This window comes from Pristis pectinata, chromosome 10, assembly GCF_009764475.1.
Source record: "Pristis pectinata isolate sPriPec2 chromosome 10, sPriPec2.1.pri, whole genome shotgun sequence".
Lineage (NCBI taxonomy): Eukaryota > Metazoa > Chordata > Chondrichthyes > Rhinopristiformes > Pristidae > Pristis > Pristis pectinata.
Genome location: NC_067414.1, coordinates 66192701 through 66255376, shown reverse-complemented (window position 1 = coordinate 66255376; position 62676 = coordinate 66192701). Strand labels below are relative to the sequence as shown.

Below are 62676 nucleotides of genomic sequence, written 5' to 3'. Positions count from 1 at the left end.
TATTAAATGGCACAGCAATCACAAGTGCTTTTGTTTTAAAAAGCATGGAGCAAAACTTGACTAAACTTCAGTTTCTGTAGTTGTGGAAACTGCATGAGGTTGATATGCGGAATTCACTTTGCCTGAAAACAGTTGTAAATGTTTCACCTTGTGGTTCTCGTACACTGGCAAGAACAAATTTATAGCCTGATATTTAACTTCCATGTATCAGTGTATGCTCAAAATATTGACCAACTCCTGCTGCAGTTAGAAGCCAGGCTATGACTCTAGAATGCTTGCAATAATGTCTTACTTGTAGGATAACAGCAACTACAGAGTCCTTATGTGAGGGACTCTTAAATGCCTCTGGGTAGGCTAACAAGCCAATATCCTGTCCTATTACTACCACATTCAAACAGAATAGCCAGCACAGATACCAGATTTGGACAATGCAAGATCAGCTGGGAATAGGAACAACGTTCTCACAAACAGCTCAGGGCTGATGTCTAAAAATTGTAAGAAATGCCCCAGAGATTTATGAAGCAACATTCTCACTCAAGGAGTAAGTTCTATGAATACAACCATATGCCAAACTCCTCCACCACCGTCACTTGGCACAACTAGTCCCATTGGCATGGCAGACTCACCAGAAATGGTAGCAAAGGAATAACCCTTGGAATCTTCAGTATTGGCTCCACACTCCATGATGGAACAAGGATACCATCACCTGATTACTACCCATCAGCTTATTTACAAATTTATATATTATAAATCAGTGCCCCTCCACAGTGGATAATACTTGGAAGAAACATTGAAAGTAGCAAGGGCACAGGATGTACACTGAGGGAATTCAAATATCTTCTTACCTAGCCCTGAAGATCAGCTGTCTGAGTCTGTAGCAGATAATAAGTGAACCTACTCAAAACAAAAAGGGATAAACCTTGGCCTCATCCTCAGTACCTACAACATAAGTGACCACTGCAGTCTGTGAATGGCACTACAATCATGCTGCGTCTGTCCTACTAAGGCAGAAGAGATCTGGCACCTCAAAACATCCGCAAGGCTCTGGACCATCAGCAGCAATAAAAAGATATACAGTACTGCAATTTGACTTCATGCTCCAGCATATCCCTCCTAACAATACTAGGAAGCCAGCAGATCAATATTAGATCATTGAATACAGAAGGATATGCCAGGAGCAGCACCAGGCATACCCAAAGACATGCCAACCTAGCAAAGCTGCAGCACAGGGCTGTGTATTCAAAACAGCAAGCATTAGACAAAACTAAGCACTCTCTCAACCAATGGATTAAACTGAAGCTGAGATCCTACCACACCTAGGTCATTAACATTGGTGGACAATTAAGCAGCAAACAGGAGGTGGCAGCTCCAAGAATATTTCCATCCTTAATGATGGCAAAACCTAACATTACTGCTAGAGATACAGCTAAAGAATTTCAATCATGTTCAGCCAGAAGTACTGAATGGACAATCCATTCCCGAAATTGCCACCATCACACAAGCTAGCCTCCAACCAATTTAGTTTGTTCTACATGATATCAAGAAATGGCCAAGAGCAATGGATTCAAAGGCACATTACCAAACAACCCAGTTTTAACACAGAAGGCACATGATCCAGAACTAGATGCTACCTCTCACCAAGCTTTACCAGTATGGTTTACAACACTGGCATCAACCAGACAATGGAGAATTGCTCAGGTATTCACACAAGACATGGCATTGATAGAGAATAGATCTATTAAGTGGTAATTAGCTCTATCAACAGCAAAGTGACCAAAATCAACACTGCAACTCACCAAATGAAGCAACCCATCCTTCTATACAGCAAGTAGACAATATTCAGGCATGGCAGGCAAGTAACAAGTAGCATTCTACTACCAATGTGCCAGACAATAACCAACCCCTCTAGCTTTAATATCCAATGGCAGTACTGGCTCAGAAACCCACTATAGATAACCTGGCAATCAATTACTAGAAACTCAAATAGACCAGCCACAAATACTTCCAGACACAGTAAGCAACAGGTCAGGAATATAATGAAATACCTCACTTACCTGGATGATTGCCACTCCAATAATTCTTAAAAGCAACCACTGAAAACAAAACAGCCTGCTTGACTGGCACCCCACCTACCATCCTAAACAATCATTCCCTCCATCTGCATACAGCAGGGAAATTAGGAATGGGCAATAAATGCTGGCCTTGCCAGTGACACCCAAATCCCTGAAAATGGAATAAATGAAAAAACTATTTGGCAGTTAATTTAATTGCAAGTTTATGACAAGTTGCCCTACTGTTGGTTTAAATATCATGAACAAAGACAACAGCAGATTATGAGACACTAGCAACCAAGTTCGTTAATATTTGAGTAAATGTTTTAAGTTTTGTATCTGCTCCAACAATCAGAATTGTTATAATACAAGTGCTATTCAGCCTCAAATCCAAAGTGGCTCTGCATAACTATCCAGTTAGCCCCACTCTCCATAGCTTGAAAATTCTCCTGGCAGATACTTAACAATTCCTTTCTGAATGCTACAAATGAATTTGCTTCTGCTATTACCCCAACAGTGCATTCCAGATCCTAAATCAGTATATGTGTGAACCTGTATTACATTTGGTTCTATGCCATCACTTGCATTCTACATCCTTTACCCCTCCAAAAGGGAGGGGTCTCTATAGATGGAAAACAATTTTAAAGTGATATATGAGCAACATGCTTGCAATAAAACATTTGGAACATTGCTCAAAAGCAAAGATTTCTGCAAAAATAAAGAACATTGAAGTGAACAGAGGGACAAGTTAGGAAGGATAAAAGGGGGTTGAAGTTTCAAATACCACAAAGAGTATTCAAATGAGGAATAATTAAGCATTCTAGTTTGCAAGGAAATTCACCATTTTGTGTAGTTATGGAAAAACAATGGAACCTCCATTAATTTAGTACAAGCTTGCAGCTTAAATTTCATGAGCCCCTCACAAAAATGGATAAACAAGCTTTTATTTGTCACTTTAATTGAACATTCTTTTAAGCAGGTTGCAGTGTACACAAATATTTTGATGTCAGTGCTGGAAACATCCTTTTGGGTTCTAGGCTGTAGTTGACTTGCATTATAATCCATAATTTAGAATTTGTAAAAGGACTTTTTCCAGGAACCATGGGTGATTACTTTTCTTGGCTGCAATATACATACAGAAACAATTCAAAAGGCATTGATGTTCTTGCATACTGATCAGGTTTCAGCAAGATTCACTACATTTAATGTCTGCTTAATAGGTTATTTTTTTTGACAACTTGAAGTTTCTCTGTTCATTATAGATGAAATATGGTAATTTTCCAACTGACTGGTACCAGCATTAACCTTTACATTCCATGCAACAGGCTCCATACCTGTTAAAAAGACTCACTCTTTGCTATTGCTCTATTTTCCCATACCCCTCACCCACGATTTAAGCATCATGAAAAGTAAAATAAAAACTAGTTTACCAAGTCAACTGAATGCATGTTTGAATCCTAAACTTAAACCTTCCATTGGATGAAATACCACATCTACCCAAAACAACTATATGATTCATCTCTTTTCTAGGCTCCTGATCAACTACGTCAAGTACTAGAGCAGTTTCTGTATTTAAGACTTGAGGGTTCATTAGAGACCACAACATCCTTTAAATTTACCTTTTAAAATCAGTAGAGAAACAGGGATTAAATGGAAAAATTCTGCTCATTTCCCAGCATTGTAACCATAGTATTTTAACAAAAATCTTCAGAAGTAGGAATCAGTACATTTGTTATGGATCTTCCTCAGATATCTGATGACCATTAATGGAGTAAATCCACAGATTTGCCTTCTGTCATGCAAACATTAGCTTCCAAATTTGAGTCCGACAAATTTTCAAACTTACTTATTTTTTCTGATGCTGGGAGTGTAACAAAAGGCATCAATTGAAGTCTGTGTTTTTGATCTATGAAGTGTTCAAGCAATGCAACATCCGATTTAGTAGAAGGAAGTACAGTGTCTGTAACCTCAGTATTGGTGCCATGGATTAATTGTTCTTTATCCAGTTTAATGTCAGTAATGGAAGGTACAGTTTGACCATCATCTTTCTCACAATGAACTTCAGAAACAACCATTTCCTTCTCAGAGACATCCATACCGTTATTAGAGCAGCTTGACTTGGTGTCCTGATGTTCATTCTCACATTGATGCACCTGGTGTGCAAGTTCAAATTCAGATTGAAGGATCAATGAGGATGATTCTAAATTTAAGTATAAGAAAGACACAGTTTAGTCCTTTTAAAAGGGGCATACATGTTGACTACAATGTTTCAGCAGAAAATTTAACAGTTGTAACCTCGAAACTGTTGACACCCATAAAGATCAGAAGTCCAAAATTGGTAAAATATTGTAGTACATGATATTGATCTTTGCTCAAACCTAATACAAGTTGTTCAACTCCTTGACCACAAATTACTTACCTACAGAAAAGCATAGATTTTAAACAAACGTATTGGATTATAGAATAAGCATTCCAAATACCCCATCACACTTAGAATAGCCTCCAAGCATCCATGAGCAATGAAAGCATTCCATCTGAGTGCATGTAATTAATTTGTGTCAAGAATACTAGTTAATCAACATCCACATTCAGATCAACTCAAAACTTAATATTTTTCTCTGTAGTCCTGCAAACCTCAAAAAAGAGACATTAAGGGTCATAAACAAGCTGTTCAGGAATAAAAGAGGACAAATGTGGAAGAGGATTATCAAAGCTGGATGGAAACTATTCCAGATTAATTACCTCATGAAGAGCAGACCACTGAGTTGAAAAATTAGAGAAAAAGCAAAATCATTGCTCAAGGTGCAGACATCTCATCTCAATCCAGTAGAGGCCAAAACAAAAAGAACAGGAGCAGTGAAGACAGTCAAGTGTGGAATTGACTCATTTAGTACATTTACTGCTTCATACAAACTCAAAATATGGCTACCAAACTACAGGTGATGAGGAGAGAAACTATGCATACTTGTTTTTCCACATCTTTGTTCAGGCAGTCACAAGTTGGTTGGGTTAAACTAGGTTGTGAAATGTAAACTGAAATACTGGAAATAGGATTACAAGACTAAAATTGCACACATTACTTAGGCAACCATATATACATGATCAGATAGCTTTGAGAAAGACTGCACAAACTGATCTTTGCAAAGAATAAAGCAGTGTGTGAAGATGGGATGAACACATCAGTTGTTCTTTCCTAAAGTTAATTATATTGTAATCAATTTAAAGAAATTTTATGCTCCCTTAGTTTTTTGCAGTCTATACTACTGTGTTATTGTGCTGGAAGATGTCTGATTCCTTTTGAAGTACAACTGCCAAAATAAGAGATTCCAGTAGCATGGTCACTTTTTCATTAATGTTATACAAATGTTGACATAATAAAATTGAAGAAAGATTTTTCTACAAATTCCCAACCCGCTAGATATTTCAAGCATTTTTTCCAGATGTTCAACAATGCTGTTTTGCTTTTGAAATGTTACTACTTGTACATTTTTCTTTTAAAAAAAACTTAGAATGATTTTGCCATTATTCAAGTGTGATTTTGGAGAAGTAAATGCACGAGGATACTAATATCAAGTCAAGATCACAAAATTGCTATTAAATACTAGAGTTCTGCTGTTAGAGGAGAAAGGACAATAGATCAATCTCCAAAAAATTCAAAGCAAACATATTAACGTCAAGTGGTACATTTGGTAGTAATCACTTAAGCAAAATTCATAAATCAAGGCAAATTCTTTCAAATGTGACAGTAATGTCAATTTCTAACTACACTGGCCTGAGACCCACTAGAAAAATTAAACAGCCAAGTTGTATCAATTCATTTGTATACCCTTTCCACAGGGAAAGCAGAACAGAGTACTTATCTGTACCTTTTAAATCACAACCTTTAGCATATTTTCTAATGAAAGGATATGCTACAAAACCAAAAGCTAGAAAACAAATGTTGCTATGTATCAAAGACAGTTTTCCTAGCTAAAACCTATAAACATGCACATGTTGGTAACGTACTCCCCAGGCAGTAGTAGTCTTAACAGTTTGATGCCAAACATGCCCAGCAAGGATACCAAATAAATAGAAATGCAGATTGAATTATTGTTAAGTGTAAATACAACCCTGCTCTAACAAAACAATCAGCAAGTCAGGCAACATCTGTGGAAAAGACAGTTAATATTGAAGAAAAAAACAAGTTAGTTTTAAGTTGCAGAGAAGTTGGAGGGATGGATAGGACAATCTCTCTGATAATGCAAGGCCAGGGATGCTGTGAAGCTAAGTCATAGAGGTCCTCAGGTCAGTAGGTTAATGGGGGCAGTTAGAGAAAGGAAAATGAGCAAATGCTAGAAATGTAGGCAGTCAGAGTGAAAATGCAAAGGAATACAAAAGTGGTAAAATTGCAAACTATATTAATGGAGAGAAAAACAGACAATACCATAGATGAATGATTCAAGTAAAATGGCCAGTTCTGTAAGAGAACATAGGGAATTAACTAAAGTTGTGCAATTTATTATCAAGTGCATTACACTGCAATGCACCAATATGCAAGATGAAGTGTTGTTCCTTAAGCTTACATTGAGCCTTGTTTTAACAGCACTAGAGGCCACAAACAATAGGCCAGTGAGTGCAATGGAGAATTAAAGTGGCAGGCAACAGGAAGCTACAAATCACCCCAGCATACTGTATGAGGTGCACTGCAAGCTGTCAAAGAGACCACATTGTGAACAGATTGGAAGTGCAAGTGAATCACTGCTTCACTGTGTGGGTCCCTGATGGTAGGAAGTAGTAAAAGGTGAAGTGTTCATCTCCTGCAGTTACAATGGCAAGAGCCAAAAGGAGAGTGATTTGTGGGGATGGAACAGCAGATGTGGGAGGCACAGAGAATAGTTCCTCTGAATTGCTGAAAGGGGAGGGCAGGTAAAATGTGTATGGTGGTGGAATCTCACAGAAATTGGCAAAAACTGATCCATTGAATATAGAGGCTGATGGGTTGAAGGCAAGGAGGCAGGGAAACTTTAGCCTTGCTGAGAGGTGATGCAGAGAAAATGAGATACAGTCAATGTGCAGGTACAATTATCCATAAGAAAAAAAAAACATACTTTGGCCTTTATTACAAGGGGCTAAAGTACAAGCATAAAGTTAATTATACAAGATTTTAAGATTGGAACTGGGCATACTTTGTAGCTTTTCTTTACCCAAGGGAAATTATGCTTGGGTTGGAGATGGTTCAAAAAAAAAAGAAACTTCACTGGATTGATTCCAAACAAGAACTATTTTATTAGAGAGCACACAGAATGGGCCTTCATTTGATGGACTTTAGTAGAAGATTTCTCATTAAGACAATTTTTAAAACAGCATGTGTATAAATTCAAAGTGGGCCAAGGAATGGCAATGGAGTAACAGAACAGTACAGCACAGGAACAGGCCCTTCAGCCCACTGTTGTGCAGAATTAAACTAGTAATCAAATGCCCAACTAAACTATTCCCTTCTGCCTACACAATGTCCATATCCCTCCATTTCCTACATACTCATGTTCCTAAATAAGAGGCTCTTGGATGCCTCTATCATATTTGCCTCCACCACCAGCCCGGCAGTGCATTCCAGGCACCCACCATTCCATAAAACAATTTACTCTGCACATCTCCCTTGAACTTACCCCCCCCCCCCCCACCTTAAATGCATGCCCTCTGGTATTAGACATATCAACCCTGGGGAAAGAGATACCAGCTGTCTACTCTATGTACCTCAATCTTATAAATCTATCAGATCTCCCCTCAGCCTCCACTGCTCCAGACAAAACAACCCAAATTTGCCCAACCTCCCCTCATAGCACACACCCTCTAATCCAAGCAGCATCCTAGTAAACCTCTTCTGTACCTTCTCCAATGCCTCCAATTCCTTCCTGTAATGGGGCAACCAGAACTAAATGCAGTACTCTAGATGCAACCTAACTAGAGTTTTATAAAGCTGCAACACAACTGATTCTTGAACTCAATTCCTCGACTAAGGCAAGCATGCCACACACCACCTTTACCACCCTATCAACCTGTGTAGCCACTTTCAGGGAGCTATGGACTTGGACTCCAAGATCCTTCTGCACATCAACACTGTTGAGGGTCTTGCCCTTAACAGTGTACTGTCCCTTTACAACTGGTCTATATCCCACTGTATCCTTTGTCAGTCTTCTACACTATCCACACCACTAATCTTAATATCATCTGCAAATTTACTAATCCACCCATCCACATCATATATATATATATATATATATATATAAAAAGGTTCCAGTACAGATCCCTGCAGAACACTAGTCACAGACATCCAGCCAGAATAAGTCCCATCAACCACTATCCTGTCTTCTATGGGCAAGCCAATTCTGAATCCAAACAGCCAATTTACCATGGATCCCTTACATCTTAATCTTCTGGATGAGCCTCCCATGAGGAACCTTGTCAAAAGCCTTACTAAAATCCATGCAGACAACATACACAGCTCTACCTTCACCTCCTTGAAAAACTCAAGTTAGTAAGACACAACTTGCTTCACAGAAAGCCATGCCGAATGTCCCTAATTAGGCCATGGTTTTCCAAATGCTCATAAATCCTATCCTTAAGAATAGTCTCCAGTAGCTTCCCTACCACTGATGAGAGTCAGTCAATCTTTCCACCCACCCCCCAGGATAACCCCCATTTCCCTTCTTGAATAATGGAAGAACTTTAGCTATTTGCTAGTCCTCCAGGACCAAGCCAAATTTAATTTAGATAGAGAGGCACTACATTTTGGGAAGACAAAGTCAGGCTAGGACTTTCAGTGGACAGTAGGGCCCTGGGGAGTGTTGTAGAACAGAAAGACCGAGGAATGCAGGTACATAGTTCTTTGAAAGTAGTGACACAGGTAGATAGGGTAGTGAAGCTATCTGGCATGCTTGCCTTCAAGTGAGAATACCAAGTACAGGAGTTAGGATGTTATGTTACACTTATACAAGGCATTGGCAAGGCCACATTTGGAGTACTGTTATAGGAAGGATGTTATTGAACTGAGGGGTGCAAAAAATTCAAGATGCTGTTACTGGGACTGTAGGGCTTAGGTTAAGAGACTGAATAGACTAGGACTTTTTCCAACCCACCCCCCCCCCCCCCCCCATTGGAGAACAAGGTGCTGTGGGGTGACCTTAGAGGCTTATAAAATCATGAGGGGCATAGATAAGGGAAAAAGCCAAAGTCTTTTCCCCAGGCTAGAAGAGTCCAAAACTGAGGGAATAGGTTTAAGGTGAAATGAGAACGATTTAAAGAGGATCTGAGGGGCAAGTTTTTCCACATAGAGGATGATGAGTATATGAAGTGGTAGAGATGGGTACAATCACAACATTTAAAAAAGGTATCTGGACAGTTACATGGATAGGAAAGATTTAGGAGAGATATGGGCTGGGACTAGCTCAGTTAGGCAACTTTATCAGTACAGAGGAGTTGAGCCAAAGAGCTCATTTCTGTGATATATTGTTCTATGATTTTATCTTCTAGAAAAGAGACAATTTTATAGTAATTAACCAGAAATTATGATCAAGTTGCATTGTAGCTCAAAAGTGAATCATGTTTAAAGTATCAAATGTTTCAAGATGTCAATAAAATCAAGGTCATGATTCAAAAGTAGTGTAGCAACCCAACCAACAAAACCTTAAGTCTCTCCAAAAGCTTTAGCTAAGAGAAGGCAGCTCTGGATCTGCAAGGAATTGAGATTCATTACATGTATATCCAGTCAATTTCATTCCAGACCTGCTTGAATGTTTTAGACATATCCCAGCTTTTGCTTTACAGCTATTCAAGTAGATTAGCATGAAAAGCTAGTTCTTATTTGCCAACAGCCAGCTAGTCAACATGGTTTCAAAGGGAAAAGCCAGCATTCAGCCACTCCCTAGTAAGTCAATCTTAAATTTACATGGATTAACACTAAATTTAGGACAAACTGAAGTGACAAGCGCCTGCTCCTTTACTGGATTCCATGTGGAGTTCAGCAGCAGAGCCAGATATGCCCTAATTCCCTATAATTCTGCTGCTGCAATTCTATAACCAGCCAGATCTGGTTATAGGATAGAAATGCATGGGAATTCCTAAACTAGAGATTAGGAAAAAACTGCAAGTTTATAATGTTTTAAGTTTACTACACTAAATAATTAAAACCAGTGAAAAGTATGTTTTTAATTTTACTTTTATGTTTAAACTATTGCAAAGGGCAACAGAGTGGCAAAGCTAATAGAGCTGGTATATCACAGCTGCAGCTCATTTAATCCAGTGCTGTCTTTGTAAAGTCTGTCACTCTCCCCGTGAAAGTGTAAGCAACAGGGGGAAAGCAAATAGTGGAGAAATGAGATTGGAGTGGCATAGAATCAATGGGCCAAAATGGCTTATGTTAAGGAAATAAGGAGAGCCTTGACTACTGATAGGCAAGGTTCTGCCCCACTCTTGCCTCCTCAAAGGCTGTTAGGACATTCTAGGGTCTAGGCTTTAGTGATACACCACCCAAGGCTCAGACAATACCAAGGTCTCATTCACTGATGAGGACTCACTGGACACCACCCAAGTACAAGCCAACTTGCTTGGCCCTTTACATTTGCAGAAGGGAAATTTAGATGACAAATCAAATCTAGCCCCATTAAATGGGCAGATGTAACCTATAATACTGAATCAAAAGATATGGAAGAATACAGCTTGGTGGGTTCTTAAGCTGAAATTAATACTAAAGCCGACACAAACAAATGGAATTGGAGCTTCTGACTAACAGAAATGTTGAAACAAACTTTAAATTACATGGGGTTTTAAAATCAGCATCCTCTTTTTTGGCTAACTGATCAAGATCACACTAGAATTACTATTATCCTCATACAATGTCAACATTGTCCTGGATCCTGCCAAGATCCTCAATTTCTTTAAAGGAGAGGGTGAGTAAGAATGAAGGTGATCACTGTTACATATCCACTGGACACAATTAACTGGCCAAGTCATTTCCCCAATTTTGAAAGCTATTACAAAAAAATCAGAACAAGATCAAATTTCCTACCTTCCTTGCCAAAGGCTTAATTATTTTTCAAATCTTTCAAGAGGTTAATGTATAACAAAATCTGGAATGGAAATAATGCTCAAAAATTTAAAGACAAGTTCCAAACATGTGATCAAAAGCAATTTGTACTCTGCCAAAATGTACATAGAATTCAAAGTTACATCTCACTACAATACTCATACAAAACACAAGGAAGTGTTTCATACCTTTTACAGTACTGCTATCAACTGCCATAGTTATGGATCTTTTAAGATACCTTTGTCATTCTCACCATCTTTCATCAACATCTTTTGTAATCCTTCCAAAAAAAGTAGCAACCATTACATGAACAAGTACCCAAAGATACCACATACAACGTGATTAGAACCATGAGAATGTTTTAAATACATTTTACCAGCTGGACAACAAATACTGTATGCTCATTACAGCACCAAAGATGTGTGGTGTAAACAAGAGCACAAGCTTAAAAATTAACTGCAGCTGAAAAATATTTCCAGTGAAGTTGACAAACTGGGTAAAGACTGTTAAACTGCTCAGCTCTATTTCTGTCACTCATCCAAAATCCTAACACCACCATCTCTAGCAATGCATCCGATTATGGCTTCAGCAAAAATAAAGCAAATTTATTCGTGCTTTTACCAGATCTTTCTTGTACTTTAATTTAAACCATCACATCTTAAGTTTCCAGTTTTGCAGAGGACACCATAAATAATCATATACCTTCATTCATAACACCGAGACTTGCACCAGATGGAATTTTGTTTTCTTCTTCCAAGCAGATATTTAACCCAATGCCTGTTACAAAGATGAAAAAGAATACATTCAATTCAGTAATCCATTTACGTACGAACTAAAATGGAAATAAAGTCTAACAACAGGAACCCATTCTAGTCAAGTTCAAGTATTCAAACTGGACACACGAAGTTGATAATTCAGTACTTATAATTGTGGAAACCTAAAGAGCAAGGAAACCAAGCTGAGGAAGCAATAAAAAAAAACAATTGGTTAAGCTAACGAAAACAGACAGACAAGTACTATTTAAAAGACAACTGGGCTTGTATGCCAATTGGGTGCAAGGCAAAAGCTGTAATATTTGTGGCATTGGTTAACATCTGATCAAATGTTTAGTTTTTTTTAAAAAGTGATTGATACAAGTCATTAGTTCAACCAAACAAATTGCACATTTAACTTAAATTGCTACAAATGACAGATAAATGCAGCTGTTGGTTATGATTGAAACAATAGGGGAGGAGGTTTCCCCTATGGTACAACCCAACCTAACAGAAAAATACTGTGGCCTTGATCTTTAGTCCTAGCAGGGTCAAAACAGCAGTGGGTGGAGTTGGAAAGAAAGTGAGAAATGGCAAAATTTCTTGAATACCATGAAGTCTTGGGAATCACTCTCAAGATTTCCTGATCAGATAACTTAGCTGACAAGGAAACCAATCCTCAACTAGATCTAACCCAGTCCCTGATAACATGTCTTTACTCACATTTTAAAGTGTTAGCAGTACCAATGTCACCTACCTTGGCATAAAGTTCTAATCTACAGTAAATGAATATTAAATTCTATATTATAATAAACACATCTTTATAAGCTCCCTTCTCATCTCAGCAGCTGAATTTCACCACAGCATTCTTGAATGTTCTGAATATTTTTGCTTTAAAAACCCAGACCCATATTGTAATTTAGTTACCTCTTCCACTAAAATTAATTCCATGAAACAACTTGCTTTAATTACCTTGAACATCTGCATGCACACTCCCCGGTTGTCAGTTATGTTTACAGTTCCCTAGAACAGATTTAGTTTTTCAGTATTTTCCTAAATGCACACTTAGGCAATTGGACGAAAGGCTCAATTAGTTTGTAAATTTAATTACAGAATTCGTCCCAGAATAATGACTCAATTGCCCATACTTACACTTCTCCTACACACGATTTACTTTCCCTATTATTGCACACTTCTTAACTACCACTCCCTTTGGCTTTTCGTTTGCATCTTAAAAAAACTTACTTTCCTCTTCTCCCCCCCCAAATAATGATCAAGTTCACTGACCCAAACCATTAAACCTCACTTCTCTCCACAAATGTTGAGCATTCCTAAAGAACAATGAAAAATAAATTGCAATCTTTATAGAAATCTTTTGTTCTGAGAAACCACAAGCATACTCACTGCAAATTAATACCATTATAAATTTTCCAGGATTTTACAGCTTTGTCAAATTACTAGATATACAAATCTCTTCAGACCAATTGGAGCTACAACAAAATCAAGGCATTCACAGATCAATTCCATGACCCCACAAATTCAGGGAATCAATTCTCCTTTACACGTCATGGGATGTACTCCAAACTCAAGAATTTGAGCACCTACTGGTCTATGTAGAAGGCAAGTGGATAAATGAACTACCATACCCTAGTATGCAACAGTTTAAATTTAAATAAAAACAGAAAGATGCCTGAAACAAATCAGCAGGTCAGGTAGGATTCTTCTTGAAGACCTTTTGTCACAACAGGAAAAGAGAAAACAAGTTAGTTTTAAACTGCACAAAAAGATAGGGGTTGGTTGGGGGTGGCAGGGAGAATGAAAAGGAACATCCGTTATAAGACAATGCCAGGATTGCCTTGGATAGATTGTAGAGATCATCCAATTATCAAGTTGCATTTTCCACCAGCTTCTGGGCACATCTTCCCCTTCAGCATTTCAAAAGGGACCATTTCTTTTGCAACTCCCTCATCCATAATTAACTCCAACAACCACTGCTCTTCTTATGGCACTATTCCATGTAATAAAAGATGTAATACCTGTCTTTTCACCTCTTCCCTTCCTACTCAAACAATCCTTCCAGGTGAAGCAGCATTTCACCTATACTTCCTCCAACCCAGCATTCTGTATTCAGTTTTTACAATGTGGTCTCCACTAAAATGGAGAAACTAAGTGCAGATTGGGTGACTGTTTTGCAAAGCGTCTGTATTTGGTCCACAGGGATGATTCTCTATGCCACTCCCACTCTGACCTGTTTGTAGCCTTCCGCACTGATAAATATGCCCACATTAACAAGGAACAGCACCTTATTTTCAATCTAGGCATGTTGTAGCCTTTCCGATGATCACCTGGCACCACACAATTGGATATTTTCCCGTTCTCATTCCCAATTCTGGTCTTCAATATGAAAATTTAACTACTTTTCTACTAATACTCAGATTTGCTGCTCACTTTTTTTAAATTTCAGATTTATAGTATCTGTAGGTTTTTTTGAATTTCAAGCAGCAATTCAAACTGACTATGCAAAGAATTCTTCATTTTCAAATTAAAACTCAAGTTTGATTCAAGAATATGAACTCATGTAAAACTTGCACTTGGTGTTTTCATGACCTCAGGACATCCTGAAGCAGTATTTTTGTAGTGTACAGACACAACAGCCAATTTGGGTACTTCAAGCACCCACAATATTGGCCATTTGGCATTATTATGTTTCAATAATGCTACTACTTTAAGGATAAATATTGCTTCAGACATCAGGTATAAAAGTGTCCTGGAATACTTTGAAAAATGCCACAGGATCTTCCACATCCAGAGCAGTTTTAGCATGTTTAGACACCTTAACCTATTTTAACAAAAAATTTAGCCAACATTTAATTTTTTTTGGCAAAGCATCCAAAGAAACTAAGGAATCAAGGCCATCTGTACATGCAAATTATTCCCATCCTCAAAGTTCTACATTGCTAGCTATGCTCAGTAAAGATACACCCATTACCACCTTGTGAGAATCCTAGTGAAGTCACATATTACTTTTGCATTTTAAAGTCATTCTTAAAAGTCTACTTTAAACTTGGAAATTGCCCTGCATTCTTACCCACCTGTCTCAAACTGTTCATCCAAACTGCTGTCAACTTGGGCTTCTGATAAATTCTGATCTTCATAGTGATCTTCATAGTAATCCTCATCATCATCATCATGGGATATGAGAATACGGGTCATAGAATCATCACCAATCTCCTCAGTAAAAGGCTGATCATGGTGGCATTTAAAAATCTCTTCATACAGATCAATAGACTGCATGGAACCCTGCAAATCTTCACATACTTTGATTGTTTCTTGTTCTAGGGAGAATGGCTCTTTAAGATTTGCACATTCAGGCTGCTGGTTTGAAGTGTTTTCATTCACACGATTCTCCATTGAAGATACTTCTTTAGCTGGTCTTGAATGGACATTATTAGTATTTTCCTCAGCAGGAATTGAAGCAAGCTCAGCAAGTTCATGCATCTTTGAAGTTTTTAGCACTTCTATTCCATTGGTCATACTATCCACTACTGGAGACAGCTCAATACACTGAACATTAATTATGCACTCACTCTCTTTTACACGTACTAGTGGAATTTTAGTATTCACCTTTTCTTCATTTTCACTCTGTGCAATGAGGATAGAGTTATCTTTATTTGATACCTTCAAAGGTGTAGGCTGTATCAATAGCTTTTCTTCTGCATTTAGGCCTCCAGGGTTTGACTGCACAGGAGTTAGCTGCTCAGCACTTAATGGATTTTCATACATCTGATCACTTCCATTATGAGGATTCCACAAGTCTCTCACTACATCATTAATTGTACCACCAGCATATTGGACTTGGACATACGATAAAATTGGAGCACCAATGTTTCCATATTCACTTTCTACCACAGAAACATTTAACAACTCATCTGAAAATTGAAGAAGTGCATCCACTGCACCATCTTTCCAAGAACCTTTTGACAAATCATACCCATAAAGGCAACATGGAAAACATTGAGTAGGAATCTTCAGCAGCTCTTTGGGTATCCTTTTAACTTGCTCTAGTACAACATCATCTTCATTCCCATAGTCAACATATTGCAAGGTAAGCAGGCTTCCATTTATATTTTTTACTTCAGCTCTGTACCAGAGCTCATCTTCAGAATATTTACAAACACAACCATCACCAATTGAAATGCTGGAAAGTAATTCTCTATTTGTAATACTAAGTACGCCAACTTCTTGCACCTTTTTAGAAAGCATCTGAATTTCAGGCATTGAATATTGACACCAGAAATAGCTAGGACTTTCCACTGCTGTGATATATCCTTCAATAGTTTGTCCCATTAAAGGATTTTTTCTGATGTAACGTCCAAAGCTGACTGTATTAGATGAACTCTCGTTCAGTTTCTCAACACCAAGTCCTAAAGCAGTTAATTTATTTCTCATAACATTTTCCAAGTTCTCATATATAGCCACTTCTAATATATTGTCCTCAGAAACACTGATCACTTTCACAGTTACAGTTTTGTGCAAAACTGAAGTTTTAAAGATTTCAATGGCTTTTTCAGACCAGCTAGTTCCATCAACTGGAACCAAACCAGACAACTTGCATTCATAAGTCAAAACAAATTTAGGTGTTACTTCTTTTATCTCTTCACATTTTACTTCTTCCTTAATACCATCCTTCAGAAAGAGTACTTCAACACTTCCATTAAGAACTTGCACGATTTCACAAGTAGCCCAGTTATTGTGATCTTTACTTTTCACCATACATAAATTACCAGCCTCCAGAGTAAAGTCATCTTTGAACTGAAATTTATGATGTTCATATTCAGTTTTCTGTGATTCAATAAAAATGTCATCTGCCGTTGTCTTAAACTGACACCAAAATTGCTGAGGAGACTTCACTGCAAGAACGTACACAGTGAACTTTGAAGCAGGTCTTACATCAATTACAGGATATTCAGTCAATTGTCGAGAACACTGTAAACCACTTTTAATTACAGAGCCTGTCAAAAAGTCAGCCAAGAGCCTCTGGTCATCGTAGAGGTGAACCTCCCACAGATGTCCAAACTGTTGTACAAATTCACACAGTAATCTAGTTTTATTTGTTCTCTTTATAAATTCAGATAGTATTACTTTGTTTTCTATGAAAGTTGCATCCTGAAATCCAGCAAGAGAGCAAGGTATGCTAAGTCGCTGAACTTCCAAGCAATCATTTGGAAGAGAAAAGATTTTTGAAGCATCAACCATTGCTGTGTTACCATAATCTATATATTCCACTGAAAATAAATCACTGTGAGTTTCAGTTATAATAGCTCTATATTGAGAGCCATCTTCAGGGAACTCTGCACACACTACATCTCCGATCTGAAAGCTTCCAACACTTCTATCATTTATATTACATTCATTTAACTTTTTTTCCATTGCTTTTATTTTGTCTTCATTTTGGGAAAGCTGAACAAAAAAGTGAGATGGGCTGACAACATGCGAAACAAATACTTTGCTTTTAAATCCAGCATTCAGTACCAAAGGAATGTGTTTCGTCTTAGGCAATGTTGTGATCAAGTTAGTGTTTTCAACAGACACACCAAACTTATGATCTCCTATTTCTCCACTGGATTTTATATCTGAAGATTCTTTTGTACTCATTGCACCCATTTTGTTGGCAATACTTTTTAATCCAGCCTCTTCAGTCTGTGAAGTAATGTCAGCCCTATTCTTCCATCTGTCCTGCTTGCACACAGATCTGGTTAACTTTTCAGTTTCACAACCTTCATTTTGATCTTCAATTACACACCTTTTGAGGGGCAATGACTCATGATCACTCTTTGCCAAGTAGGGAGAGTAAGACTTTTCGCTCTTATTTTTTTGCCTTCCTACAGTTCCATTTGTTTTTGTTTCATTAGTGCCCTGCAAGCTTAGCTGTTCTTTAATTTTTGCATTAACTTGCATGTTCCCATCATAGAGTTCAACAATCAGTTTTCCATCTGTCTCTTTTGCAACTACTACAGCTTTTAAAGGCTTATCTATCACAGCTTTTTTAAACCAGATAATAATGTCAAGGGATAAGTCAGCTGGTATGTCTGACAAACCACACTTAATTGCTTGCATGGGTAAGAATTTAACATCTTTTGCACTGTTGGGTATAGGAAGCAAATCACTCTTTTCAACATCTAGTTTGTTCCCATAGTCCACAAAGGAAACCCGAATTCTGTTTTGTACAGGCCACGCTAAGGCACGATACCACCGATTATCAGTGTATTTTGCAAGACAGATAGGGTCTATGCCCTGTGTAAAATGATAGCCTTGCATTTTAGCGGAGAGTTTATTAACTTTGTCCGCAAGTTTATCTAGAACACCCAAGTTTCTACTAAGTAGACAGTAGAATTTTGTCGGGTTTACAACATGACTCACATACATTTCTTCTTCACTACCAATTTTCACATCATGAGTTGAATAGTAATAGGTGTAAAGGCTTACTGATGGGGCAAGAATACTAGGTGATCCTACAAACTTGGCTAATCCACGCTCAATTAATAAACTGACAAGCACTCTGGAATGGAGTGTTCAAATCCACAACATTACAGAGTCCTTTGGCAACACAATAGTCAATGCATACACTGTGCATTTCAGCTCCATGTACAAGCTTAATGCATTATCAATAAATTCCTGGAATGCAGCAATTGAATCTTCATTCCACATGAATGGATCAGGACCTATGGGCTGAATTATGTTATAGAGACTGCACCCTAAATGCCTGACCCTTGAAAAGAAGAAACTCTGGTCTTATTGCACGTAGCTCACTTATGGGTACTCTCTCTCTATTTCCATAATCAATATACAACACATCCACTTCCATCAAAATCACTTTTCCAAGGACCAATGCTCTATACCATTTGCCATCTTCAGAGTACTTTACAATACAAGCAGATTGACCAGGCTGAAATTGATCATTATGTGTGTTGTAATATTCTTGTATTTTACTCATTAGTATCTTCAATTCATGTGTGTTTTTAGTCATTTGGCACCAAAAGTCGCCAGGCTCATCAATGTAAGAAACTTGCACATCTACTGTGCTTCCCACTTTAAGATATTCTTGTTTATAGGGAGATTCTGTAATTACCGATTCCATCATTTCTGTTCTAGTATTACCTTCAAATTCTCCCTGACCAGAAAGTAATGAGATTAGAGAATCACACGAGCCCAGTGCTGCTGTACCACAGTAATCTGTGAATGGCTTAACTACATCAGGAGTCATTGGCCTTTGCTCAAATTTGTCTATTTTGCTTCTACCAAACATTTCTCCAAATGAATGCAGATTGCATGAATGGCCCAATACATCAGAATTCTTCGAACTGAAGTCTGAGACTCTATGGTCTTGACGATCAGCGTAACCTGCTTGCCAAAATTAACTTGTTCACGCTAGGCGCCCCCTTCATCTTCCACGTCTAGCAGTTCAATCAAATATTTGTCCATTTCCTTCTCCAATACATGCACTACAAGATGTTTTTCAAACACTGCCTTTTCAAAATAGGCAATAGCTTCTCTACTCCAAATTTCTTCTTTAGGAACCAAGTCAGCAAGGCAGCACTTAATTGCTAAAGCAGGAAGTTTTCGGTATTCTGGAAGTAAGGCCTTAACATCATGCCAACCCACGATTTCCATGTTTCCATAATCAATGAAGAAAACCCTGAACTGACCATCAAGAATCTCTGTAATAACAGCTCTATAAAACAAGTTATCAGCCTTGAATTTAGCACAACACAACAAACCAGGTTCCGGCTTCTTTACCAATCCTTCATTTCGACCCAAATGTCGATATTTTTTGGCAATGCTATTCATGAGCTTTTCAAACTCACTGGCTGTCTCCATGGTTCGAATCCAAAACTCTGAAGGATTTTTCACAAATTCAACCAGGACATCGTAAAATGCGTTCAGTTTCAGATTTGCATTCTTGAGTAGAGAGATGCGATCCTTGACTTTCGAGACTCCTTCTATCCTCTTGTCCCCAATGAGATAGTCACCACCGCATTGAAGAGCATTCAGTTTCTGGCAATCGCGTCCTATTCCTCTTTCCTCGATGTAATACCCAGAGAGAAGCCCCTCGGCTTGGGCGCAAAAAGCAGCATTGATGGTGGGGCCATCCTCCTGATAGAGAGTGACATAATATACGTTTTCCACTGCGTTGTAGAACTCCACCTTAGCCTGCAGCACCCTGCGCAGGATCAGCAACTTGAGCAGCTCGACATGGCGCGCCGTCCAGCCGCGGCCGTAGTCCGACACGTCGCGCAGCGCGAATGGGTAGGTGACAACAGGCATCTTGAAGTAGCCGGGGCTGAGGCGGCGCACGGCGCGGGCCGGCACCACCTCGCGGTCGCCGTAGTCGACGTAGAAGACCTCCAGCACACCGTCCCGCCAGCGTGTGTTGGATGAGGGCGCGGTGCCAGCGGCCGTCGGTGCTCTTGGCCGCGCAGGGAGTGCCCAGCTTGCGCGGCGCCTCGGCTGCGCGCCCACCCTCGTAGTAGCGGTGCATGCTGTCGTGCAGCCGCTCCAGCTCGGGGCAGTGGCACCTCAGCTGGCAGAAAAAGCGGTCGGGGTAACGGACGTGGGTCACCCTCACCGCCACCGTCTCGCCGAGCTGTAGCAGTGGGTAGAAGTAGTTGAGGCTGTAGCCCGCTTCGCTGGGCGGCGGCGGGGCCTCGGCCCCCTGGCCGGGCGCGCTGGCGGCAGAGGAGGGCGGCGGCGGGGGCAGCAGGCTCAGGCGCTCCTTGCGCAGCGCGGCGCTGGGCCGCGACGTGGACACCTCGACCAGCAGGCGGAAGGCGCCGGCGTCGATGGGGCGGGCCAGGCCCAGCTGGCGCAGCCGCCGCGACAGGCGCGCCACCTCCACCAGCACCAGGCGGTGGGGCAGCACCGCCTCCACCCTCGTGTCCAGCGTGCGCCCCTGCAGCGCGCGGAATAAGGACAGCGCCCCCGGCGGCCAGGAGACGGCGGCGGCAGCGCCGGCCCCGCCCCCTCGCCGCCCGGCGCCCACCTCACGCTGTTTCTCCTCCTCCTCCTCCTCCTCCTCCCCTCGCTCGCTGCTGCTGCCCCCTTCGTCCTCCTGCGACTCTTCCTCCCCCCCGCCGCTGCTACTGCTGTCCTGCGGCGCTGGCTGTGGGCGCCTCTCTTCTTCCTCCTGGGCGGCGGCTCCCAGGCCGGTGGCCGGCACCAAGTTGGCCAGGATGCAGCAGACCACCTCGGGCGGCAGCTGGAAGAACTCCTTCTTACCTCGGTCCAGGCTGCGGGCTCGGACCGGTAGTGCCCGTCCTTCGTCCAGCGTGAAGACGGTGTAGTCGTCACCCACCCGGCTCAGTACTCGAGCGCGGTGCCACTCGCCGCAGATCTCGGCTAAGCAGCGCTCGTTGGTCTCCAGCGGAGGGGCGGGTACACCGCGGCCGGGGCCGCCACCCAGCCGGACGGCCTTGGCCCAGGTCTGTATCTCGCTGTGCAGCCGCTGGTACTCGGGCTGCCTTTCGCGCTGCTGGAAACGGCCCCACAGCCTGACCAACACGGAGCCGGGTCGGGGTGGGTCCACCCGAGTTACCCGGAGAGCAAGACAGGCGCCCGTGGGCGGTAACCCGCCCGTCGAGCTCATCGCTGCTGCCGCCTCCGTCTGCTGTGCCGCCTCGCCGCTGTTTTGACTCATAAAGAAGAGACGGTCACGTGCGGGCGGCCGTTATTGGTTGAATCGGGTTCGAACGTTCCCACGCGGACAATGGGAACACATTCAAATACGGCGCCAGAACCCCAGGCCGTTTAACCGCTCTTTTTTCCTCATCCCAACCTCTGCGCATGCGCCGGTTGGTTTCGTTGACGGTGGGGGCGGGTAAAAAAGGATAGTGGCAGCAACAAGAGGCACTATTCGTCGCCTTCTTACTTTTATCCCTTCGTTATTTTTTTCTAGGTTTTATTTTTCTGAATCGTAAGTATTTTTCGAGCAGTAGTGATTCTGTGGAAGGCTCGTTCAAGATCGAATCAGCGCAATTCCCCCTGGCTTGCGCCGGTTGTTGGTATGATCCGAGTGGGCGCTGGGTGCGCATGCGTGGCCTGGACTGCGTCCACGGAACATTTCTCGAGTTTCGGGGTTGAAATTATTATTGTCTAACAGCACGCTGCAAAAATAATAATGTAGTTATCTTTCTAATAAAGCGTATTTTGTGTGCGTGTGTTTGCACATTCATATGCACGAACGTTTAGAAGTTTTCTCTGTGCTGACTGGGAAATGACTCGTCTCAGTGCAGAGGATGCAGACTATTTAGCGGCTAATTTGCAGTCACTGGCATTAAATTACAAGACTCTGCAATCCTTCCAGTTTGTGAAGGTAATTTGCGTCAGTTAAGAAAGAAAATGGAAATGTGGCTTTTTTTTTATCTTTTGTTACTACTTCCCTTACTGGTACAGGCTGACTGACTAGTACCGTAATAAACACCTAATAAAATGGCTTTAACCATGAGATTTGCACCTCAATCTTGACTTCCGAAGAACCTTCTGTACAACATCATCTCCAGGTCTAACATGATTGAAGACAGTGCTGGATTCAATGATGAATTATTCAAAATTAGTCCAAAGCTTTGTGTTCCTTCCCGAAAGTGTGCGAAGCCCAAAATCTCCACCAGGTTTGTTCGGGAATTTGGCTGGACAGAGGCATATTCCCCCACATTAAATATGTAGGTAGTTCCTGGATATACGTGTAATCCTGTGTTCTTCTCATTTTGGCAGAGAAGCTACAATACTTATTCACTCATGGTGATTGAATGAATATATGAAGGTTATGTGACCTGTGCAGTCATGACTCAAGATTCCAATCTGAAATTAAATTTTAATTTTATTTTAATAATTAGAGAAGTGTTTTTGACGCCTGCCTCTGGTACTTCCATATGTGGTGACAATAAGATGTATTGGCCTCTACGTAATCTGGGGTTTGTGGCTTTTTCCGCTAAAGGGAAGTGGAGCAATAACAAATACCTTTGGAATGGTGGTGTCTTGACTTGAAAATTAGAGAACTACGGTTTGATTCTGCTACATCTGGACTCACATTGTGGAAGTTGTCTGGAATTGCAAGATGGGCAACCACCTTGAGAGGAAACCACATCAACTGCCTTCCCACTTCTTTATCACTGATGCATCACAGTACAAATTATCAATTGAGGTGAATCTTGCTTATGTTGTTCTGTCTAAGGAGGTGCTCAGTCTGTTCAAACAGTCTGTGGCAGATTCCTAGAAGTGATTTTCAATAACACTGTTAACAGAGTTAGAGAAAAAAATATTTCCCCCTTTCATCCTCATTGCATGGGACTTCCCGACGAATAGCCCTGAAGATATTTTTTGTACTTTTTGGAAACCTATCAATGATGACTGCACTAATATCAGAAATTGTGCATTCGTTACCAATTATTATAAGCAAAAAAATGTGGAAAAGTCCTACTACATCAATTCCAGTGTTTAAGCCATTTTCCTTGGGTTACTAACCCACTGCCATACAGAATGTACTATGTTATTATCACCTTGTCATCTTTCCTGCACTTAAGTTTTACAAATTATTAACTATTTAACATACCAATTCTAATGCTTATGAATTGCTTTCCCTAGAATGCTAGAACATTGAGGTCTTGGGCAGATATTAGGCTCAATGCAATCTGCATTGAACTGACATGGTTATGTGGCATTACTACATTTGCTCTCCTAGGAAGAACTTAAAGGGATAAAAGAAGGAAGTAAGATTTGCAAGGACAGGTAAGATTGAGGCAATATGTTTGTTATGTAATTTCTTTACAAATGTCACTGTCACAAAGACAACATTCTGCAATTCACTAAGTACACAATCCCTTTTATGTTATTCTAGTAGTTACAATTTTACATGAAATCAGTGCCTTGTAAGGAAAAGGAGCAGGGTTAAGCTAGTTGACCTGGTGAGCCTGCTCCATCATTTATTGTGATTGTGACTGTTTTTCCACCTTGGCTCCATTTTTCTGCATGTCCTTTGATTCCCTTAATATCCAGAAATCTATCAATCTCTACTTTGAATGAAAATGACTGAGCCACCACAGCTTCTGCAATGGAGAATTTGTAAGATTCATCACCCTTTGAGTAAAGGAATTTCTCAGCATCTCAGTCCTAGGCAATAAGCCCACCTGTTATTCTGATACTCTTACTCCCCCTGCACCCCCCCCCCCTCCCCCCCAGTTCAAGACTCCTCAGCTAGGGAAACATCTTCCTGGCATCAACATTGTTGAGCACTGTAAGGATTTTAAGTTTCAGTGATTATTACCATACCTTCTAAACTCTAGAGAAATATAGGCCTAATCAATTTTTCATCAAATGGAAAATCGGCCATCAGTCTACAAATCTTTGTTGCACTTCCTCTATGGCAAGGAAATACTTTTTTTGGGTAAGGACACTAGCTCAATAACTCACATGCAGCCTTACTAAGGCCTTTTCTAATTATAGTAAGCCATCTTTACTTAAATCTCAAAGGCCAAGATAAAATTTGTCTTCAGAATTGCTTGGGTCGCCTTCATGTTAGCTTTCAGTGACTCGTGTCCTGGAACACTTGGGTCCATTTAAATACCAACAACAACAGTGCATCCCTTCTCGATGAGCTTAACGCGTTCTATGTATGTTTTGGACAGAAGGGGATATGTTTGTCACCACCCACCCCGACAGTCTCCAATGCACCTGAACCCATAGTCACCATTGAGGATGTAAGATCAGTCTTCTGGAGAGTGAACCTGAGGAAAGCATCTGGCCTGGATGGTGTCCCTGGCTATGTCTTCAGATGTTGTGCTGATCAGCTAGCGGGGGTATTTGTTGACATATTTAACCTCTCCCTGCTTCAATCTGAGGTTCCCAGCTGTTTTAAGAAGACCACTATCATCCCGGTACCTAAGGAAAACAAGGTAATGTGCCTTAATGACAACCGACCAGTGGCTCTGACATCCACCATCATGAAGTGCTTCGAGAGGTTGGTCTCAGCACACATTAACTCCAGCCTCCCAGAAACAGTGACGATAGGCAGCAATACCTCCAGCACATCGATTCTCAAGACTGGTGCCCCACAAGGCTGCGTCCTGAGCCCTCTACTCTGCTCCCTATATACTCATGACTGCATGGCCAGATTCTGCTCTAACTCCATCTACAAGTTTGCAGATGATACCATCATAGTGGGGCATATCTCAAATAACAATGAGTCGGAGTACGGGAACGAGATAGAGAGCTTAGTGACATGGTGTCATGACTACAATCTTTCCCTCAATGTCATCAAAACAAAAGAGCTGGTCATTGACTTCAGAAAAGGGGGCAGTGCAAGTACACCTGTCTACATCAATGGTGCTGAGGTCGAGAAGGTTGAGAGCTTCAAGTTCCTCCTAGTATCACCAATAGCCTGTCCTGGTCCAATCACATAGACGCCATGGCCAAGAAAGCTCACCAGTGCCTCTACTTTCTCTGGAGGCTAAAGAAATTTGGCATGTCCCCTTTGACACTCTCCACTTTTATCGATGCACCATTGAAAGCATCCTATCTGGATGCATCGCGGTTTGGTATGGCAACTGCTCTGCCTGGGACCACAAGAAACTGCAAAGAGTTGTGGACACAGTCCAGCACATCACAGAAACTAGCCTCCCCTCCATGGACTCTGTCTATATTTCTCACTGCATCGGTGAAGCAGCCAGCATAATCAAAGACCCCAACCACCCGGAACATTCTCTCTTCTCCCCTCTCTCATCAGGCAGAAGATACAGGAACCTGAGAGCACATACCACCAGGCTCAAGGACAGCTTCTATCCTGCTGTTATAAGGCTATTGAACAGTTCCCTTATATGATAAGGTGGACTGTCAACCTCACAATCTAACTTGTTATGACCGTGCACCTTATTGCCTACCTGCACTGCACTTCCTCTGTAGCTATGACACTTTGCTCTGTATTCTGTTATTGTTTTACCCTATACTACCTCAATGCACTGTGTAATGAATTGATCTGTATGAACAGTATGCAAGACAAGTTTTTCCACTGTACCTCGGCACAAGTGACAATAATATACCAACGAACATTTCCAAAGCTTACATTTTTCCATGTTATATTCCATCTGCCATATTCTCATCTATTCACTTGCTTATCTCTCCTTGAGGCTTTTTCACACCAACCTCTCTCCCTTGTATCATCAGAAAACTTGGAAAATGACATTTGCTTTCCTAGCCAAATCGTTGATATAGATTGCTGATAGCTAGGGCTCAATCACCAAAGCCTGTGGTACTACACTAGTTACAGCCTGCCAACCTAAAAGAGGCCCATGTATTTACACTTGCTTTGTGCAAAAAAGGAGGTTACAATTAATTTTGCATTTTACATTGAATTGCTATTTACTCCCAATGGCGTGAAATACTCAACCTGAAATTTTGCACCATTCAATTGGCTAACTTTGCCGATGTAGCTTGTTCCTGGAATTCCAGTACCAATCATTTCTCAAAAAGGTACTTTTCAAGGCTAAATTAAAATTTGAACTGGTTCAATAACTTGCCGGGTAAACCCTTCCAAATGATACCCACTCTTGCACGAGTCTCTAGTCCCAACTGCTGCTTGACTGGCTCTTAATATCTAGCACCAGAAACAACTCAAGTGCAGTTGTAGAAATAACTTGCTACCAGGAATCAAACCTGGAAATGATGCATGACAAACTCTTACCCACAAATCATGTTGGATTCAGGAATTTCTTATTTGGCAGTAGAGGAGTAAACAAGTTAGGATTAAGAACAAAGAACAGTAAAATTCAGAAAGTAAAACTTAAAAATTGGCAAGATGAGATTTTTAAAGTAATACTGGGGGTTCATTCAGGAAATGGAGATTATAGTACAGTACTACACTTGAATTATCAACAAATTCAGTTTCATTGAATTTTATGTTGAGTGGTTGGTGGCTTGTAAATGTAATTAGATTCCCCTTCTAAGGGGCTTGTATTTCTGTGGGTGTCAGAAACTCACCAGTCCCTCACCCAAATAACTTATTACTGTGAAATAAAAACAGAAAATGATGGAAACACTCAGCAGGTCAGGCAGTATCTTTGAAAAGAGAAACAGTTAACATTTTAGGTTAAAGACCCTTTTTCAATATGGAAAAGAGAGAATAATAAAAGATAATTTTGAGTTATAGAGAAGGTGGCAGGAAGAATGGAAAGGACAAAGGGAATATCTGTGATAGGGCGAGACCAGGTCAAGTGGGTTTATCCTGGCAGGTAGAGGGTGATTACACTTATTTATCTATGTTCTAGCAGGGTTGTAGGAATGCCCAGCAGGTCAGATTGTACTAATAAAGAGAAAAACTAAGCCAATATCACTCATGGATGCCTTACAACAACATTGCCCGTTCTGATACAAATAGAGAAAGTGTGCTACTTGAAGTTGGAGAATTCAATACACAGTCTCAAAGGCAACAGCAGTCCTGCATAGAAAATAAGGTGTTGTCCCTCAAGGTTGTTAGCTCTTTATTGTATGGCATTAGACAGGGAAGCTGAAATATTCTCTAGTATATGAGAAAGCAAATAATATATATGCAGCACACCTGGGAAGAAGTGGGTAAATGCCATTGAAAGGATAATGGAACAAAAACGTGGTTGGTGAAGCAGGATGGTATAAAGAAATCACAAAGACAGTAACAGAAATAAAATGAAAACAGAGCCTCTAGGCATGTGATAGAATGATATCTTGTCTGGCAGTGCCAGTATGGGCTCCTGCAGATAGGTGCAAGACTTCTCAAAGGAATTGACAGCCAGGGTGAATGTTTTGTGCATAATACCGAAAGGATAAGGGAAAGGGCAAACTTTTTTTTGGAAAACTAAAGTGATAGCAATCTCAACTGTGTAATCTTGCCACCCGTGCCTATTAAAACATTGAGGGAATAAGGGAAAACATCGCTTTAGGCGATCCACAACCTCAGCTAGTGTTACCTTTGTGATTGCTCTTCTTGTTAATTCATGCACAGAAACTCAACAGGCTTTCAGAATACTTCATTGAATTTTAATATAGATATGTGTGAAGAGATACATTTTAGTAGAAATAATTAGGAAGCCAATATCATGGATATTAAATATATAAAATGCAATGAGGATCATGGGGTCTGCAAGTGTAAATACACAAAACACTAAAAACAGCTAAAGAAAGCATCAAACATTTCAAGGTTAATTGTAACAGCCAAGGTTAATTAACCAACAACTAACTTATATGTAGTCGATGAGTTCTTTAATTAGCACTGATGGGCAGACCTTTCTGCTGCTGAACTGTGTTCAAGCACTTGAGACTGGCTGGGGCAGTAAGCTAAAAAAGTAAAATACTTGTGTCAAATCAGCATTGTTTCAAACTCTGTTTGAAGTCATGCTCTGCATAATTTACGTCAGACATTCATTGCATGTGCTGCAATGCCATCATTAATATGGTGTCTGAGGCAATTCACTTCATAAAAGTGCTTTTAGTCTTTATCATTGCATCCATAAGCAAGGACATATGACATTGATAAGCAGACATTCACCACAAGAGGACAGTGTCCATCAGCCCAGAAAATATTCATTTCTACTCCATCTACTATCTTACCTTATAACAACGCAGAAAGAGGGTGTTTAACTCTTGGGTCCATGTCTGCTGCCACAGAAGTAATCCCATTAGTTCCATTTTCTTATTTCCCTGTGTCCCTGGAACTTATTTTTTCTCACTCACCAGCTCATCAACTTCCTTATGATTCTTTTTGCTATTAACCTATATTTGGGGTGATTTATAGTAGCTGATTAACCTATAACATGCTTTTCGAATGTGGAGAAAGCCAATGCACTTGGAGAAGTATGGAAAACATGGGAAGTCCATACAAAGACCTGCCTAGGTCAGGATTGAACCCTGATCCCTGGATTTGTAAGGCAGCACCACTAACTGCTGTGCCATTTTGCCATCTGGAGCTTTTGTTTATCTTCTACTAACCAATAAACAGATTTTGTATCCATATAGATAAAACATCTTAGAAATTTGAGTATCTTGGCTTCCTGTTTAACCTATAGTTTATCTTAATATATTTTCAGTCAGCATGGACAAGTTGGGCCGAAGGGCCAGTTTCTATGCTGTATTATCTATGACTGACTCTATTAAAAAAAGCTTGCCTTTAATAATTATTGAATTACTGGTGTTTAGTCTTATGTACTAGAGAAGAGTAACAAATTCAGGTTGGTAAATTTGTAACTGTGCTGTGTCAATGTCAGGGCAAGTTTTGGTGGGGAATGGCCTCTCAAGTCTTGTGAAGTCAGATCTGGCTTAGCATTTGGGACTCCTTTGGTTTCAATGGAGTTTCCAGACATATAAAAGGAGGCAAAGGGGAAGGTAATTTTTAAAATTATTTTGTCTTAGTTTACTGTTTTTAATTATGAGTGTTTTCATCAACAGACAATCTCTGGGTCATGTAAAGGTTCTATTCCTGGGAACTGTGCAAATTCTCCCATCGTCGATGGAGACGGGAGAGGTTCCAGAAGATTGGAGGGTTGTGGATGTTGTTCCCTTATTCAAGAAAGGGAGTAGAGATAGCCCAGGGAATTATAGACCGGTGAGTCTCATCTCAGTGGTTGGTAAACTGATGGAGAAGATCCTGAGAGGCAGGATTTATGAACATTTGGAGAGGTATAATATGATTAGGAATAGTCAGCATGGCTTTGTCAAGGGCAGGTCCTGCCTTACGAGCCTGATTGAATTCTTTGAGGATGTAACTAAACACATCGATGAAGGGAGAGCAGTAGATGTAGTGTATATGGATTTCTGCAAAGTGTTTGGTAAGGTACCCCATGCAAGGCTTATTGAGAAGGTAAGGAGGCATGGGATCCAAGGGGATATTGCAGTGTGGATTCAGAACTGGCTGGCCCACAGAAGGCGAAGAGTGGTTGTTGAAGGGTCGTATTCTGCGTGGAGGTCGGTGACCAGTGGTATACCTCAGGGATCTGTACTGGGACCTTTGCTCTTTGTGATTTTTATAAATGACCTGGATGAGGAAGTGGAGGGGTGGGTTAGTAAGTTGGTGGATGACACAAAGGTTGGGGGTGTTGTGGATAGTTTGGAGGGCTGTCAGAGGTTACAGAGGGACATAGATAGGATGCAAAGTTGGGCTGAGAAGTGGCAGATGCAGTTCAACCCAGATAAGTGTGAAGTGGTTCATTTTGGTAGGTCAAATATGATGGCAGAATATAGTCTTAATGGTAGGACTCTTGGCAGTGTGGAGGATCAGAGGGATCTTGGGGTCCAAGTCCATAGGACCCTCAAAGCGGCTGCGCAGGTTGACTCTGCGGTTAAGAAGGCATATGGTGTATTGTCCTTCATCAATCGGGGAATTGAATTTAGGAGCCGAGAGGTATTGTTGCAGCTATATAGGTCCCTGGTCAGACCCCCCTTGGAGTACTGTGCTCAGCTCTGGTCGCCTCACTACAGGAAGGATGTGGAAGCCATAGAGAGGGTGCAGAGGAGATTTACTAGGATGCTGCCTGGAATGCAGAGCATGCCTTATGAAAGTAGGTTGAGGGAACTCGGCCTTTTCTCCTTGGAGCGATGGAGGATGAGGGGGGACCTGATAGAGGTATATAAGATGATGAGAGGTATTGATCGGGTAGATAGTCAGAGGCTTTTCCCCAGGGCTGAAGTGGTGGCCACAAGAGGACATAGGTTTAAAGTGCTGGGGAGTAGGTATTGAGGAGTTGTCAGGGGTAAGTTTTTTACTCAGAGAGTGGCGAGTGCATGGAATGGGCTGCCGGCAACGGTGGTGGAGGCGGATACGATAGGGTCTTTTAAGAAACTGTTGGATAGGTACATGGAGCTGAGAAAAATAGAGGGCTATGGGTAAGCCTAGTAATTTCCAGGGTAGGGACATGTTGGGCACAGCTTTGTGGGCTGAAGGGCCTGAATTGTGCTGTAGTGTTTCTACGTTTCTAACTGCGCACAAGCCAATTTCTCTGTAGGTCAGAAATGTCTGTTTTCTCGTAACTCATGTCATATCACTCTGCATGCATTTGCTATAATTCTTTCATTTCATTGAATATTCACCTTTACATGACCCATATGTAAACTAATGGAATATATGCTGTATCCAGTCATTAATGAATACCAAAAAACATATTATTATTATTACTATCTTGAAAAATGCTTTAAAAATGTATGGGAGAATTTGCATAATGTTGGATTTCTGTAAGTCAGTTCATCCATAACCCGGGGATCCCCTGTATTTTAATTAATCTTATTTTAACTACTTTTTAAACATTGTTTACTTCAATTGTAATCATTTTAAATGGCTTTGAGCTGTCAAAATCAATTATAGCTGTCAAAAAAAAACAAACCTCTGGCCAGCAATATTGAACGTTGCATCTGAGTCAGTGAGCACAGACATGCAAAAACCATGGTGACAATTCCAGGGAATCACCACAGTAAGATTTGGCCTATTGTTTTAAGGAAATGAATAGTAACAGTAAATAGTTATTATCTTATATATCAAACTGGGTGTCAACAATGGAGTTTTCCTTCCCTACCTTTTGAGAAGCAGAAATAGGATTCCCAAAGGCAGAGAAGAAATTTCCTTGGATGATAATGTATAACTCTCGTCAGCAGAGATTGGAGTACCTGAATTGTTCAATTATCCATGTTACAAGGCAACTTTACACTGATTGGAGGAAGGCTGTCTGCCCTGAATAGTAGAGACCAGTTCAGAGTTGAATCTCCTGCACTAGGAGAAAGTGTTTGTGTTAATTGAAGCTCACTGATTTATTACTCAGTAACTGCCCCAATGTTGATCTCTTGATTATCCTATGTTTCAGTTTAAATGAGTTTTTAACAAGAAGAAAAAAGTCCAAATCTTTGAAAGTAAAACCCTAATGCTATTTTGATTACCAATGTGGCAGCAGCTCAAAGGTAAACCTATTCACTGAGCACATATAAAGCTAAAAGAAACTGGCAACAGCATCACTTGAGAGGAATAATGTAAGCAAGGCCATCAGCATTACAGATTTATGGTGGTCTTATTACTGCTTAATTGTCCTCCGTGATACACCTTGTCTCCCCTTTACTAATAGCAACTCTCTTTTTAATATCTTCCCTTTTAATATCCTACTCTAGGCCAATGGCCTAGGACTACCTTAGTGATTTTCTCACCTTGCCAAAATTCTGTCAAGTGTTTCAAATGAACAGGCAGCTTGAAATTTGAACTTGAAGCAATACCTACTATCAAAGTAGCTCTGGTCTCACTCTAACAGCATTAGATTTTCTTAATTCCATCCATTACTCACTGACATATACAAGAGATTGCAATTAAAGTTTAAATATCTAAGATTGAATAAAACAACTTTCAAAATTGTCCATTTGACAAGCAGGCATCATGAGTGAAATGGCTATTTCTCTTTTCATGTCTTATCCAATGCAAGATTATACAGTATTAAAATACTGCTTAAAAGTACCTGATAAAGCATCAGGTTGTGATTCAACCATGAAGTTCTGCATTATTTTAGATGAAATTATATTTTCAAAGTTATGCTCTTTGGTTCTTTCCCTGCCTAACAGGATGATTGGTATTGGTTTATTATTGTCACTTGTACTGAGGTACAGTGAAAAACTTGTCTTGTATACCGATCGTACAGGTCAATTCATTACACAGTGCAGTTACATTGGGTTAGTACAGGTAAAAACAATAACAGTACAGAGTAAAGTGTCACAGCTATAGAGAAAGTGCAGTGCAATAAGGTGCAAGGTAACAACAAAGTAGATCGTGAGGTCATAGTCCATCTCATTGTATAAGGGAACCGTTCAATAGGCTTATCACAGTGGGGTAGAAGCTGTCCTTAAGTCTGGTGGTACGTGCCCTCAGGCTCCTGTATCTTCTACCTGATGGGAGAGGAGAGAAGAGAGAATGCAGTATCATCATTTCACCTAATAAAACTTTTTACTGGCTACTTTGTACTGTCTTGACTAAGATGTCCTTATCTAAATTTCCTTCCAGCCCATGGACACAACTTCAATTTAGCATCTTTCTACTTGGCTCTGATCTAGCATTTGGAGAAGTTGGAGCTGAATCCAAATCCTTCCAATTCAGTCATCTCTTCATCACGTCACTTGATCTGTCTATGGTATCAATGTCTATAGTAATCAGTCTGCTTGTGCAAAAGCCAACTTCTGATTACTTCCTGCTGAAAGTTAGGAATATCCAAATATTTGATCTTCACCAGCAACCACAGCCATGGGAAAACTGCAAGGAATTTTTAACAAAGCCACCTCATTAAAATTTTACTTCCAGCTTGATTTTGAGAGTGCAGTGGTGGAGATGCAATTCAGAGTATTTAAAGGGCTAATTGAGAAATTTGGAGACATCAGAATGCTTTGCAGAGTGATAGCCGGTCCAGGTGGTTTGTCGGGGAGCAGTAATGGTAGCGTTGAAGACAATAACCTATTTGCAGTTTACAAGATTGCATGGGTCAATCTTGTGTGCATGTATTGCTGCACGTGGGAAGTCAATGACACTTCTCCAGCAGGAAATCTGCCAAAGAAACAAACCTGCCTGCCTGCTCATTTAGACTGCCAGAATTATAGAGAGAGTACAACTGTGGCAAACCACCCATCAGTAACCAACCTCATGCCTTTGTGTGCAGCCAACCGGGAGATCTAGGATATCCCTCAGGCTTCTGTCATTATTTGTCTTCCAGGGCAATAAGGTTAATGGCACAAGATCACTTTGGCAGCAATGGTAAGCTGGCCACCTGATCCAGCAGGTAGCATAAGTTTGCCATCACCTAAAGTTTTGGTATTCAAAAGTGTCAGGGAAACCGAACCTCAATCTGTAGCTCTTGTTTCACGTGTTCTGCCTCCTGTGAACACGTCCCCTCTATTGTATCTGTCTGTTGCCCCTCTCACTACTGCTCTTTTCTTTGCTAACCACCAGTCATACACCCACAGCAGGCTATTCTTCTGGCGGTACTTGTCTACTCCATGACAAAAATATAGTGCAAAGCAGCTGCCACCCCAGTGCCACTTAGTTAAATCTTGGCACAATACCTATAAACTGCAGAAATTAACTTCTCACCACAACAAGTTTTCCCAACAAATCTTACCCAGTGGAACTAAGAAAGCAGCTGTGAACACAGCATTTATTTCTTTTATTGCTGTACTTATCTGATCTTCAATTAGCTTAATGAATTATCACTCTTTTCTCACTTTCAATAGCAAGTTTCTGAAAGACCAGAAAACCTCTGCAGGTGCAGTCAGATTTAAATGTGAATCAAAATGTTGCTTTATTGGAAGATTAACGTATTTAAATTGTTATTTCACCAACTTCGGCAACTGAAAATGCTCGAATGAAACATAGAATTTGCAGTGGATGGTTTGAAACCTTGGCATCCATTTCATTTCTGAGACAGACATCTGAATCTATAAGCTGCTTGTCACAGGACATTTTTTATAAAACTTCACATTTCACAACCTGCTCTCAATCAACATCCCATTATAATTCATGCCTATCATTGAACTCATTTGCTTAAATGTTCTCTGGTCTGGATTCTCAGCTCCAAGCTTAAATTCATCAGAAATCTTGTGCATCATCCAACTCGCACTTTCCTGTTGGGCACAGTTGGTCTGCTGTGGCTCAAATCTAAATGTGCAATCCTTCCATTTAAATCGCTCAATGATCTGATTCCTCCCTAACTCTGCAACCTCCCCAAAGCTGTAACCTCTACCTCCCCTGCTGAGACTTTAATTGTTAATTAAGTGACAGGAAGCTAGATTTTCTCTCTGTCCAGTCATGTGAACTTTGGCATCAGGAGTATCCAAAACCTCAGGTGATGGGGAAAAAAACAGGTTTTCTGCTTAACATCAAATTACTGTTTGAGGGATCTTGCTGTGCACAGATTGTCTCCTCCCATGTTTCTCTACATTAAACAGTAACTGCATTTTGAAGGTACTGCATTGGCTGGGAGCCAGTTGAGAGGTCACAAAGGGTGCTATATAAATAGAACTTTTTTCTTTATCCAGTGACAGATATCTTTCATATATCTTCCATTTAGATCCCTCTATTGTACTTCATTTTTCTTGTGAAGCTTCAAAATGCTGGAGAACCTAAGATTTGTTTACTGCAATACTTCAGGGAGGGCGACAATTACCTGGACACTTTGTTCCAAGAGGCTGTCACAATTATTAAAAAAACTACAGGACTGGTCACTCAAGAGGGACAGGAGAGTGTGATTATGAGTGAGTGAGGGAACGACAAGGATCCAAAAAACAAGAGAAATGAATGTGTGGCTCATGAACTGGTGACGGCAAAATTAGTTTCAATTCATGGGGTACTGGCACCAATGCTGGGAGGGGAGTTGGGGGGAAGAGGGGGAGCTGTTTTGTTGGAATGGGCTTCACTTGAATCAAGCTGGGACAGTGTCCTCATGAATCAAATAACTAGGGCCGTTGTAAAGGTTCTGGTGATTGGAAATTTAGAAAGTTAAAGAGAAAGGACATGCAGCGGTGTAGGGTAGCAAGATGGGTAATAATGGTTCTGTCAGCAAGGGACAGAACATGCATAAGAGCACGCCTCCATTTAGAGTCGGAGCAAGGAAAAATGGTAAAAAGACAAAACTGACAGCTCTTTATTTGAACACAAGTAGCGTTCATAAGATAGATTAATCGATGGCATAAATGAATATGATGTACTAGTCCCTTTAGAGATACAGTTGCAAAGTGACTATGGTTGGGAATTAAATATTCTGAAATATATAAATGTTAGAATAGATAAGAAAAATGGAAAATGAAGAAGGGTAGCTCTGACAATGAAATCAAAAGGTAGAATCAAGCTAAGAAAAGGCAAGGGTAGAAAAATTTGCTGGCTGTTGTTTAATAGACCCTGAATTTTATAAATCAGGAATACAGAGGCATACAATTATCACAGGGGACTTTAATGTAAATATAAACTGAGAAAAACAAACTAGCAACGGTAGTGTGAACAATGAATTCATGGAATGTACAAGAATTGTTTTTCCAGATCCATATGTGGAGGAACCAATGAGGGAACCGGCTTTTTAAGATATCTTTATCTTTATTAGTCACATGTACATCGAAACACACATTGAAATATATCTTCTGCGTAGAGTGTTCTGGGGGCAGCCCACAAGTGTCACCACGCTTCTGGTGCCAACATTGCATGCCCACAACTTCCTAACCCATATGTCTTTGGAATGTGGGAGGAAACCGGAGCACCCGGAAGAAACCCACGCAGACACAGGGAGAACGTACAAACTCCTTACAGACAGCGGCGGGAATTGAACTCGGGTCATTGGCACTGTAATAGCATTACGCTAACCGCTACACTACCGTGCTTGCCCACATATAGTTTTACACAATGAGGGGTTGATTGTTACAGAAGCCTACAAGAAAGAGAGATCATAATATGATAGAATTTTATATAATGGTTTGTTCAATCTGAAATCAGTGTCTTAAATTTTAAAGTAAACAATAATTTTGTTTTGCTACCAACCACAGAAAAATTCTTTCAAAACCTTGTTACAAGCCGTAAGACTTCTGTTCCATAGATTTATTTTGTTACGGCCACTGATTGTGCAAGAAACACATGACTAGGTAACAGCCTAGAATCAAGAAACAGAACCTTTAGATAAAATAAATTTATAGACTGTATTCCCATTAGTGGACATAAGTCTTTGCACAAAGGGATCACGACCTCTCATGTATTCTGCACTTATATCAGTTCTGTCAAATTGGGAACAAAACAGGAAGCAAAAAACAATGTGCATGTTTCCAGTCTGGAGCTAATGCAAGTTCACTTATAATTAAATATTCAATGTCTAATCTGCTGCCAATCTGCAGAAAGATATTTGTCTTCTCCAGATCATTTTGCAACCCATAACTTTGCCAAAAACAGTTGGTGTTTCTTAACAAAAAACATAAAACCTCCCAGATATAGTGGAGAACTACATGTCTAAAGTGAATGAGGAGCTGTATGTAATTAGCCTGTTTAAAAAAATAGAGAAATTCATGGCACTGAAAGCCAATAAGTCCCCAGAACCTAAGGATCAGCATCCTGAGATTTTAAAAGAGGTGACTATGAAGATAATGGGTGCAGAAGGTGCCACCTTCTAGAATGCTTCCCATACATTGGAAAGTTGGCAATATCATCGTCCTTTCAAATTATTACAGGTTTATAATGAAGTTCCTACATGTGGTGTCTTGTATTAGGTCCAAACTGGAAACTTGAATTCTGTTTCCTACACCAGACGTGTACAAAAAGACATTAACGCAGCATTCAGAGCTCTCTTGTTGCTCAGTGTTATAATACACTTGAAATTGACCTATACAGGGCTTTTGTAATATCAAAGGAGGTTCAGTTGACCTTGTATGGCTCATCACAAATTTAATTTGCCACATAAAAAAATAATAGCATGCGTGTGTAATGACATCACGGTACCACGAGCAATGCATGCTGTAATCACAACAAATTGCATTTATAGCCTTTAATGTAGAAAAGAATTCTAATTTGCTTCATACAATTCAAAAATGAACACTGAGCTAGTCAGGGAACTTTTACAAGAGGTGACCAACAGCTGCAGGGTTGCTGGCCCCAGAATAAATAACAGCAATCAGAAAGACATAGTAAAAAAGTCTTCTAAGCCATAAAATTTCAACTACCTAAATTTATTTTGTCCTAACCACAGACTGTGCAAGGCACACGTCTTAATAATAGCATAAAATTAAGAAGCAGAACCTTTAGATAAAATAAATTGATAGACCTTTTTCATTAGTGGATGTAAGTCTGCAACAAAGGGAATACCGCCTCTCATGCCTTCTACATTTATATCAATTCTTTCAAGTTGGAAACAAAGGTTTAGAAAACAGAATGCAAGTTTCCAGTTTGGACCTAATACAAGTTCATCTGCAATTAATTATCTGATGTCTTGTCTGCAAGTAAATGGCAAAAAGCTATTTGTCTTCTCCAGGTCACTTTGCAGCCCATAAGTTTACAAAAAAAGTTGAAACTATTATTTTATTAGCTATTTTTAGAATTAATGAAACTAATTAGTATTAATTCTTAGTATCTCAAAGGATTAAGAAATTGGCTCTGAAAATTTTATTTCTTTCTAAATTCTTTATTTTATTAGAGTATGAGGAGGGGAGAACTTAAAACAAATGTTGTGCTATTTTTATCTGTAGGATTCACCAGAAACAAACTGGAAATCAAAAGATTAACTTATATGGATAGGCTGCATAAAGTTTTGATGTGATCCCTTGAGCTTAGAAGAACAAAGGGTAACGAATCAAAGCGTTTAAAAAAAATCAAAGTGTCAATGTATTAGATAGGGTAACAGAACCATTTCCCCTCTTGGGGAAACCTAGAATCAGGGCAAATAATCTTAAAATTAGAACTAGGCAATTCAGGAGTGAACAATTAGTGAAATGTGGAAAAATTTTCCCTATCACCATTCCAAATTCTGTGGATAATGTGTCATAGAGTAATTGTGTCTGATTACACCACCTCCTCTGGCAGCTCATTCCAGATAACAGCCACTCTCTGTGTAAAACACTTGCTCCTCAGATCCCCTTTAAAATTCCTACCTCTCACCTTGAAACTACACCCTCTTGTTGATATCCCGGCCATAGGAAAAAGATTTTGGCTATCAGCCCTATCTATACTTCTCATAATCTTATATACTTCTATCAGGTCAACCCTCAGCTTCCTTTGCTCTGGGGAAAAAACAGCCTATACAATCTCTTCCCATAACTAAAGTCCTCCAATCCAGGCCACATTCTGGTGAATCTCCTCTGCACTCACTCCAGCACAATCACATCCTTCCTATAGTGTGGTGACTAGAACTGCACACATTTCTCCAAGTGTGGTCCAACCAGTGTTTTGTAAAGCTGTAACATAACATCCTAACTCTTATATTCTATGCCCCGACCTATAAAAACAAGTATGCCATATGCTTTCTTCACTACCCGATCTACCTGTGTTGCACTTTCAGGGAATTATGGACCTGGACCCCCAGGTCTCTCTGTGAATCAACATTCCTTAGTGTCCTACCATTTACTGTATTTATCCTACCCTTATTTGACTTTTCAAATGGATCACCTCAGACTTAGAACATACAATATTACAGCACAGTACAGGCCCTTTGGCCCACAATGTTGTGCCGACATCTTATCCTGCTCTAATATCTATCTAACCTTTCCCTCCCAAATAGCCCTCCATTTTTCTATCATTCATGTGTCTATCTAAGAGTCTCTTAAAGGTCCCTAATGTATCTGCCCCCACAACCTCTGCTGGCAGTGCGTTCCATGCATCTACCACTCTCTGTGTAAAAAGACTTCCCTCTGACATCCCCTTATACCTTCCTTCAATCACCTTAAAATTATGCCCCCTTGTTTTAACCATTTTTGCCCTGGGAAAAAGTCTCTGACTGCCCACTCGATCCATGCCTCTTATCATTTTTGTATACCTCCATCAAGTCTCCCCTCATCCACCTCCTCTCCAAAGAGAAAAGCCCTAGCTCACTCAACCTATCCTCATAAGATGTGCTCTCCAATCCAGGCAGCATCCTGGTAAATCTCCTCTGCACCCTCTCTAAAGTTTCCACATCCTTCCTATAATGAGGCGACCAGAACTGAACACAATACTCCAAGTGTGGTCTAACCAGAGTTCTATAGAGCTGCAACATTACTTCGTGGCTCTTGTACTTAATACTGCAACTAATGAAGGCCAACACACCATACGCTTTATAAACAACTTTATTGACCTGCGCAGAAACCTTGAGGGATCTATGGACGTGGACCCCAAGATCCCTCTGTTCCTCCACACTGCTAAGATTCCTGCCACTAACCTTGTATTCTGCCTTCTAATTTGATCTCCCGAGTGTATCACTTCATACTTTCTGGGTTGAACTCCATCTGCCACTTCTCAGCCCAGCTCTGCATTCTATCAATATCCTGTTGTAATCTACAGCAACCTTCTACACTATCCACAACACCACCAATCTTCATATCATCAGCAAACTTACCAACCTACCCTTCCACATCCTCATCCAAGTCATTTATAAATATCACAAAGAGCAGGGGTCTCAGAACAGATCCCTGTTGAACACCACTGGTCACTGACCTCCAGGCAGAATGCGCTCCAGCTACCACCACCCTCTGTCTTTTCTATGGGTGAGCCAATTCTGAATCCACATAGCCAGGTTTTCCTGGATCCCATGCCTCCTGACTTTCTGAATGAGCCTTCCATGAGGAACTTTATCAAACGCCTTACCAAAATTCACGTACACCGCATCCACTGCTCTACCTTCATCAATGTGCTTTGTCACATCCTCAAAGAACTCAATCACGCTCGTGAGGCACAACCTGCCCCTCTCAAAGCCATGCTGACTCTCGCTAATCAGCCCATGCTTCTCCAAATGCCCATAAATCCTGTCTCCAAGAATCTTCTCCAGTAATTTGCCCACCACCGAAGTAAGACTCACTGGCCTGTAATTCCCAGGGTTATCCCTACTCCCTTTCTAGAACAAAGGAACAACATTTGCCACCCTCCAATCATCTAGCATTACTCCTGTGGCCAGTGAGGATGCAAAGATCATCACCAAAGGTGCAGCAATCTCTTCCCTCACTTCCCATAATAACCTTGGATATATCCTGTCCAGCCCCGGTGACTTGTCTATCCTAATGTTTTTCAAAAGTTCCAGCACGTTCTCTTTCCTCACGTCAACATGCCCTAGCGTATCAGCCTGTTGTACGCCAACCTCACAAACATCAAGGTCTCTCTCACTGGTGAATACTGAAACAAAGTATTCATCAAGGACCTCCCCTACCTCTTCCTACTCCAGGCACATGTTTCCTCTTTTATCCCTGATCGATCCTACCCTCACTCTAGTCATCCTCCTATTCTTAACATATGTGTAGAATGCCTTGGGGTTTTCCTTAATCCTTCTCGCCAAGGCCTTCTCAGGCCCCCTTCTTGCTCTCCTAAGTCCATTCTTAAGCTCCCTCCTGGCTACCTTGTAATTCTCCAGAGCCCTGTCTGATCCATGCTTTCTGAACCTTTGGTAAGTTTCTTCCTTCCTCTTGACAAGATATTCTACATCTCTTGTTAACCACGGTTCCTTCACTCTACCATCCTTACCCTGCCTCAGTGGGACAAACCTATCCAGAACCCCGTGCAAGTACTCCCTAAACAACTTCCACATTTCCTCTGTGCACTTCCCCAAGAATATCTGTTCTCAATTTATGCTCCCATGTTCCTGCCTAATAGCATCGTAATTCTCCCTCCTCCAATTAAATACTTTCCCATATTGTCTGCCCCTATCCCTCTCCAAGGCTATGGTAAAGGTCAAGGAGTTATGGTCACTATCTCCAAAATGCTCTCCCACTGAGAGATCTGAAACCTGATCAGGCTCATTTCGTAGTACCAGGTCCAGTATGGCCTCTCCTCTCGTCGGCCTGTCCACATATCGTGTCAGGACACACCTAACAAACTCTACCCCATCTATCTCCTTTACACTAAGGAGGTGTCAATCAATATTAGGGAAGTTGAAATCACCCATGACAACAACCCTGTTATTTTTGCACTTCTGCAATACCTGCCTCCCGATCTGCTCCTCAGTGTTTCTGCTGCTACTGGGGGGGGGGGTCTGTAGAATACTCCCAACAGAGTGATCGCTCCCTTCCTGTTTCTGACTTCCACCTACACTGACTCAGTAGACGATCCCTCCAGGACATCCTCCCTTTCTACAGCTGTGACACTGTCCCTGATCAGCAAAGCCACTCCCCCAGCTTTTTTACCTCCATCCCTGTCCCCTTAAAACCTAGAATATCCAGCAGCCATTCCTGCCCTTGCGACAGGCAAGTCTCTGTAATGGCCACCACATCATAGTTCTAAGTACTTACCCATGCTCTAAGTTCATCACCCTTGTTTCTGATACTTCTTGCATTGTCTATTCGTCAGCATGGATGTGTGGGCCAAATGGCCTGTTTCTATGCTGTATGACTCTATGACTAAAGTAGACACTCTTCAGCCCATCCAACTGATTGCAATTTTGCCCTTTCAAATGCCTATCCTTCTTCACAGTCTTTCTACACTCTGCATCTATTTGTACACTAAATGCACCAACCTCTGACCTATCACTCTGGTTCCCATCCTCCTGCCAAACTAGTTTAAACCCTCCCCAACATTTCCAGCAAACCTGCCTGCAAGAATATTGGTCCCCCTCCAGTTCAGGTGTAACCTATCCCTTTTGTACAGGTCGTACCTTCCCCGGAAGAGATCCCGATGATTAACAAATCTGAAACCCTGCCCCCTGCACCAACTCCTCAGCCACACATTCATCTGCCAAATCATTGTATTCTTACTCTCACTGGTGCGTGGCACAGACAGTAATCCAGAGATTACTCCCCTTGGTCCCGCTTTTCAGCTTCCTACCGAGCTCCGTATATTCCCCCTTCAGGACCTCATTTCTTTTCCTACCTGTGTCATTGGTAGCAATATGTACCACGACCTCTCGCTGTTCACCCTCCCCCTTCCAAATGCTATGGACCCAATCCAAGACATCCCTGACCCTGGTACCTGGGAGGCAACATACCATCCGGGAGTCTCTTTCATGTCCACAGAATTTCCTATCTGCCCCCCTTACTATGGAATCCCCTATCACTACCACTCTCCTCTTCTCCCCCCTTCCCTTCTGCACCACACGACCAGGCTCAGTGGCAGAGACCTGGTCACTGCAGCTTTCCACTAGTCGGTCGTCCCCCCCCCCAACAGTATCCAAAGCAATTTACCTGTTATTGAGGGGAACGGCCACAGGGGTAATCTGCATTACCTGCCCATTATCCGTCCTTCTCCTGACAGTCACCCAGCTACCTGCCTCCTGCAGATTCGGAGTGACTGCCTCCCTGAAGCTCTTATCTATGAACTCTTCATTCTCCCGTAGGAGCTGAAAGTCATCGAGCTGCAGCTCCAGTTCCCTAACACGGTCTGTAAGGAGCTGCAGCTGGATGCACCTCATGCAGATGTAGTTATCAGGGAGACTGGATGTCTCCCAGAACTCCCACATCTCACAAGATGAACACACTACTGACCCTGGGGCCATTCTCACTTCTCTGGCCTGGCACTAAAGGAAACAGCAAAGCAAGAAAGAAGCTTACCAGAGATCTACCTTAGCCTCTTCTCGCCGAAGCCTCTTGAGCCAAAGCCTCAATCCCCCACTCAAACACTGGTCCACTCACACAATGGTTGCTCCAAAATGCCGCTCCACTTATACCTACCTTCCATTTATTTGTTGCTGTTAATCAGCCAATCACTGGTAACAATTTGCAAATGTGCAAATTGCAAGGTGAAACTCACAAGCACATGCACAGACTCACCTCTTTTCAAAGGTCCCACTCCAAATCTGGCTCCAACTCACAACTCTGCAAGGTGAAACTCACAAGCACATGCACAGACTGGGATTAAATCCTATCTGCCAATGTTCAGTCCAAATTTCCAACTGATCTATATCCTGCTGTAGCCTTAGATCACCTTTCTCACTGTCTACAACACCACCAATTTTCCTGCCATCTGCAAACTTATTAATCATACATTCTACGTTCACATCCAAGTTCTTAATATATATCACAAACAGCAAAGGTTCCAAAACCAATCACTGTATACACTACTGGTCACAGACTTCCAATCAGAAAAAAACGTTGTTCCCTCACCACCTTCTACTTCCTGTCACCAAGCCAATTTGGATCCAATTAGCCAGCTCACTTGAATCCCATGTGCCTTAACCTTCTGGACCAGCCTATCATTTGAGACCTTGCCAAATGCCTTACTAAAGTCCACATAGACAACATCTATTGCCTTGCCTTCATCAGTCTCCTTTGATACCTCCTCAAAAATATCAACCCAATTAGTGAGACAGGATTTCCCCCTCACAAAGCCGTGCTGACTATCCAAATCAATCTCTGCCTTTCCAAATGTACATAAATCCCGTCCCATAGAAATTTCTCCAATAATTTCCCTACTTCTGACCTAGTTACCTGGCTTATCCCTGCTGCCCTTCTTAAATAAAGAAACAACAATAGCTATCTTCCAGTCTTTTGATACCTCACCTGTGGCTAACGAAGGTGCAAAAATCTTCATCAGGCCCTCAGCAATCTCCTCCCTTTATTTCTCATAATATCCTGGGATAGATCTCATCTGGCCCTGGGGATTTATCCACCCTTGTGCATTCTAAGTCATCCTACACCTCCACCTTCTTGATATCCACATCCAGACAATAAGCATATCCCTTGCTGAACTCACTATCCACCATGTCCTTCTCCTTGGTGAATACAAACAAGTAATATTCATTTAGGATTTCACCCACATCCCCTGGCTCCACATGTAGATTCACCCTTTGGTCCTCTTGCTGCTGATATACATGCAGAATGATTTAGGATTCTCCTACATCAATTACAATCAATGGATTACCATCAGGGGATGAAGCTGCAAAGGCAAATAGATAAAGTTAAGGTATGCCTAAACCCTGATGTGGTTGAATGGTGAGATAGGCTGGAGGGACTGAATACCTTCCTCCTAATCCTATGTAAATGGTGTTTAAATTCAAAGTGTTGGATTGATATTTTGTTTCTTTTTCTGATGGCAACATTGCACTGAATAATGGGTTACTATCTGGTAGTATTTGAAGTCATTACAGCTTATCTAAATATTATAGTTCCTCAACGATTTACACCAAATTGTTAAATGTTTATCAGAAGTACAGGGTCAAGCAGAGGAAGCATACAAATAGTGTAGATTCCTCTGAAATTACTGATAATAAAGAAATATATATTTACAAGAAAAGTACTGTTTTCTCAGATTACCAATGTAGAGATAATTGATTTAGTTTCTTCCTGATTCTCCCTACGTGCACTACTATTCAGTTATGTTGCCAGACAACTACAAAGTATTGATACTTAAATAGTGTGGTTCAAATTGTTTGCTTTCTGAGAAAGCTATTTCCTCTCTTCCAATCCAAAACTGAGAATAAAACCATAGTAAATCGGACTGACAATTCATATTTGCTGGTTACCAATCCAATCCAGAGAGGTGACTACAGACTTGTTGCTTTTAATATTTCTAACAGCTTGAAGGTGTGTGTACTGAAATACATTATGTGTTTTTTAAATATAGAATGCATCCCCTAGAGATTGCATAATCTGAACCTAAAAAAATTGCCATAATTTATTTTAACCATTAGGTCATAGAGGTCAAGACGTTAACTGAAACAGAAGAAAATTAGTGGAGCCCTACGTGGGAAAATGATCTAAGGTTTAGACAGGTGGATTCCATCCCAAGTGACAATAAAGAACCCCGTTCCTGGATCTGAAAAGGACATCCTTAATTTCCCTTGTTGGGTTCCACTCATTTTGCCTGGATATTTAAACTCTTGTAGGAAAGCTGAGGACAAAAAAAAATAGCTATATTTGCATAGAAACTGTAACATAGTAAAAACATTCCAAGACTCTCTACAAAAGAGTTTCTGAACAAAATTTAATCCCAAACCATATCAGCAAACCTCCATTATCTTAGCCAAAAGGAATAAATTCAGATTGAAAGAGATGGAGACAAAGATGTCTAAGGAGAGAGGGATTTGGTGCAGGAGATTTGAAATGCACAGAAGCCAAGATATGCAAATTGCTTGGAGGATTGGAGGTAGTGACGGAAATAGTGAGGGTAAGGCCGTGAAGGATGAAAACTCTAAACTTCACGTGTTGCTCAACCAGGAGCCATTGCAACAGGTCTTTTACTTCTCTCATTCCTCATATCAGTGTCATTCATGGTTACATTTGAAAATTCACACGTTATGCCCTTAAAATACCTCAGCAGAAATCATTCCTAACTCTGCATTTGCATGAATTTCTTTAAGGCTTTCAAGAGGCTTCACTGCTTCTTGGCCTATGTAATCAGTCCTAAACCTAGTTGAGGCCGGGAGGTGGGGAATGTAGGTACTACTGGCAATTTGCATAACGCCATTCCAGCTTTCAAAATGGTTTGTGCCAACTTCAAGATGCTATTACACTCTGACTACCACCAGTCGCCTATCCCAGCCATGTAACGGACTCCCACTCCCAGAAATATTGTTAGGGCTCTCAAAGGTTCTGCTGTGTCACATTTGCTGGACGTTTTATGGCTCAGAAATTTATCTTAGCAAGCAATAGGAAAATATTCTAAATATGTCAGAGTCTGCATTAATGATGGATGAGATGCTTTTTTGTCAACACTCAGCGTGGACTTTGAAAAATGACCCCAATATGGATTCCTCAGCTATTACACACGAATGTAATTGTGCAACTGCTGAATTGCGAACTGGCTCCCTCATAGCTGTGTATGTAAGCTGTTGTAGGCGATAAATTGAATTTTAAGGTTTGTAAAATTTTAAATGCTGTAAATTTACTTTAATTAGAGGTGCAAAGGTACATTATGTCTATATCTTAACAAGATGTGTCTCTGCTGGAAAGGATTAAACAGTTAACATCTATCAAGCAAGTTCTTTCCACTATACACTGAATCGCAGTAATGATCTGTAAATTATAAAACTGACATAAAGGAAATGCCATAAATAACTTCTGCAGTATAAAACGTACTAAAAACTGTTTAACTTAAGGAAATTAGAAGAAAATTGCAGAGTTGGAGAATGAATAGATGACATTGGAGATCATTACTAGCACATTTTCTCTCTCACATGATTTGCAGTATGAGAATGATTTATGTCTGTTGGTGGAATTCATCATTATCATCAGCATTATTATCATCATTATCACTCATCCAGCTTTGCTCACAGTGCTGTCACCACACTGACCTCAAGTTGCTCAACATCATTCAACTTTTCCCTGTATTTTTTTGCCCCAGTTTGGAAAGGCATGCAGTATAGTTAAAACATCCTTTATTTTATATATCATGCTTCCCAATGTTTATATTCTACCAACATTCCCTGAACTCTGGAGAGGTCCTAGAGGATTGAATAACTGCAAATTTAACACAACTATTCAAGAAAGGAGGGAGACAAAAGGCAGAAAACTAAAGGCCAGTTAGCCTACCATCTGCCATTGGGAAAATGCTGGAATTCATTATCAAGGAGGAAATAATAAGACATTTAGAAAATCATGAAAATTCAAGCAGAGACAAAATGGTTTTGAGAAAGGGAGACTGTGTTTGAGGATGTAGCAAACAGTAAATGTAGTGCATTTGGATTTCCTAAAGGGAATTGAAACAGTGCCACATAGAAGCTAACTGCACAAGAGCAGACAGCATTGGACTAATCTACTGGCATAGATCAAGGAGTGACTAATGAACAGAAAATAGGACAGGAATAAATGGGTCATTTTCAGGTTGGCAATCATTAACTAGTGGGGCCTCAACTATTTTTAATCTATTGATAACTTGGATGAAGCAACCAAGAATATTATAGCCACATTTGCTAGTGATACAAAACAAAAGGTGGATTATCAAGTTGTGAGGATGACATAGCAAAGGGATATAGAGATGTTAAGTGAAAGGGCAACAAGTTGGCAGATGGGGCATAATGTTAATAAATGTGAGGTTTCCCTCCTTGGAAGGAAGAATGAAAAAGAAAATTATTAATTAAATAGAGTGAAGCCACAAGACGTTGTGGTACAAAGGAATCACGGGTTAGTATATAACACAAGGAGTCAGCATACAGGGACAGCAAGTAATTAGGAAGTTAATGGAATGTTGAACCTTATTCCAAAGGCCATGGATTATAAAAGTGTTGCAACTTTACAGGATGCTGGTGAGACTGCAGCTGGAGTACTGCATTCAGTTTTGATCCCCATGCACAAGGAACCAATATGCTTGCTTTGGAGGTAGTGCAGGTAATGTTCAGTGGGTTGATTCTTGGATGATGGGTTAGGCATATGAAGAATGGTTCAGCCTGTACTCATTGGACTTCGGAAAAATGAGAGATGATCATATTGAAAAATGTAAGATTCTGAGGAGGATTAACAGTGTGGTTGTTTCCTCTGGTGGGGGTCTGGAACTAGGGGTATAATTTCAGAATAAGGGGTCATCCATTTTAGATGAAAATGAAGACTTTCTTCTCTCAAAGGGTCATAAACCTTTGGAATCCTTGCATATGATTTATACATTTTTGTTCTTTTATGTTCTTGAGTTATATTCAACTTGCTGAATGGAAGGCACAAGAGATACAGTAGATGTAATATATTTGCATAACCTTGGCCAAGGACATAATAAATGTTGTTTCCTTCTAAAAGCAAATCATCTTTAAAAAAAAGAAAACTTCTGCGCTCCAAGGTAGAAGGAAACTAGTCCTTAATATAAGACGATTTTAATGCTGTGGAGGCAAAGTCATTAAATGTATTCAAGGCAGGGATTGACAGACATTTAAACTACAAAGGAGTTGAAGTGTGTGGGGAGAGCACAGGAAAATGGTGTTGAGGCCAAGATTGAATCAGCCATGATCTTACTGAATGGCCGATCAGGCTTGAGGGACTGTCATACTCATACTTTTAACAATAACATAAAAAGCAAAACTATTTTGAAAAGCTCAATTAAACTTACTAACTCATAAGCAGCAGTAAAATCAACTTATATTAAGGATATTAAAAGATGACTTGTTTTTAGAAGAAAACACCATTTATGTCCTTGGCCAAGGTTATGCAAATATATTACCATCTGCAGTATCTCTTGTTCCTTCCATGTCAGCAAGTTGAATATAACTCAAGAACATAAAAGAAAGACAATGCATAATCATATGCAAGGATTGCAGGAGCTGAGGACCAGCTTGTGCTTGATTATAATTCTGATTTGGAGAGTTAGGCAGATATTGCATCTGCCCAGCCCATGTTCTTTTCCTTGTCTGCACTTCCTCTGCAAAGGAAAGGTATTTCCTGAGAGAAATTCATCATGGTGCAGAATGCTAAATCCACTGCTATTGAAACTCATGTTGCAATATTTGGTTCCATTGCAAAGGAACCAAATGTGCAGAAGGATAGTATGACTTAGGGCCAATATTCTTGCATCTAATTACAAATTTCTACTCCAGTGTTAATTGTTATCATTTAGAATTACACAGTGTCTATAGACTATAAATCAGAAATTTAGTCCAGTTTGATCTTTGCCACTGCTTACTCCAGATGAGCCTTGTACTATTCCGGTTATCACCTCCCACTATACCCCTCTTACTTTTTCCCTGCTGTACTCATGAAGTCTCCCCTAGAGAATATTAATTCTTCAACCACTTCATGCCAAATACGAAATTCTTGAATTTATACGGTGACTTTCATGATTTCAGGCCATCCCTAAGCACTTGACAACCAATGAAATATTTTTGGAATAGTCATGAAGGAAAAGCAGTACCGAGTCAGCACATACTAACCTCCCACAAACAGCAAAAGACCAGAAAGTTATTGGTTGCAGGTTAAATATTTAAGGTACTGAGGATAATTTCCTTGCTCTTCTGGAAAATAGCGGCACTTGAAAGGAAATGCAAAGACAGTGCCTTGGCTTAATATCTCAATTAAAAGCTGGCAGCTCCAAAATACTGCAATACAATGTCAGCCTAATATTATATTTTATGCTTATGGCTAGAGTTGGATTTGAACCCACAATCTTTTGACTTGGAAGCAAGGCTTTTGCCAGCTGAGCTATAGTAAGTTCTACCTTCTCATCTTCATATTCTCCATGTAAAAAAAATCCATCTAAATTCTTTCTTTATCCTAATCTGTTATTGGCTAACAAGTTATTCATACACCCTTATCTGAAAACAGTTTCCCCATACAATAAAACTTCGCAGTGTTTTTTATTGGACAAAATTTGAAACTGAGCCACGTAAGGGGATATCAGGATAGGTTATTAATAGGTCAGTCACAGAGGTAAGTTTTAAGGAGATGAGAGAGCAGTAGTAAGGCAATGAGACTTAAAGAATAAATTCCAGAGTTTTAAGGTTTCGGCATTAGAAGCATGCTGACAATAGTGTGGAAATGGTCACTGGGGATAAGTGAGAGGCCAGAGCTGGAGGAACACCTTCAAATACTTTCAGCATATTAAATACTTGTATCATTATCGTTACCCATTTCCTATCCAGAGTGAACAACCAAGTCTAGTCAATCTTTCCTGACAATATTTTGAAGGGAGTTTCTCCCTGTCTTCATTGAGTTATTAATACAGGTGAATCTCCCAATATAGCTTGATTTGTAGAATAAGTGGCTAAGAATCACAAAATCTGATAAGCCAGCTAGTCTTTCTTGTCTTTATCAGCGGGTGCATGCTGATTCACAATATTTGCCATCAATGAAGTAACCATAGGATGATGAGATCACCTTCCTCATGAACCTGACTCAAAAGTATGTTTCCCTTTCCACAAAACTGCCTGACATGAGTATTTCTAAAATTTTCTGCTTTATTTTACATTTCCTGTATCAGCAGTATTTTGTATATTTTAGTATCTAAAAGTAAACACAGTCCTCCAGATGGATCCTATCAAGGCTTACTACATTGGAGGCAACGAAAAGAGAGCATTCTTGTGGAGTCAGAAAAGTGGATGGATTGCTTGTAGCTGGACAGCACGGATATGTGTTTTGGCACAGTAGCTGCTGTAAGACAGTGTTCTTATCTGGGGCTGGAAAAAGATCTCAAGGAGTTTGCAGGCTGGTGAAATGCAGTCCATGAAATTCTTTATATCAGATGAAAAGATATGCTGGGAAGGAAGAGGATAAGTGTGCACTTCACATTTGGATAGAAACCTAAAATGAGAACACCCAGACCCTTCCGAATGTACCATTTGAAGCACAGTAGACAGCCATCCCATCTTATACACATATTGCTACATTGCTACATAATTCTTGAAGGTCAATGTATGCTGTTGTTACGAAGATGAAGTGATTTTTAATGCTATGAGCATTTGGCGCGGCTCTGCAGCTACAGATCCAGAAAAAAAAAGTATCAGGGAAGTATTTCACCTTCAAATAATGGAGGCACTGTGGATTATTGTGCAATGAATGCATCAGAGCTGCTTATTGGATGATGATGTAATGAGTTTGTGATCAATTACAAGGAGAGCATCAATTGCCCACAAATCCTTTCTATTTCTTTAAAACCATGGGTTGAACTGAAGCTCACAAGAGTACTTTATGCAAAGATTTGCCCTCAAGGGAATGCTAGCAGCACTGAAATCTATGTGCACATCCAACTGAGAAAGTGTTAACAGGATTTCTCTTCACATTTTGGTAGTCGACACTTACTTGGTATATAAATCCACCACAGACGAATGTAGCAAATTTCCCCTTGGGTGCTTGGAAAGATATATTCCCATGAAAATATATTCATTCAACAATGGGAAGAAGCTTCTGGTTCAGATATTTTCTGTAGTTCATCAGGTAGCAGATGACATAACTCCATCTTGCAAAGGAAAGTTCTGAAAGTCTGTATGTGTGGAAACATAGTTCTGAGGAATAATGGTCAAAAGAGCTTAAGAATTATTTACTTGTTTTGCAAGCCTTTCATTAGCATTTCTTTGTCTCAATATTAAAGTATACTAAAAAATCAAAACTTACAATCATTTTCACTGTTTTATGAGATACACCTAAAAGGCCAGAGATGACCAACAGTAATAAAGAAAAGTAAACAAAAATGTTAGCCAAAAACAAACGGGTATGTGAAGTAAAATGCAGCAAAAGCCACACAAAAAGTTAAGGAAATGCCAGAAGATACATAAACAAAAACTAACTCCCTTCAAGGCAGTTGCTGTCGCAGATACAAGTCTTGGATTTTGCCAAGATTCATTTTCAAAGGGCAATTCTCAAATTGTGAGTGATGTCTTAGCTGTCAATGACAAATTTGGAACACTATAATTTAATTTACATATTAAAATGAGGTCACAATGCTATTAGCAAGGTCTAATTATTTGTCCCTACACAGTCACTTAGAAATTCAGTATATTATGAATTACTAGTAAAAGGTTAAGAACATAATTTGCCAACCTGTAGCTACTACCAGCTGTGAATTACTGCAACAGCACTGAAGGCCCTCTAAGTCAGGGTTGATGTGTACTAATTAAAAATACTGTGCAATTTTAATTCCTGAAGTCTGCAAATACAATAATAAAGTTTACATACATCAATCCTTTTTATATTCTATTGAAATCACTGCTTTGCATTCTAGTTAATATGGTCTCTTGGATTCATCCTGATTGAATCAGGCTGGAACTAATTTGGCTGCAAATTACTAACATTGTAGGAACATTCTGAAGGGCTTTATGGCATAGAAAAATGTCCTTGTGGGGGATAAAGTTTTCCTGCACGAATTGTGACATTCGTCCATGGGTGCTTTGTGATATTTCCTGTCCCAGAATAGTTTCTTCCTGGGTGAGATCAGTCTGGTGAAATAAATACAACTGGACCTTGGACAGTTCGTGAAGCTGACTGTGTGCATATTAATAGTGATGCCTTGTTTTTAGTTTTATTCATAATGTTGTATTTCAACATCAATAATTTAATGCTGTTATTATTAACTTAAACTACCTTTGTAATCACATACCATTTAATTTTACTCAAACATGTTACCACCATAGTAATTAGTGTTTAAATAACACCTAGAAGAAACTGGGGATTGTCATATGGCACTAGCATAATTTTAACTAGCCTCCACCATGGATGACGGAACCAGGTAGTTAAAATGTCACATCATGTACCAAACAAATACTGTTTAAAAACATTTCTCATAAGGGTGGCCAATTTCAGGTAGGAGGATCCTACTTAAGAGTCAATAATTAGGTAATTGGCATCATAATACTTGGAAACATTCGAAAACCCACACAGCGACTAAGTTACCAGCAAAACCAAGCAGGAAACAATACATTAGTCAGAGGAGGCTAAGGTAAGTACTTTTAATTATTAATTTGTTTTATGATTTCCTGAGGGCCAGCAAGAGCAGGAGTGCTCCTCTGGTATCAAAAGTCCTTGGGTCTCTCCAGTACTGGACTTTCCTCTTCTGAACAGCACTGAAATCTGCTTGAACATTGACAAAACAATAATAACAAAGATCAAGTCTTAGTACCATCATTATCCAAACTCCAAAGAGTATATTAGATAAAATATATGGACAGGTTTTATTTTTGGATGTTTATCCAACTGTTATAAAATTTTAACTTTCCTATTTGAAGTGATCATTAGCATTCTTATCTTCTATGAACATTGCCATCAGGGATGCTGTCTTTTCATATTCCCCAGAACTTCACATTCAAGAGGGAGAAGGCTATGTCCTATATAATCTTTTAAGTACTCTAGTTGTGACTGTGCTACCTGGACTCATCGCTCACCACCCAGAATTACCTTAATGAGCTGCAGAGAACTGAACAAGCTGATTGCACCTGAAAAGTATGAGGGAGAACAGGCTTTAGATGCTAACTAGGCCTCGGGTGGTATACCACTGGGGCCCCGAGCAAGAACACTCTGCCAGCCTTTGATCAATGGATTTTGTGCAGTTTTTAAATGTCTCTGAATTTTTAGAGACCTCTAAAAACTATTCAATTAGACTTAAATAATTGAAAACAATATCCAAAATTTATAAATAAAAATTTAAGGCATTAAAAAAACTAACAAATGACTGAAAACGGAAAAATAATTCAAACAATAATCTGCACAATATTTTCCAAGATCTGCGAACCCATTCAAATGAATGAGATCTCCATTTAAACATCCTCCCTGATGTAAAGTTAAGGATCCAGAAGCAAAGTGCATTCAACCCTTCTTCATATCAGCTGGACCTGATGTGGGGAAGAAGCACTATTGTTTTTCAGACTTCTGCATTTAAACATTCAGATGGAACAGCTGATAGCTAGCACTTCACTGCATTGAAATGTGGAAGTCTGAAAGTTCCTGGGGGTCAGGTACCAATGCATCTGCTTTTTTGCTCCATTGTTGGGCTCGCAGCATCAGAGCTCAATCATGTGGAGAGGATTGCAGATAAGCATTACTTGGCCTCTTGGTTTAGCAGTGTTTCAATGACATCAATTCTCCTTGATGTAAAGAAATAAAGGCAGATTTCCACCCTCCATCTGGTGGCTATGAGAACAGAATTCCTGGGACCCATTCCATTGACCAGTTATCCCTGCATGAGAGATCCTGCATGAGAGATGTTAGACATGTAATAAATATCTGCCACAATTTGCATGACCATATTACAACTGCAACTAATTGATGGGATAATTTCATCTAACTTATCCTCTACAATTTACATGTTAACAACACAATAAAGGGACACCAGTGTGCAATTGGCATGATGTAATAAGATCAATTTTTCCAGCTATATGAATGTTAGCAACATTGAGATCAAGGAACTTCAGTGCATACCTCTCATCTAAAGTAGGGTTGCAGTCACATGGGCCACAATGTAAAAGTGACTTTCCACAGGGCAAACAACCAGTGAGACCATCTAAAGTTCAAACTTTAAAACATTCAGTCTTCTGCTGAAACTATCAGTCAGGTTCTGCTGCTATGATGATGTTCAAATTTCCTCAACATGAGCATTCACAACCTCTATATCCACAGCAGAGTTTAATCCAGCAGCAGATAAGAAAGACAGGATTTCACAGACAAGATAATACCAATTGCAGAACAGAGGTGTGAATCATACATGGGTGACTTGACACTGTTTATTTTGCATGTGAACAATGAAAGATTGGAGTAAATAATTTTCACTTAGAAACCTTGTAGCGATTTTAAACTTATCAATGTAGTCTAGATGTAAATTCTAACATGCTGTTCCTTTTTAATGGTTGAAAAAGTATTTATTGCACAATACTACACCCAGATCTCTATTTAATTGCAAAATAGTTCATTATGAATTTTTCTGGAGAAAACTATGTGATTTATGAATGAATTATCACTCACATATTTGTGCTTAAAAAGAAATTGCATAAATGTAAAATATACAATCAATTGCTTTCCAAAACAAATATGATTTTCTAGTGTAATTGCTTAGAGAATCCTACGTTATATTAAATAACTGACACGTTTAATGCAAGAGATTCTCATCATCGATCAGCATTAGGGGCTTGCATTCATTTGATCTCATTTCCTGTTAATTTCATGATTATTTCCAATGTAGACAGATTATTTAGCAAATTCATAATGTTCTCAAAAGCAGCAAAAAGACACCTACTTTCACACAATAAAAATGTGTGCAACATCTAACTGGGTTTAATAATTGTTACTGATCTGAATATCAACACATAGACAAGGCACGGTAACTGACATAAGGACACTTCATGGGTACAGCATAAGGCAAATTGTATATATTTATAATGGTCAGTGGATTTTTAAAATTTTCTAAAGAATACCTATGTTTTTTTATGAATCTGATGAATGTGTAGGATGCTTAACATTGAAACAAATAAACATTATAAATTATACATCAAGAACCATTTTTCAATCGAATTCAAACTCTGAAAGTGCAATTCAGTTCGTCCCACTTGTCCATGTACTCTATGCCCTGGATAATTTTTCTCTTCCTCATTTCTTGAATCTACTTCTACAGTCCTTTCATACGGTACTTTACATATCACAGCAGCTCTGGCTACTGATGCTGCTGTTGATAGAAAATATCCTTTGACAGAAGTGTGAAAGTGGCAAAACTTCATCCTCATCATATTACATAATGTTCCCAATCTGTTCTTCAAGACCAAGCATTGTGAGTTTTAAATTAGATTCCATTATCTGTTCTTAGGCCAAGGTGGCCAAATTTCCACAGCCCTTAAACCATAAGTAGAGTGGAGCCTGAGCATACTAAAATGCTTCACAGCCAATGAATTCACAGCGTGAAATGAGAACGATGACTGCAAGTTTGCCTGCAGCAAGATCCCACAGACAGCAATATGATAATGATCATACATCAGGTGATCCTTAAAAAGAGATGAATGTTCACCACATCACTCGGGATAACTCTCCCAACTGTTCTTCAAATCACACTGTGAGATCATTTATGCTTAGATGAAACAGATGAGATTTCATTTTAATATTTCATCCAAAAGGCAGCACCTCCAACAGTAAGGGACCACCAGATTGCTGCAATGGATTTATCAAAAAGAGACTGTTGTACTCCTGTCCTGTGGAGTAGGACTTGAATTTGAAGACTTCTGACTCAGAGGTGCAAGTACTACCAACTGAGCCACGGTTAACACCAAATAGTGGGCAGATGTTAGAGGAGCAAATTTACAGACAAATTACAGAGAAATTACAGAGAGATGCAAAAATGCAGAGGAATTATAATGTAAAACTTCAATTATTCTGTTACCGACTGAAACAACTGTAGTGAAAAGGACAAGGATGAGGGCAAGTTTTAATCTGTAGAAAGGAATTTGATCAATGTGTAACTAGGAAGCAACTAAGTGTTATATCTAGTTCTGGGAATAGAGTGAAGCTGTGGCAGAATATCTGAAGAGCAGTGATCCAAATAACAGGTTTAAAATTGTAATAGACAAGGACAAATATGTGTAAAATAAATAAATGTTTAACTGGACAAGGTCTTGCTAACTTCTGTGAGTTGAAGTGGAATTGGCCTAGTTGATTGAACACCAGGAAAAGAATCGGAATTTCTTTCTTTTGGAGAATGCCATGATGTTATTTGAGAAGCCAGATGGGAACCTGATTTAATATCACACCCAAAAGATAGCACTCCTTCACTATGTAAACCAAGATTTTATGCTCAATTCTCCAGAGTGGGGTAGTCACCAACAACCTTCTAACTCAGAAACAATGTACTGCCACTGAAACAAAGCAGATCTCTCATTTTGTAGTTCAAAAGTCCCATTTGAATAACTCCTGTGGGTTTGTCCATATTAATTGCATCCACATCTGGTAATGGCTGCCTTGTCACATTTTTATACACATTTCCTGTTATTGTGACAAAACGCAATTCTGTAATTCTGTTCTCTGACTGTAGGATACTGATGCTAGTGAGTTTGTCAACTGCTTGCAAAATGTTTTTTGTTAATCATAAAATGACCCTTTTGCCTTCCAAAATAAAGATCAAAATGTTGCCTTTATAACAACAATCTGAACAAAATCGTCAGAGTCTAAACATCAACATAACATTTAGGTATAAAATAGGATTAGAGTTAAGTATGACTGGAGATTACTTGAAGCAAATTCTATGTATTTAACTTATTTTGTTAAATTTAATCTAATTTATTATTTAGCAGATGGAAATGGAAGCTGGAGAGGAAAAAAAATCAGTGTACCATAAATTAGACATGCATTCATGTAATACATCTGTGGGATGTAAAAGCTAATTCACTTCAAGTTGTTGGTGTTTTGAGTCAGTTCTATTTTCAAACATATCACCACATTACTTAATAAGCTTATTCAGTTAGAATAAGTGAGCAATAAAGGTTGTTAACACATCATGTTAAAACTGAAGTCATAGGATGTAATTTTCATCTATCGTACAACTCTCAGATAAATGTCATTACTTCCATTAAGACTAATTGTCCTAGTAATCAACTAAGTCTGTCTTAAAATGACAACAGCACAGCTGTTCTTGAAAGCTACCATTAGGAGCTACAATGCTGCCACATTTTTTCAGAACCACCAATTTTAATGTAAACCTTTTAATCTTTACATAAAACATAATCATTTGCTAACTTCCAGACAAATGTCAGCTGCTTTTCTGGAATGCCTCATCTCACAAATAATGAAAAATTCATCTGGTCACTACAACAGGAGAAAGAGTATCAGAGATTTAGTATATGAAATGAATGACCCATTTTCTTCATAAAAATATTAATTTGGTCTCAAAAATCAACCTGAACAGTTACAATAGCTATTCATGCAGATGGAAAGTTAAAGTGAAAAGGGAGTAAAAATTAAGATCTCAGAACAAGTTCCTCATGTATGAGTTCGCAAGAGATATTTTTACCCTGAGAGTGGTCCTTCTTTTCAATATATCTCCTAACTCTCTATAGTCTGCTTGAAGGATCTTATTTTTTTAATCTATCTTGTTGGCACTTATATGTACCATGACTGCTAATTGTTTGCCCTCCCCTACTAGAATGTCCTGTAGCCGTTTCACAGCATCCCTGACCCTAGTTCAGAGAGGCAACATACCATCCTGGTGTCACATTTGGAGGCGCAGAAGCACTCATCTGCTTGACCTCCAGTTGAATCCCCTATCACTGTAGCTCTCCCACTCTTCTTTCTTCCCACCTCCTCAACTGAGCTACTCATGGTGCCATGGACCTTGCTCTAACTGCATTCCCCTGAGAAGTCATCTCCCACAACAGTACACAAAACAGATTCCTGCACTACCTGCCTCCTACTCTACCTAGTGGTCACCCATTCATTCATGCTTGTGCACTTAGCCTGGGATGTGACACTTCCTCCTTAAGTGTGCTCTCCACAAAGATCCCAGCTCACAGATGCTCCACAATAACTCCAGCTGCAGCTCCAGTTTCCAAAACTGAGAGGTGCAGCTGAAGATATTTCCTATTCATGCAATCACCCTAGACCCCAGAACTATCCTTGACTTCCCGCACCGCGCAGAAAGAGTATGCCACGTGACCAAGCTGTCCTGCCATGCATTATCCTTAAGATACTTCCTTCACTCTTGCTAAAGACTGTTAATTACATTGGGGACTTCATTTCCCTCTGAACACTACTTATATTAACTATAGATCTCACCTTTATTTTTACTTTAACTATTGAAACATAGTAGTAGAAATACCTGATCCCACTTGCCAATCAGTTGCCTTTTCTGCCACCTGTCACTTTTTGGATCCTAACTGCACTGGGATAGATGAAAGCATTACATTTCAAAGCAAATTTCATAGTATATTGAATTAATCAATAATATTGTGGCAAATGAATTTTAATGTAGCTAAGCATGAGATCATCCACTTTGTACCTAGAAAAGATTTGGTTCTAAATGATGAAAAGCTATATGCAGTGTGGGTGCAAGAAAACCTTAGTTTTATGTGCATTATTAAAATGTCATGGGAAGTACCAAATACAAGTCTAATAGAATGCTGACCTTCATTTCTAGATTGCTGGAGTACCAGGAGAGAGAAATTCTGATTAGATCACATCAGGAGTTTTGGACACCACACCTCAGGAAAGATACATTGTCCCAGTGATGAGTGCAGTGTTGTTTTACCAGAATGATACGGACTCCAAGCATCTTGGGTTAGAGGACATAACCTGAAAATTAAAAGTAGACCTTTCAGAAGTAAAATCGGGAAACACTGTGGAGAGTGGTAGAAATTTTAAACTGGAATAAATTGCAAAGCAATGTATTCTGTTGGCCAAAATCTGTTTTCAGTCATGGCTAAAAGACTACTGTTTGTGGTTGATATCCCAAGTGAAGGAAGGTCATTCAGCTGAAGCAGTTTTTCTGTCCACACTTGCTGAATGTTTATACCATTTGTAGGTTGGTGACCAGTTCACAATCATTTTGATGTAAGAAAGCAAGCTTTTTTCTGAAACTTCAGAAAGAACCTGGAGCTTGTTGCCCCTTCAACATGGCCATCTCTCACATGTCACTTTCTTGTCTTCTCTTACAGATTTCTGCCACGAACCCTGATTTGTTTCAGTCTTTTTTGCAGATAAGGCAGAATAAACTCATTTAGCATAAATAAATAAGATACTGAATCAAGAACTAAAAAAAGCCTTTGAATTATGACTACTTTTACCAGCAGATTTCTTTCTACTGAGAATTCTGTTGATTTCCTATAATATTATAATTATCAAGCAGGTGCAGACAGAATGTGTTTTTTCAGATACATAATTTCGGCAATTGATTGTGGTATAAAGTTCTAATTAGCACAATTGATCTCACACTCCTTGTATGTTACAAACACTGGATACTGCTTCTGACAAATAACTGTAAATATCTTCTCTTTGCCATTTCATCTTTCAATAACAGCGCAATCAAATGCACTTTCACTGCTGACCTTCAGATGAACTCATGAATAATTATATGAAATGGTAATGATCACCTGTGGTAGTAGGCAATTAGTCATGCCTCTTACAGATAGAACTGTGACAGCAATCGCACCATATGACTCAGATGATTAGACACTGCACATTTATAGCAATATATTACCATCTTATATAACACAATGTGACAGTTGTATAATGGCCATCAACCAAAGAAGTATTTTGTATTGTGCATCATTTGCCTTATTGAAAAGGAACTTTAGTTTTGGAATTAGCACATTGTGCACTTATCCACAATAATCCTTGCCAAATTTTCATTTTCTGGTACAATCACACATGGGGGCTCAATTAATGGAGCCAATAAAAGATGTATTACTATAAAGATAAGCCAACAATGCTATGTATTATCTGAATATTAAAAGGGAAGTATTGAGATAAACACACATCGTGTCTGCATTTCTCTCAACCTTAAATAAATAATAAAACTTTTGGTCATAATTCATTTTGACTTGGATATTCTGTTGAATTTATCAGCAACAATCATTCCCATGAGCAAACCCCTAGCTTCTTTTAGGAAGTTGTCTATTTGGTAACTGACCATAAATATGTACTGTCATTTCTTGACAGTAATTTGACGGTTTGACCACTGACCATTTCTCTTTCCGAAGACTGGCCAGTTGGCATTTTAAACTGACTATTGCCCTGCTGGGAGTAGACTTTTACCTGTCAATTTCAAATTGAGAACACAAGAATTCCATCTCTTCACTATTACATGTCTTGCTGCAGCATCTGAAATGATAGAACCGGTTCCTGATTATCTCAGGTGTTCTGGGTACTGCTGCCTCATTAACTCATGGGTGATCTCATTAACATATGTATTTTTCCCTCTGTAACACCTGTATCTAATTTCTGTCCAAGTGACAGACAGTATGGTGGAACAACAAGAACAAGTACTTAAAATTTCTGGGCCTCGCAGGTTCCTTCCCACAATGTTTTTTCTGGTTTTCAAAAAACAAAGTTGTTCTGTCTGGCTTCTTAATATGGCAGCATCCTTTGCAGGCAGGAATGAGCAAGAGAGCTCATCGAGCAAAGAAAAAAAAGATAATTAATAGGAAATAATGAGTGCACAATATGGGGTTGGGGGAAAGGAGTAAATACCCTTAGTTTTTTGACTGGCCAAACAGGTCTTGTACTTTCTTATATTAATTACTAACGTGTTACAAAAAAAAATGCTTTAGCTTTATTTTGCTTGATCGATTAACATCTATTATAGCAATATAACACATTTAAACACATTCTAATCGATTGTCTGTCAAAAATGGAATCAACACCAAAACTGCGTTAGGAACGACTATGCAGAATGGTGAGATTCAGAGATATAGGATTTTTGAAAGTGATACTGATATCAGCTCAAAAATCTGGAGCTGCTTTGTAAGGAATGTCCATTATTTGGTACTGAACACAAAGATTGGTAATTACCCATCTTTTCATAAATTTAAAGATTTTGGGGCTGTGATAGCCATCGTAATTTTATCAGATGTAATACATTTTGTCGAGAACAAGTGGCTGGGTCTCATGACCAATGTGGAGTTTTCTTGCTACAATGAGTAGCCTAGGTAGACATTCATAATACTTTAAGATCCATAAACAGATTTGCAGAAAGAGCTGCCAGCATTAAAATTGTGCCTCAAATAAGTAAATATCATATTGGCCAGCAATGTTTTCTGTTCATAGTGATCCTTGTGTCTGCTAAACAACTTGTGTTGAAAAGATAATTTTAACTCTTTGACTTCACTCACTTTCTCCAGAGATGTTGCTATAGGAACCCCAATGAGTAGTTGGAAGTGTTGAATATTCTTTATTCCTGTCTGGGAACAAAGGTCCTCTCCTTTGTCTCTTTTTACAGAGCATTGCTAATGAGGTACTGCTTCCTACTCTTGCCTTGAAGTGGAAAATTTAATCAACTTCAGATGTACAGTGGAGAGCATTCTGACTGGTTGCATCACCACCTGGTATGGAGGGTCCGATGCGCAGAATCGAAAAAGGCTGCAGAGGGTTATAGACTCAGCCAGCTGCATCACGGACACAACCCTCCCCGCCATTGAGGACATCTTCAAGAGATGACGCCTCAAGAAGGCAGCATCCATTATTAAGGATCCTCACCACCCAGGACATGCCCTCTTCATGTTACTACCATCGGGGAGGAGATACAGGAGCTTGAAGACCCACACTCAACGTTTCAGAAACAGCTTTTTCCCCTCTGCCATCAGATTTCTGAACGGTCCATGAACACTACCTTTTTATTCCTCTTTTGCACTATTTATTTATTTTTGTAACTTATAGTAATTTTTGTCTTTTTGTCTTGCACTGCTGCCGCAAAACAACAAATTTCACAACATATAAAAGTGATAATAAACCTGATTCTGATTCGCTCTCCTTCCCTTCCTCTTTCGCTTCCTTCACTGTGCTAGGTCAATTTCTGTGTTTGAACCTTTAAGCAAGATCACAATAAGCTCACCAACTTCCACAGCTACCTTAACTACATGTTGTCCCATGTTCCAGTAATGATTTCACTCTACTTTCCCAGCTTCTCCGTCTCTGTTGCATCTAACAGTGCCAATTTCAACACCAGTGGTTTTGATGTCTTTTTTTCCTCAACCAAGGATTCCCCATACACCATTTTTTGCAACTACTCTATCTTGACTCAATTTGTCACATTTCTTCTCTTGCACTTTCTCCTCACCCTCTGAACCACTTGTCCTACATACTCGTCTCCACATTTCTGCCACCTGCCTACTAAACCATTTCAGCATTC

At 39.8% G+C, this 62676-nt stretch overlaps 1 protein-coding gene across 1 annotated transcript; it reads right to left on the bottom strand.

Moving 5' to 3' along the window:
- Positions 1–2993: 2993 nt before the first annotated feature.
- Positions 2994–21665, bottom strand: tdrd6 (tudor domain containing 6). The gene is given in 8 exon segments (XM_052025428.1): positions 2994–4251; positions 11815–11889; positions 14957–18414; positions 18416–18473; positions 18476–18617; positions 18619–19265; positions 19301–20282; positions 20284–21665. Coding segments are annotated over 8 exon segments (7074 nt in total). The 5' UTR covers positions 21559–21665; the 3' UTR covers positions 2994–3814.
- Positions 21666–62676: the final 41011 nt, after the last annotated feature.